Source organism: Pan paniscus, chromosome 19, assembly GCF_029289425.2.
Source record: "Pan paniscus chromosome 19, NHGRI_mPanPan1-v2.0_pri, whole genome shotgun sequence".
NCBI lineage: Eukaryota > Metazoa > Chordata > Mammalia > Primates > Hominidae > Pan > Pan paniscus.
The window spans coordinates 81,101,434-81,162,381 of NC_073268.2; the positions used below are offsets into that span (position 1 = coordinate 81,101,434).

General features: G+C 44.9%; 2 long non-coding RNA genes across 4 annotated transcripts; one reads left to right on the forward strand and one right to left on the reverse strand.

The window, feature by feature from the left end:
* Positions 1 to 15,095: 15,095 nt before the first annotated feature.
* Positions 15,096 to 40,412, reverse strand: LOC129394363 (uncharacterized). Its single transcript, XR_008621591.2, has 2 exons — positions 40,372 to 40,412; positions 15,096 to 18,258 (listed from the first exon to the last, which is right to left on the reverse strand). It is a non-coding gene; the product is annotated as an uncharacterized LOC129394363 (long non-coding RNA).
* Positions 40,413 to 40,489: 77 nt separating this feature from the next.
* LOC100989431 (uncharacterized) lies at positions 40,490 to 60,380 on the forward strand. 3 transcript variants are annotated; one of them, XR_008621590.2, is made up of 6 exons: positions 40,490 to 40,733; positions 40,898 to 40,987; positions 50,418 to 50,693; positions 56,985 to 57,136; positions 59,082 to 59,223; positions 60,272 to 60,380. It is a non-coding gene; the product is annotated as an uncharacterized LOC100989431 (long non-coding RNA). The 3 variants fall into 3 exon arrangements; XR_004667309.3 differs by lacking the exon at positions 60,272 to 60,380 and having other exon boundaries at positions 59,082 to 59,344; XR_004667310.3 differs by lacking the exon at positions 60,272 to 60,380 and having other exon boundaries at positions 50,418 to 50,668; positions 59,082 to 59,344.
* The last annotated feature ends 568 nt before the right edge of the window (positions 60,381 to 60,948 follow it).

Genomic DNA, 60,948 nt, shown 5'->3' on the forward strand with positions numbered 1-60,948 from the left:
CGGGCATGGTGGCACGCGCCTGTAATCCCAGCTCCTCAGGAGGCTGAGACAGGAGAATTGTTTGAACCTGGGAGGCGGAGGTTGCAGTGAGCCGAGATCACGCCATTGCACTCTAGCCTGGGCAGCAAGAGCGAAACTCCGTCTCAAAAAACAAAACAAAACGAAACAAAACAAAAAACATATCGCATACTATACTTATTACCTGAGTGACTAAATAATCTGTACACCAAACTCGAGATGAGCAGTTTACCTGTATAACAAACCTGCATATGTACTCCTAAACCTAAAATAAAAGTTAAAAAAACCCACAACAACAAAAAAGGAATAACCAAAAGGTGTCCAAATGTCCATCGATGAATGAATGGATAAACCAAATGTCACATATCTATACATTGCAATTATTCAGCCATAAAAAGGAATGAGAATGAGGTGCTGACCCATGCTGCAACATGAATGAACTTTGAAAATACTAGGCTAAGTGAAACAAAAGGCCCCATATTATAAGGTTCCACTTATGTGAAATGTCCAGAATAGGCAAATCCATAAAACAGAAAGCAGATGGGGTGAGGGAAGTTGTGGGGAGACTGCTTAACGGTACAGAGTTTCGTTTTGGGATGACGAAAATGTTTTTGGAAATAGATAGTGATGATGGTTGGAGAACATTGTGAATATACTAAATGCCACTGAATTCTACACTGTAAAATGGTCACATGATTAATTTTATGTTATGTGAATTTTGCCACAATAAAAAAATGAATTGGGGGAAAAAATCTATATTATATATTTATAATATATATAATATAAATATATATTTTTTATTTCATTTTATTTTTTAATTATTATTTTTTTCCAAGACAGAGTCTTGCTCTGTCATCTAGAGCTAGCATGCAGTGGCGTGATCTCGGCTCACTGCAACCTCTGCCTCCCGGGTTTAAGCAATTCTCCTGCCTCAGCCTCTGGAGTAGCTGGGAATACAGGCGCTGCCACCATGCCCTGCTAGTTTTTGTATTTTTAGTCCGCCTCCCAGGTTCAAGCAATTCTGCCTCAGCCTCCCGAGTAGCTGGGATTACAGGAGCCGCCACCATGGCAGGCTAATTTTTGTTTTTTAGTAGAAACAGGGTTTGACCATGTTGGCCAGGCTGGTCTCAAACTCCTGACCTGGTGATCCGCCCACCTTGGCTTCCCAAAGTGCTGGGATTACAGGCGTGAACCACCGTCCCCAGCCAGAAAAATATTTTCTTTAAAAAGTCATTGGCATCATTTAAGGTTGAAGTGCTCACAGTGTGCAACATTCAAAGAATGCAAATGCCATTGTGTTTATTTCAAAATAATACTAACAATTGAAATTCTTTGCAACAGAAGGAAATCTAGCCATTGCTTCAGGTTACATTGTAATCATATTAATGATATTTTCATTTTCAGATACATTGTTTTGTAACTTTAAAAAAATCCAAACTTTTTAAGGGAGTATAAAGTCTACTAGTTAGAATTGAATCTGCTGGATGCTATATTTCCAACAGACCCAGATGTTAACTCATTGGAAGCGTCTGTATTGTTGCCAGCCAGTTAATCCATACGCAAATAGATTCAGATGCCCTGTGGAGCTGTGATAAAATAATTGCAGCAGTTGATTAGTTGCAATGTTCGTTTCTTTCTGGAAACTCAGTTCAGTGTCCGTCTTGCAAGATAAATAATTAAAGGTGTGACTAAAAACGAAATACATTTCCAAATAGCTTTTCTCCTCTTGTCACCTTAGAAAGAAACAAGCTCTTTCCAACAATACTGCCAGTCTTGAAATCTATTTCTAACTCTTCTGGAAAGATAGGCTTCTTATAGTTACAGTTTATTTTCAATTAAAAAAAAAGGTCTTACTTAGCTTATTTGCCAATCTTTGTGCCAAATAACTTTAGGCTGTTTACAAAAATCAGAATCATCCACAAAGGACAAAAAATGTGTCACCCTCAGACATGTTCAGAAGAATGTGCCAAGGGCTCTAGGAACAGTTCCAAAAGAGGTGTTAAAAAATTTTTTTTGATGGGAAATATAATTTAAATAAGTGTTTCCCCTGCCAAGGTGACTACTCACTACTCAGGATGAGACAACGCCCATTTAGATATGTTTATTTAAAAATCTGTCACATTACTTGATGGTTAAACCTTGTGTTAATCCAGCCTTCTTATTACGAAACTCTCTTTTGTCTCACCATCAGTACAAAATAGGTGGATTCTAACCCTTCCTTACAGATAAAACAGGCGTAGACTTTTCTTACCTTCCATAGGGAAAGGAAGGGAATTCCCAAGCCCTCCCAAAATACAAATCCCTTGCATTTGTGTCATGTTTTAAATGCCTCAAAGCACTTTGACCTACTTTATCTCATTCTCTGCTCACAGTAGCCTGACTAGGAACACCCAACATTAACCTCGCTCCCATTTAGCAAATGACTCTCTGAAAGCCTCATTCACTGTGGCCAGTTGCAGAGCTGGAACTGGAAGCTGCTTAGTCCAGTGCTTTTTTTTTTTTTTTTTTTTGGTAGGAGATAAGATCTCGCTCTGTTGCCCAGGCTGCAGTGCAGTGGCACTATCATAGCTCACTGCAGCCTCGATTCTCCCACCTCAGCCTCCTGAGTAGCTAGGACTACAGGTGTGCCCTACCAGGCCTGGCAAATTTTTAAATTTTTAGTATGTTGCCCTGGTTGATTTTGAACTCCTGGGCTCAACTGATCCTCCTGCCTTGGCCTCCCACAGTGCTGGGATTATAGACATGAATGACTGCACCCTGCCCCAGTGTTCTTGACTTTTTCTGTTTTTGTTGTTTAAGAGACAGGCTCTCACTATGTTGTTCAGGCTGGTCTTGAACTCCTGGCCACAAGCTATCCTCCCACCACAGCCTCCCAAAGTGCTGAGATTACAGGCATGAGCCACTATGCCTGGCCCCCCATGCTCTTTTTGATGTACAAAAATTGCCGTAGTGCCCAGAATGCCCAAGTGTACGAATTTCAAACCTGAGACAATTAGCTAACTGGACTTAACCTCCAGGCACCATAGAGTTCAGTACTTTCTTTATTATTTTTCCAGCCCCTTTCAGGCTGACTGCCATCTTGAAGTTCCCCAGCTCAGACAGATCCTGGTAAGATGTTCTGTACTTTGAACTCAGGCTCTGGTTTGTAAAATATTCCAGGTGGCTGATGGAGAAATAAGAAAAGAGGAGCCAAGCTTGTTTGTTTGTTTATTTGTATGATGCACAAGCCCCACACATTTTTCACTTACCGTAGGAAGATTTAAAAAGAAACCCTTTTGTGTGTGTTTGTGTGTGTGTGTAATGAAATTTGATGTTGCCTTTACCAGAATAAGCCTCTATGTGGAAAATTTTGTATGAAACTAGACATGTGGAATCAAATTGGTGGTGGTTTTGTTTGTTGCTGTTAATAACCAAAAACATGACTTTAATTATTGGTTGTATTTTTTCTCAGCCTCCAGAAAAGACCTATGGGCTGCTGTTGACCAGCTGAGACCTCAGCTCCTCCAAAGTCAGAAGCTGTTACTGTCTTAAAGGTACACTGGCACTCCTAAAATCCTTCCACCTTGCTTACTGCGTCAGATAGGTTTAAGGGCAATCTGTATGTAACACTCATCATAAGGCTTTGCCTGTAAATCTGAGATTCAGAAAAACTCAAAACATCGTGCTCACCCCCTCTCCTTTATTTTTACTTACAGCTTTTAAAGCAGAAGGATACATTTTTAGTATTTTATTGCCTGTCAATGCGCTGCGCCTTGTCAGAAACGGATAACGATACTTTTAAATTATTTATGTGTTTATTTTTATGAGACAGAGTTTCACTCTGTCACCCAGGCTAGAGTGCAATGGTATGATGACAGCTTACTGCAGCCTCCAACTTCTAGGCTCAAGGGGCCTACCTCAGCCTCCCAAGTAGCTGGGACTACAGACCACCACACCCGACGAATTATTTTTTGTAGAGACAGGTTCTCACTTTGTTGTCCAGGCTGGTCTTGAGCTCCTGGCCTCAAGTGAGCCTACCACCTCGGTCTCAAAAAGTGCTACGACTACAGAGGAGAGTCACTGTGCCTGGCCTAAGGATGCTTGAATGTAAATTCTGTTTCTCCAGTGAAGTTCAAGTTGGCAGTCTCAATTCATTCCTCCACGTAAAGATCTTCTGCTCACAACCCGGCAGCAGACAGCAGTTTTCTTTCCCTCGGAACACTGGATTAGCAAGCTTGGACCTGCCCCTTCCAGCAGCCACACTCCTGGCTAGCTTGCTCTGTCTACAGGTGGCATCACATGTCATGGCCTGTAGACCTGGCCTTTACCTCAGTGCAAAATGCCAGGGCATGTCCTCTGGTTGAGTTTATCATCGAGCAGTAAGGGCTCAGAGGGTGCTGAGAAATGGTCCATGCAGCCTTTGTCAGACCATAACACGTGGGCTCCCAGTGCAAATAATATCATAAGTTTTCTTTAAACTCCTGTGTCAGCTGCTACAGAAAAGAAAGGCCTGCTCACGATAGGATTCAGGGAAAGGCAGCAACTGCTGAGTCAGAATGACAGAATTAAAGGGCTTAGCAGATGAGGCACTGTAGCTGAGGTCCCTCATTTACTTTGTTTATTTAGAAACAGGGTCTTGCTCTGTCGCCAGGCTGGAATGTAGTGGTGAGATCACTGCTCACTGCAGCCTTACCTGCTAGACTCAAACAATCCTCTTTCCTCAGCCTCCCAAGTAGCTGTGACCACAGGCACATGCCACCATGCCCTGCTAATTTTTAAATTTTTTGTAGGGATGGGGGAGCGTCTCACTATGTTACCCAGGCTGGTCTCGAACTCCTGGGCTCAAGCGATCCGCCCACCTCAGTCTCCCAAAGTGCTGGGATTACAGGCATGAGCCAATGCACCTGGCCCTCATTTGCTTTAGTTATTAGCTTTCTCCTGGTTGTGGAAAGGTTATGCCAGGCCCAAAGAGGAGAAGAGGAGAAAATAAAAACAAAGGAAGGTGCTGGGTGTGTGGCAAGCAATTGTGTATTTGTAATTGTTTCCCCTTTCTTTGCTAATTAACAGAACTATAATAGGAAAAGCTCCCTTAAGATAGTGAGATACTGGGTGTGGTGGCTCACACCTGTAATTCCAGCATTTTGGGAGGCCAAGGTGGGAGGATTACTTGAACCCAGGAGTTTGAGACCAGCCTGGGCAACATGGCGAGATCCCATCTCTATATCAAATATATACGTATACGTACATATATACATACATATATATATTTTTAAAGATAGCGAGGGAATCAACTTTTCTGTGGAAACCAGTATGGATCATATCAGATTTTTTTTTTTTTTTTTTTTGAGATAGAGTCTTGCTCTGTCACCCAGGCTGCAGTGCAATGGTGCGATCTCAGTTCACTGCAACCTCTGCCTCCCAAGTTCAAGCGATTCTCCTGCCTCAGCCTCCTGAGTAGCTGAGATTATAGGTGTGCACCACCACGCCTGGCTAATTTTTATATTTTTAGTAGAGACGGAGTTTCACCATGTTGGTCAGGCTGGTCTCAAACTCCTGACCTTGTGATCTGCCCGCCTCGGTCTCCCAAAGTGCTGGGATTACAGGCTTGAGCCACTGCACCCAGCCCATATCAGATTGTTTGCTATTCATTTGGTTTTCCAGAGAAGGATGTAGTACAGAGGGGAGAACCCCAGGGAGAACTCAGTTAATAGAACAGAGCCTTGCCTTTCTTATCTGTAAACTGGCAGTTACACACACAGATTTATTGTAGGATTAAATTATAGAACCCCCAGACTCAGTGTTTGTCCATAAATGGGAGGTTCCGTTTTAGATTTTTTGAGGAAGGAACAACAAAACTTCTTTAAAAGCCCTTTGAAGGTTTAGCAATGTTGTCACTGTCAGAATGCTCTCTCTGTATCTTTCCAAAGCCCTTCCTTTTATGATTTAAACATGGTTGCTCTCTTTCTCATGCTCAGGCTCACTCACAGCCACAGGTGTGTCCCCAAACAGGATCTGTTTCTGGTGGAAAGGGCCTGATGCAGCAATAAGAAAAAAAAAATGCCTGTTTGGGGTTATATCCAGAATCTTAACTCTGAAGAGAGGAAGGATTTACTAATTCCCACAAGCCTAAGGAATCACTTCTTCAGCCAGAGAGCAGAGGTTCGAGCAGGGATGCTGGCACAGTACAGTAAGAGCAAGAGCTTTTATCTGAGGGGGTGGGGGGCTTGCGCAAAGCGGGGAAAAAAAGGAGTGGGTTTTGTATTCTTTTTTGTTTTTGGAGACAGAGTCTCACTCTGTTGCCCAGCCTGGAGTGTAGTGGTACGATCTCGGCTCACTGCAACCTCTGCCTCCTGGGTTCAAGCAATTCTCCTGCCTCAGCCTCCCTAGTTGCTGGGATCACAGATGTGCGCCACCATGGCCGGCTAATTTTTTTGTATTTTTAGTAGAGATGGGGTTTCACCATGTTAGCCAGGCTGGTCTCGAACTTCTGACCTCAAATGATCTGCCCACCTCAGCCTCCTGAAGTGCTGGAATTACAGGCGTGAGCCACTGCACCCGGCCTGGGCTTTGTATTCTAATCTGGAAACTGGACATCATAATTTCAGAGGGTTTTGTAGGGGTTATATAAAAGAGCAGGCTATCCATGTTACCATGTTTTCTTCTATCAAAGTGCTTATTGTCCAGTTGATGGACTGGTATCTATGCCATCAAGGTCATGGGCAATGGGGGATGCCTCATGGGCATGAATGTGGATGAGTCAGCCCGCACGCCCATGCTCTGTGCACTCCTTCACCCCCAGCAGCTGCCACTGGACAGCCCTCAGGCTTAGGATGGGTATATCAGTGGTGCAGTCCTCCCTCAGCACAGCCCTACACCCAGACCTTGGCCCACTTGAATGAATAGCCTTGTAGTCCCCGGTACCTAGGGTTTGGTCTGAGGGGAAGTACAGGCTCTGGTAAGTCCCTTGGCATTGCTCCATGTGTAGGGGTAGCACCAGGCGAGGACCAGAGCAGGATCCTCTAAAGCACAGGCGGGCAGGGGCCTCTGTTGCCTGGAGCTAAGAGTGGTACTGGCTGGGAAGACATAATGCAATAGCATCTAAATTGCCCCTGTTTGTCAAGGGCTGAACTAGACCTCCAAGTTCCAAGACTCTCGAAATGGATCCCAATAGGGACACTGAATGCTCGGCTGAAACACTGCATTGGATTCATGCAGTAGCCAGAGCTTGGCAGGGGACTGTCTGTGCCCTTCCCGTGGGAGCCTGCTGAGGCTCCTGTTGTCACTCTCCTTCCCAAGACTACCCGGGGCAAGAACCCAAAGGGCACTTTATAGAACAGCAGATACAAAATGCATTTTGGACTATCCCTCAGTTATTCTGTTACCCTGGATTTCTGCTAAGGGAAGAAAGTTACCCTCAAGGAATTAAACACACTTCAAGAGGAGGTGAGAGTTCTACCCTGAGGTAGGGTGTGAAGCCCTTAAGGCTTTTCCTCCTCCATGATTTATGAGCTTAGTGTAGGCATTCAGAAGAGTGGAAGGTGCAAGGTGCTCAGATTTATAAAGATTAATACCTACAGGCCGGGCATGGGCGCGGTGGTTCATGCCTGTAATCCCAGCACTTTGGGAGGCCGAGGAGGGTGGATCATCTGAGGTCAGGAGTTCAAGACCAGCTTGGTCAACATGGTGAAACCTGTCTCTACTAAAAATACAAAAATTAGCTGGGTGTGGTGGTGCATGCTTGCAGTCCCAGCTACTCCGGAGGCTGAGGCAGGAGAATCGCTTGAACCTGGGTGAGGAGGTTGCAGAGAGCAGCCTGGGGGACAGAGCAAGGCTCCGTCTCAAAAAGAAAAAGAAAAAGAAAAAATTAACACCTACTGCCTTAGATGGTTTTCTAAGGATCACAGATCCACAGAGACTGTGGGCTAATTTGTTACAACAATTAAGGAATGGGGAAAAGGGATGCTATTTAATTCCTCTTGGGACAAACACTCTTCACCCAATAGACTCACCAAGGAGAGCAAAATGAGTTCTGATGGAAAATCTAAACAAACTACATACTTAACAATTTTATGTCTTGTTTCCTGAAAGATTTGACCCTCAATGGTCCTATTCTTAATTACTTAATCATTGACATAAATGAGGGAACAAATAATAGTAGTGATCACTTTATCAATAGGCAGAAACGATGAAGTATTTCTACAATGCCTTTGCCTCCATCCCTCAACCTAGTCTTCTCTTAAAATAACAGCATTTTCCCTTTCCTTTCCTTTCCTTTCCTTTCCTTTCCTTTCCTTTCCTTTCCTTCCTCCTTCCCTCCCTCCCTTCCTCTCTCTCTCTTCTCTCTCTCTCTCCTTCCTTCCTTCCTTCTTTCTGCAGTGGCACGATCTTGGGCTCACTGCAACCTCCACCTCCCAGGTTCAAGTGATTCTTGTGCCTCAGCCTCAGGGATTACAGGCACCCACCATCACGCCTGGCTAATTTTTGTATTTTTAGTAGAGACGGGGTTTCACCATGTTGGCCAGGCGGGTCAGAATAACAGCATTTTCTTCGGATTTTTTTTTTTTTTTTTTGACAAATTACTGTCTTGGTTAATTTTATGTCCATCCCAACAGTGCCAGCTGTTTTTCGAGTTTTACCAGCAGTGGTAGAAAACACACAAAGTTCTCCTTGTTTTTGGTTTCCAGTTCATCTTGCCCCCTCTCCCATCCATTTCTTCCTCCCCCTCCCTCCCAGCCCTTCCTTCCCTAGTCTCCTTTCCCAGGCTGCTCAAGATACCTTGCCTCTGAGGTTCTATAGCATCCTCGCTTCTTTCCATCACAGCACTTGTCACCCTAGATTGTAATTGTCTCCTTCCTTGCCTACCACACCAGAATATGGGTTCTTTGAAGAAAGGGACACAGCTAACTTATTCTGTATCTTCAGCACCTAGCATGGCATATAATAAAGGCCCAATAGTGTTTTTTAAAATTTTTTACTTTTTTAGAGACTGCATCTCGTTCTGTCACCCAGGCTGGAGTGCAGCAGCACGATCACAGTTCACTGCAGCCTTGAACTCCTGGGCTCAAGTGATCCTGGTGCCTCAGCCTCATCACAGCTCACTGCAGCCTCGAACTCCTGGGCTCAAGTGATCCTCCTGCCTCAGCCTCCCAAGTAGCTGGAATTACAGTTGTGCACCACCATGCCTGGCTAAGTTTTAAATTTTTTGTAGAGATGAGGTCTTGCTGTGTTGCCTAAGCTCGAGTGCAGTGGTATGATCACAGCCAGCTAATTTAATTTTTTTGTTGTTTTTTTTTTTGAGACGGAGTATTGCTCTGTTGCCCAGGCTGGAGCGTAGTGGCATGATCTGCAAGCTCCGCCTCCCGGGTTCATGCCATTCTCCTGCCTCAGCCTCCGGAGTAGCTGGGACTACAGGCACCCGCCACCAGGCCCGGCTAATTTTTTTTTGTATTTTCAGTAGAGACGGGGTTTCACCGTGTTAGCCAGGATGGCCTCGATCTACTGAACTTGTGATCCACCCGCCTCAGCCTTCCAAAGTGCTGGGATTACAGGTGTGAGCCACCGTGCCTGGCTAAAAAAAATTTTTTTAGAGATGGGGTCTTGCTGTGTTGCCCAGGCTCATCTTGAACTCCTGGCCTCAAGCGATTTACCTACCTCAGCCTTCCGAAGCACTGGGATTACAGAAGTGAGCCACCACACCTGGGCAAGATGCAATAATTGAGCATAATTTAAGTGAGTATGCACCATCTCCAGGCAACCACCCTTCTTCCTGCATTTCTGAGGGTTGGGAGCTGGATTTGCTGTCCACCAGAATGATAGGGAACTATGCAATGGCTAGAAAAGAGACTTTTGGCTCATCTCTACTGGTTAGAACCAGAGTCCTGGGTCTTACTGCATACTATGCTACCTAGAAATGGGTAAATAGGCCAGGTGCGGTGGCTCACGCCTGTAATCCCAGCACTTTGGGAGGCCAAGGAGGGCAGATCACGAGATCAAGAGATCAAGACCATCCTGGCCAACATGGTGAAACCCTGTCTCTACTAAAAATACAAAAATTAGCTGGCTGTGGTGGCGCACGCCTGTAGTCCCAGCTACTCGGGAGGCTGAAGCAGGAGAATTGCTTGAACCCAGGAGGGGGAGGTTGCACATAATACCACATTGTGGGCTATTAAGTGGATCTAATTAAGGATGTATCTATGTTGGGGTGGGGATGGAAGATTGGGGCACAACAGCATACAACAGACATCAGTCTAGTAGCCTCCTCACAGATGGGCGAGTAGGACAGTCACGTTTCCCTGTGTAGGCCAGGGTAAATTAGAACTTCAGCCATCAATATCAACAGCAGATACTTCATGGATTCCCACTCCCATTAGATGTGAGCTGGGGTCAGAAAGAAGTCGGCTGGCATTTTCAAATCCCAGCTCTGGCACCTCGTGCATCTATCGGTTCCCGGTCATGACCCACCTAAGTTCTTTGAGCATCATTTACCTTATCTGAAAAATGGAGCTAATTATGCCCACACCTCAGGGTTGCTGAAAGGGTTAAGTATGACAACATAAGCACCTAGCAAAGTGCCTGGCCCATAACAGGAGTCCAGAAATAGTAGCCTTTGCTGCTAGGTATTGGAGATAAAAAATGGTAACAATGAAGTCATTATATACATACAAAGATTTTAAAAACCAACACAAAGTTGCATATACTGAGTTTTAAAGAAGGTGTGCTGATCATTGCTTCAGGAATGCAGAGACCAGAGCACTGTTAACATAAATACAATGCAAGCCACCTAGATAATTTTAAATATTCTGGTAGCCACATTAGAAAGGTTAAAAGTTCATGTAAAGTTTCTTAAAACTTAAAATTGTATAAATAAAAATGTTAAAAGAAAGTGAAATTGATTTTGATAATATTTTATCAAGTCCAATATCTCTAAGGTATTATTTCAACATGTAATCAATATAAAGATCATTTAAGAGATATGAGACTAAGTCTTCAAAATCCAGTGTGTCTGGGCCAGGCGAGGGGGCTCATGCCTGTAATTCCAGCACTTTGGGAGGCTGAGGCAGGCAGATCACCTGAGATCAGGAGTTCGAGAGCAGCCTGGCCAACATGGTGAAACCCCATCTCTACTAAAAATACAGAAATTGTTCGGGTGTCACCACACCCGTTCCTGTGGTCCCAGCTACTCAGGAGGCAGACCCAGAAGAATCATTTGAACCTGGGAAGCGGAGGTTGCAGTGAGCCAAGGTTGCACCACTGCACTCCAGCCTAGGTGATGGAGTGAGACTCCATTTAAAAAAATAAAAATAAAAATAAAAAAAACAACAACCAGTGTGTCTGGAGGAAGAATTGTTTCTGAGAAAACCAAAGAGAAAGAAAAGAAAAGGAAAAGAAAAGAAAAGAAGAAAGAAAGAAAGAAAGAAAGAAAGAAAGAAAAAGAAAATCCAGTGCACGTGTTTTATATTTGCAGCAATCTCAGTTCAGATGTGAAATTTTCGTCAGAGATACTTCATCTGTATTTAAATTTCATAAAATTTGCAGTAGAAAAAGGAGATTCACAAAACCAAGCTGCTCCAAATGTAGTCATACAATTTCTAGTCAGAGTTAAGTATCAGTCTTAAAATTAATTAAAATTAAATAAAAATTCCAATTAGTGACACTAGCCACATTTCAAGTGTTCAGTAGTTACCTGGAGCTAGCAGTTATTTCCTGGGCTAGTCCATGGGAAGTGGGCAGGAGCCTTGAATGATTGGATATGAGGAAAGGAGTAGGGAAAGGCAGATGGAATAGCCTGAGAGCTGGCATGCAGCTGGCGTGAGCCTGGGACAGTGTGGAAGCCAGTTTGATTAGGACCAACAAGCTGAGGCTGATGAGTCAGGGTAGAGTCAAATCGGGAAGGGTTTGGACCTCAGGTTATGAGGTTAGCATTTTGTTCTGTTGTTAAACAGTAACCCCTGGAATATTTCTTTTCTTTTCTTTTTCTTTTTTTTTTTTTTTTTTGAGACAGAGATCTATCACCCAGGCTGGAGGGCAGTGGTGCCATCTTGGCTTGCTGCAACCTCTGCCTCCTGGGTTCAAGCGATTCTCCTGCCTTAGCTTCCCGAGTCGCTGGGATACAGGCATGCACCACCACGCCTGGATAATTTTTATATTTTTAGTAGAGACAGGGTTTCCCCATGTTGGCCAGGCTGGTCTCAAACTCCTGACCTCAAGTGATCTGCCTGCCTTGGCTTCCCAAAGTGCTGGGATTACAGGCATAAGCCGCTGTGCCCAGCCAACAGGAATATTTCTGAGCAAGGGGCAGGCAATGTGAGCACTGTTTTAGGTTAACTGTCTGGCACCAGTGCCCGTGAGGGGATGGAGAAAACAGACACCATCCAGTGAGAGCAGGTTGGAGATGGCTGCAGTGATTCAGGTATGGGGTTAAAGCACCTAGCTAGCATGTGAGCCAATAGAACCATTCAGAGGCTTTACAGAGCCATACTCCAAAGGACTTAGAAACCAGCCAGGCTATTTAGAGATAGCTCTTTAGAGGAAAGAGGCAGAGAGGGCAGGAAGCTTGGGGCCTACGTGCCTGGGAGACTGGGTGGACACTGAAAAGTTCAAGGAACCAGGGTGATTCTGTTGGTTAGGACATGACTCCCTAAGACAGATAACTGAACCCAGACCCTGGAATCTGTATTTTTTAATGGATTTTTAAAACGTAAATGTAAAATGTGTAACACCCACCCCACCCTCTGAATCACAGTGACCCTGGACTTTGCCCTGAGTCTCTGAGATTGTTCAGAGACACTCCTTTGTTCTAGGGAACTCTTTGAGGTGCTGGGTCCAAACGGGATTTGAATTAAGGCGCTTCAAACTCAGAAGTGAGAGAAAAAGGAAGGCTAGGCAGCAACCCCTGGGCTCTCTGGCTTGCTATTTCTTACCCCGACATCTTCCCTGGGAAATGCATTACTTCTAATGTGAATTTAGGTTTTGCTGCACCTTATGGAGGAGGCTCCGCTGGGGAAATTGCTCCTCCTCTTCCCCTCAGCTTCCCTAATCTTCCACTCCCCTGAGTCTCTGCAAAGTCCAGTCACCACACGCAGACAGACCAGGTCAAAAGCAAGCCTCTTGGGACTCAGACAGGCTGCGGGCACTCAGCGACTGACCCATGGACTGCGCTTTCTGTTATGTAAAACAAGCCCAACGCTGCATTGTTCAGACATGTGAGGAGTGCCCACCCTGGGTTGGGTACTGGGCTAGATGCTGGGAGTAAGAGTTTATGGGGTGATCACAGTCAACCTGGGCGAGGCAAATGTGTCACCCAGCTCCTACAGTGCTAAGTCCTCTGTGCCATGATGGGGGCAGGGACAGCTGCCCAGGACTCTGAGAGTAAGAACTAGCCTGGAGCTTGGCATGAGTTTCAAAAGAAGAGGAAGAAGCTGGGCACGGTGGCTCATGCCTGTAATCCCAGCACTTTGGGAGGCCAAGGAGGGTGGATCACCTGAGGTCAGGAGTTGGAGACCAGCCAACTCCTGGCCAACATGGCAAAACCCCATCTCTACTAAAAATACAAAAATTAGCTGGGCATGGTGGCATGCGCCTGTAGTCCAGCTACTTGGGAGGCCGAGGATCCCTGGAACCTGGGAGGCAGCCAAGATCGGGCCATTGCATTCCAGCCTAGGCCACAGAGGGGAAGGAGGGCGTTCTGGGCTGGGGAACCATATGGGGTAAAGACACAGAGCTGTGGAATAATAATGCAACCATAATAGGATGATGATGGTGCTTGTTGTCTGCTGAGCTCTTGCTGCATGCTGGGCACTGTTCAAGGGGTTCTCATCTATTAGCCTTCTCATTGCTCAGAGGGAAAAACTGAAGCTCTGAGCAGTAAAACGCACTTGTCCAAGGTCATATTCAAGGAATGGTGCACATTCAAACCCATAAAAGCCTGACTCATGTCCACTTCTTTTTTTTTTTTTTTTTTTGAGACAGAGTTTCGCTCTGTCACCCAGGCTGGAGTGCAGTGGTGTGATCTCAGCTCACTGCAAGCTCTGCCTCCAGGGTTAACACCATTCTCCTGCCTCAGCCTCCCGAGTAGCTGGGACTACAGGCGCCTACCACCACGCCCGGCTAATTTTTTGTATTTTTGGTAGACACGGGGTTTCACTGTGTTAGCCAGGATGGTCTTGATCTCCTGACCTCGTGATCTGCCCGCCTTGGCCTCCCAAAGTGCTGGGATTACAGGCGTGAGCCACCGTGCCTGGCCTCGTGTCCACTTCTTTAAGCAGTGCAGATCTGCAAACCACTGAGCAGCCTATTGGGAGTACTGGGGAACCCCACGTTGGTCTACAAAAACTAGGTTTTATTATGGTTTTGATGAGTGGACCAAAGTCATGAAGTAGGGGTGTCATGAGGTACTTCCTATTTCTCACTGGAATAAACTGGAAGAATTGAACAGGTAATTCTGTGCAGGACGTGAAAGGGATACTTAAGCTATTGTCATGGCTCTGCTCAGCCTGCAATATGGAGCCAGCAGTGTGCAGGCAGCCCCCGCCCCTCTCCCCCAGCCCCCAGCATGTCCCAGCAGCTTAGAGCCCCCTGGCTGGGTGGGTCTGGGCAGGCGCTTCCTCCCGGAGCTGGCTGGGCACCGCTCCCAGACCCAGGCTTTTCTAGGTCAGGCAGTTCTATCTTCAGGCTGGCCCGAGGATACAGTTTGTGTAAACTGCAGACATGGCTGGCGTGCTGTGTAAACACAGACTATCTCCCACTGCAGCTTTTCCTTTGGGGAGGCTCCCCCTCCAGTTGGGATACTGGATTCCAACTTCTTATCAACTTGTGTTTCCTATTCTGATATAAGGAAGCTATTAAAGTCCCTTTCCTGGTATTGCCTTGACCCCATCGGGACTTAACTTGTGTGGAAGCAGATGTCCTTTAGAGGAGAAGTTTTTCACCCCGCCCCCCCCCCGCCCCCCCAATCCATTACCCAGCCTCAAATCCTCCACTTTAAACAAACCTGCAGGAATTTGTTTTCAAAGCCTTAGGCCCCGAACATTTACTTTCTACTCCAGCTAGTTAAAATGTGTTTTCTTGGCTTTTTGGGCCCTCCTTGATGGGTCTGCTGCTTCTTTCATCTTATGTCTTTTTTTTTTTTTTTTTTTTGTGAGACAAGAGTCTTGCTCTGTCCCCTAGGCTGGAGTTCAGTGGCGCGATCTCAGCTCACTGCAACCTCTGCCTCCCGGGTTCAAATGATTCTTCTGCCTTAGCCTCCCGAGTAGCTGGAATTATGGGAGTGTGCCGCCATGCCAGGCTAATTTTTGTATTTGTATTTTATTTTATTTTATTTTATTTTAGTAGAGACAGGGTTTTATCATGGTAGCCAGGCTGGTCTCAATTTCCTGACCTCAAGTGATCTGCCCGCCTCAGCCTCCCAAATTGCTGGGATTATGGGTGTGAGCCAACGCGCCTGGCCTCATCTTCATTATTTCTAAACTTTTTATGCTTTTCAATGTCAGTCTACTCTTCACTGCCCCTAAATAAGGCCTTGCTCGACTCTTTTTAAACATTTCCTCATTTTCCCCTGCTTCCTTCTTGCCCTTCTGACTGTGACAGTCCTGTCCTCCATCCTCCTTTCTTTCCAAGTTTTGCTGACGGGAGGAATATGAAGAAAAAGAAATGAGGATAGACATTCCTTCAAGATCTAGCTTATAGACCAGATAATAATCTGAACACGCCCTGAGCCCTCTAATTTTCATTTTTCTCCCTTTCATCTGAACTCCTGTGGAGCTCATGGTCTCTATACACAATTTAGTACTAGCAGTAGCCGGCCTCCAGGGTAGCCCCAATGTGACTCTATGCCTGGTATTCATGCATACAGGTCTGGTGGCATGCACCTGTAGTCCCAGCTGCTTGGGAGGCTGAGGCAGGAGGATTGCTTGAGTCCTGGAGTTCTGGGCTGTAGTGCACTATGCCAACTGGACGTCTGCACCAAGTTCAGTATCAATAAGATGGCCTCCCAGGAGCAAGGGACCACCAGGTTTCCTAAGGGCTTAATAATAAGTGCCCTGGCCAGGCGCAGTGGCTTACGCCTGTAATCCCAACACTTTGGGAGACAGAGGCGTGCACATCACTTGAGGTCAGGAGTTCGAGACCAGTTTGGCCAACATAGTGAAATCCTGTCTCTACTAAAAATACAAAAATTAGCCAAGTGTGATGGTGCACGCCTGTGATCCCAGCTACTCGGGAGGCTGAGGCATGAGATTTGCTTGAACCCAGGAGGCAGAGGTTGCGGTGATCTGAGGTCATGCCATTGCACTCCAGCCTGGGCAATGAGAGTGACACTCTGTCTCAAAATAATAATAATAATAATAATAATAATAATAATAATAATAATGTTCCCAATAAGGTCTCAATAGATGCCTCATGGTCAGGTGCATCCCCTAGCTCAGTACTGTCATTTAACAGGTTGAATGATAGTGCCATTGTGGCACTTTTCACATGGAAAGATCTTAGAAGCTTTTTCCTGGCACAAGCAGAACTGCTGCCACACAGAGGCCCAGACAACGACACTGCATGAATAAATGTATTTTTTTAGCTAGAGCCATGAGGAATCGTATCCTGATGGGTTTACCCAAACAGGCTGCTACCAAATGTGAGGCTGGGGTTGGGCCACAGGATTTGACTTGTGGTCACTCATGTTCCTTGATCCTCTACGCTCCTATCCTGCCCATTCTGGGGTGCTCAGCTCTCACCATGGACCTGGGGACATTAAAAGTCCCTTCCCTTTATTAGTCAGACACCTGCAAAAACCTCTGGCATCTATTTCACTTAACAGCACAATCAGTCATGTTCCATGTAAACATCAGCTCATTTCAGCTCCTGTCTCCTACTCTGGGAGTTGGAGCTTTGAGAACCTGGGAAAAAAGAGGATGAGGAGACTGTAAAATTGTGGAGTCCTTGTTTAAGATGATCACTAGCTGGGTGGTGCTAGTGGGACCCTGATAGGATGGGTGGCCAGCAGACCCCCAGCTGAGTAGGCTTCTTTGTGTCATTTTGCTCCAGCATTGACCTGAAAACTCAACAATTGTTTTTTTCTTTCTTTCTTTCTTTTTTTCTTAGACTCTTGCTATGTTGCCCAGGCTGGCCTTAAACTCCTGGGCTCTTGCTCTACATATTCTCAGTCCAATAAAAAAGGAAAAAAATATGACAGGGCATGGTGGCTCACACCTATAATCCCAGCACTTTGGGAGGCCAAGGCAGTAGGATCACTTGAGGGCAGGAGTTCAAGACCAGCCTAAGCAACATGATGAAACCCTGTCTCTACAAAAAAATACGAAAATTAGCTGGGCATGGTGGTGCATGCCTGTAGTCCCAGCTATTTGGGAGGCTGAGGGGGGAGGATCACTTGAGCCCAGGGAGATCAAGGCTGGGCTCGAGTAAGCTATGATTGTGCCACTGCACTCCAGCTTGGGTGACAGAGCGAGACTCTGTTTCAATTAAAAAAACAAACAAATAAATAATAATAAAAGAAAAGAGAAAAAAAAGTTCCAGGGCTCAAGCTATCCTCCCATCTCAGCCTCCCAAGTAGCTGGGACCACAGGAATGCATCACTATGCCTGACTCTCTCCAGTTTTTTTTTTTTTTTTTTTTTTTTAGACAGAGTTTCACTCTGTCATCCAGACTAGAGTGCAATGGCACAATCTCAGTTCACTGCAACCTCTGCCTCCCAAGTTCAAGCAATTCTCCTGCCTTAGCCTCCCAAGTAGCTGGGACTACAGGCGCTGCCACCACGCCAGGCTAATTTTTGTATTTTTAGTAAAGACAGGGTTTCACCATGTTGCCCAGGCTGGTCTCGAACTCCTGACCTCAGGTGATCCACCCGCCTTGGCCTCCCAAAGTGCTGGGATCATAGGCGTGAGCCACCGCACCCGGCCACCAGTTGTTTTTAAAATTAATTTTACCCAACATTTTTTGAGTCTTTACTACAGCAGAACCCAAGGCCCTAAGGATTAATATGGCAAGGTCCCTGCCTTCCAACGTGTTGACATCTAGCGAGGAAGAAAAGTGTAACATATTTCTCAGATCATCCTGAGGACCTGGACAGGGGAGGGAGAGGGCTGAGAGCAAGGGATGAGTATGGAAGTTGGTGGAGTCCAGGTTTCAAATTGGAACATCATGGCCACAGCCATTTAAATGTGATCCTGGTGGCCTGCTCAGCCTTCTGCATCTGGAAGCAGGATGTCAGGCTGGATGGAAAGTGCTGCTTTTACATCCTGTTCCAAGGGCTTCCTGGAAAGACAGAAGAAAGAAAAAGAAAGCACAGGCACTTGAGTCCCAGCCCGCTTCTCTCCCTGCAGCAGTGAGTCACCCTGGGAAAGAGTCAGTAGAACCCACTAGAGCATCCTGAAACTTGACTTGTTTGTTTTGACCATGGCATGAGACTGGAATATGTCCTGGGGGCTGGCCTGTGGGAATGGGCACAATAGCTCTACCAGTCTCCTTGACACCCTTCGAGATCCCAAGCACTCCACGGACTCCTGGTGCCTTAGTTGAGCAGGATTTAGTGACTCAATGCCCAGCACTGGAAGTCTGTGGGGTGTTAGGCCCTGCGCTGGGAGCTGGGGATTTGAGCATGCTGAGGATTACCTTCTTGGGGCGGGGGGGCTCAGGTTTACAAATTACTGCATGTCACAGACTTGTGGGGTCACCAGAGGCAGTTGGAAGCGTAATTTAAAATCAGTGACTACAGCCAGGCACGGTGGCTCAGGCCTGTAATCCCAGCATTTTGGGAGGCCGAGCCAGGCAGATCACCTGAGGTCAGGAGTTTAAGACTGGCTTGGCCAACATGGTGAAACCCTCTCTCTAATAAACATACAAAAATTAGACGAGCGTGGTGGTGCAAGCCTGTAATCCCAGCTACTCAGGAGGCTGAGGCAGGAGAATTGCTTGAACCCAGGAGGCAGAGGTTGCAGTGAGCTGAGATCGCACCACTGCACTCCAGCCTGGGTGACCGAGCGAGACTCCATTTCAAACAAACAAACAAAACAAAATTAAAAAAAACACCAAAAAATAAAATTGGTGACTGCCACTTTTTTTTCCTTTTTTTATTGCACTGAGAATATGCAGAGCAAGAGCCCAGGAATTTAAGACCAGCCTGGGCAACATAGCAAGAGTCTGTCTCTAAGAAAAAAAGAAAAAGAAAAATAATTGTTGAGTTGTCAGGTCAATGCTGAAGCAAAATGACACAAAGAAGCCTACTCAGTGACTGCCAGGATCCACTTGGCACTCCCAGTAGAGCCCCAGGGGGACTCCACATCCAGTTAGTATTCCAACACCCCCCCACTTCCCAGCGAGGAGGGGCTTGAGCCTCCCCAGATGTACGCATTTCCTGGGGCTGCCATAACAAAGAACCAAAAGCTGAGAGGCTTAAAACAACAGACATTTACTATCTTCCAGTTCTGGAGCCTGGAAGTCTAAATGCAAGGCGTCAGCAGGGCCGTACTCTCTCCGATGGCTCTGGGTTAAGAACGCTTCCTCGTCTCTTCCAGCTTCAGTTGCTGGCCAGCATCCTTGACATCTCTATTCACATGGCTGTCTCCTCCCCGCATCTTCACACCGCCCTCCCCTCTCTATTCACATGGCTGTCTCCTCCCCGCATCTTCACACCACCTTCCTTCTGTATTTCTGTGTCCAAATTTCCCTTGTTTACAAGGACACTAATCATATTAGATTAGGGCCCCTGACCTCATTTTTTTCTTATATATATGTATATATAATGAAAAATAAATATTATAAATCTAATATAATATTTTTATTTTTCTTATATATGTATATATAATGAAAAATAAATATTATAAATCTAATAAACTATAGTTGTATTAATATATTTAATATATTATAAATATATAGCTTATATAAATATGTTTATATTATATTATATAAAAATGTTAAATTTATATATAATACATGATATATAACATTTACATTTATATTTTATTATATATTATAAAAATATCATATATTAAAATATATTTAAACTATAAATATATATTAAATAAATATGTAACAATATGTACATATATGTGTGTATATATATTTGTAAATATAATTGAGATAGTGTCTCACAGTGTTGCCCTGGCTGATCTCAAACTCCTAGGCTGAAGCGATCCTCCTGCCGCAGCCTCCCAAAGTGCTGGGATTACAGGCCTGAGCTGCTGCACCCAGCCCTGAACCTCATTTTAACCTGATTACTTCTGTAAAGACCTTCCTTCCAAATAAGGCCCATTCTGAAGCAGTGGGCGTCAGGACTTCAGCATATCCTTTTGTGAGTGTGGGAGGGGGTCACAATTCAACCCGTAACACCAGTCTTAATAAAACTTTTTATTTTTTTTTTTTGAAACGGGGTCACGCTCTGTCCCCCAGGCGCGATCTCGGCTCACTGCAAGCTCCGCCTTCCGGGCTCACACCGTTCTCCTGCCTCAGCCTCCCGAGTAGCGGAGACTACAGGCGCCCACCATCACGCCCGGCTAATTTTTTTGTATTTTTAGTAGAGACTGGTTCACCGTGTTAGCCAGGATGGCCTCGATCTCCTGACCTCGTGATCCGCCCGCCTCGGCCTCCCAAAGTGCTGGGATTACAGGCATGAGCCACCGCACCCGGCCAATAAAACTATTCTTGGCAAGACCCGCAGCAACGTAAAACTGTGGCCAAAAGTATGAACTGTGCAGCTAGAAGGACTTGGTTTGACACCAAATCCAAACCTCTTGCCAGTTTTCTGAACCTGGCACATCACTGCAACCTCGGCCTTCTGGGTGTCCTCTAAGATAGGGACAATAGTGCTTCCCTCATAGTGCTTGTAGAAAGGGGTCACTACTGATATATCTAGCTATCTAGCACCTAGAATGCCAGGATCAATAAATATTTTATTAAATAAATATATATATTTATATCCTTACTTTTTTTTTTTTTTTAAGAGATAAGATCTCACTCTCTTACCTGGGCTAGAGTGCAGTGGTGTGATTATGGCTTACTGTAGCCCTGTAGCCTCAACCTCTTGGGCTCAAGTGATCCTCCCGTCTCAGCTTCTCGAGTAGCTGGGACTGCAGGTGTGTGACACCCTGCCCAGCTAATTTTTAATTTTTATTGTAGAGGTGGAATCTCACTATGTTGCTGAGCTTAGTCTTGAACTCCTGGCCTCAAGTGAACCTTCTGCCTCAGCCTCCCAAGGCACTAGAATTACAGGTGTGAGCCACCACATCTGGCCTAGTCCTTTCCTTAAGAGGCACTCTATGGGCAGAAAAGACAATACAGACCTAAACAAGAAATTATAATATATCATGATGTCATAAATAATGGAAATACCAACAAAATACAGTAGAAGCAGAAAGGAAGGCCTGGGGGACTTCCCAGAGGAGGCAACATCTGGAGAAGGGTTTTAAAGGTTAAGCAAGAGTTTGGCAGGCATAGGCATGGAGGTGGAAAACAATAGGGCCCCTTCCGGGCATCATAAGCAATCTGGCATTATAGGACTATAAAGCGCAAGAGAAGGAGAGGTGGGAGATGAAGTGGAAAGAGCAAGCAGGAAACAGATCATAAGTGGCTTCAGGTGCTCTTCAAAGAAGCACAGGCTTTATTTGTCTCCTGTGGGTGACGAGGAGGCATTTCAAGGCTTGGAAATACCAATCAAGTCCCAGAAGAAATGGATAACACACTCAGTCTGGGCAACCAAGGAGAGTTTAATAAACGGACCATGAATAAAGACTTGAGAAGGGCTGGGCAAGGTGGTTCATGCCTGTAATTCTAACTTTGGAAGGCCAAGGTGGGAGGACTGCTTGAGCCCTGGAGTTCAAGACCAGCCTGGGAAACATAGTGAGACCCTCATCGCTAAAAATTAAAAAGAAACAAAAACAAAAACAAAAAAACTCAGCTGGGTGTTGTGGTACACACCTGTTGTCCCAGCTACTTGGGAGGCTGAGTTGGAAGGATCGCTTGAACCCAGGGGTCGAGGCTACGGTGAGCCGTGATTGTGCAACTGTACTCTAGCCTGGGCAAGAGTGAGATCCTGTCTCAAAAAAAAAAGTTGGGGGGGTGGTGCGTGGGGGGATTGAGACGTGATTAGGGAAACAACAAAGGGCGGCGCAGTGCCCCAGCAGAACCACAGCAGGGAACTCTTACTGCATCTAGGCTGGAAGCAGCAAGTGAAAAGAGTGAGAACCAGAATCCCGTAGCTGCAGGAGTGGCCACCTCGTGGACATGGGCTTTGGTAGAGGAAGGCAGCTACCAATAACCCTAGGAGCTCAGTGGTTAGATGCGCCAACCTCTTCCCACCCTCCAGTCTTCCTGACCCAGTTGGAAGTCCAAGAGCAAAGAAGTCCAGGTGACAGGGTCTATAGAAGCCAGCTACTAGGACATCAGGATGGAAAGGGTGGAGATGGAGAGGACATCCGGAGAAGCAAAGGAAAGCTGTCCAGCTCAGAGGTCTGCTGGTGGCTTGGCGGAGGCTGGGTGTAGGGAATTGGTAATAGCCTGACAAGAGAAGCTTTGATTCTGAACTCAAGCCTCTGAGAAGGTTTGGAAAGGCAAGGATGGAGCTACAAGAAATTTAGGAGGGAGAATTGACCACATAATTATAGAAGATGAGTGAAAAGGAAGAGCCTGGAAGTCTAGAAGTTTAGGCTTTGGGTAAAGGCATGAGTGTTGATGCTGTCAACTCAGGAAGAGAAATCAAGGGAAAGAGAAGGTTTTCATTTTGCTCAAGGGCATGGAGGCGAAGGTAGGGGAGAGTGTGATGCTAATAAGCTCAGTTTGGGACTTGTTGAGGAGCCAGAGAGACATCCTAATCAAGATGTCCCCAGGCAGTTGGCAATGTAGGTCTACAACTGTACTGTCCAATACAGTAGCCACTAGCCACTTGTAGCTATTGATTTTTTTAATTTTTAATTTTTTTGTTTTCTTTGAGATGGAGTCTTGTTCTGTCTCCCAGGCTGGAATGCAGTGGTGCAATCTCGGCTCACTGCAACCTCTGCCTCCCGGGTTCAAGCAATTCTCCTGCCTCAGTCTCCTGAGTAGCTGGGATCACAGGCACCCACCACCGCGCCCAGCTAATTTTTGTATTTTTAGTACAGATGAGGTTTCACCAAGTTGGCCAGGGTGGTCTTGAACTCCTGACTTTGTGATCCACTTGCCTCAGCCTCCCAAAGTGTTGGGATTACAGGCTTGAGCCGGCCCTGTAGCTATTAAAATTAAAATTAAATAACATCTAAAACTCAGTTCCTTAAACACACTAGCCACATTCCATTTTTTTTTTTTTTTTTTTTTTTAATATATAGAGATGAGGTCTCACTATGTTGCCCAGGCTGGTCTCTACTCCTGGGCTCTCACTTCAACCTCCCAAAGTGCTGGAATTATAGGTGTGGGTCACCATGCCTGGCCATTAACCACATTTCAAGTGCTCAGTAGCCACATGTGGCTAGTGGCTACCATATTGGACAGCTCAATTTATAGAACATTTTCATTATTACAGCAAGGTCTATTGCACAGCACTCGTCTAGAAGATTGCAGAGTAGGTAGGGCTGGAAAGGAGAGACTTGGAGGTCATCAACACGTAAGCGTGGTTAACCATGATGGGATGAGTGAGGTCAGCTTGAAGAGCACGAAGAATGAGAAGACGGACTAAGAGTGAACTCTTTCATGTCCTTTGCAGGGACATGGATGAAGCTGGAAACCATCATTCTCAGCAAACTGTCACAAGGACAGAAAACCAAACACCGCTTGTACTCACTCATAGGTGGGAATCGAACAATGAAAACACGTGGACACAGGGTGGGGAACATCACACACTGGGGCCTGTCATGGGGTGGGGGGCTGGAGGAGGGATAGCATTAGGAGAAATACCTAATGTAAATGACGAGTTGATGGGTGCAGCAAACCAACTTGGCACATGTATACCTATGTATCAAACCTGCATGTTGTGCACATGTACCCTAGAACTTAAAGTATTAAAAAAAAAAAAAAAGAGTGAACTCTTGCAGAACACACACATTTACTGGGCAGCTTGAGGAGCCAGCAAAGAAGACCAAGAAACAGCTATCAGATGAAGACTAAGAACTAGAATAGAGTCATGTCCCGGAAACCCAGGAAGAGCCATCAAGAAGGGAGAGGTGAGCAGTGTGAAATGTTGCAGATAGAACAAAAAAGGGGGAGCAGGCACAGTGGCCCTCTTTTGTAGAGCTGCAAATCCCAACATTTTGGGAGGCTGAGGTGACGAGATCACTTGAGCCCAGGAGTTCCAGACAAGCCTGAGCAACAGGGTAAAACCTGATCTCTACAAAAAAATAAACAACAACAACAACAACAAAACTAGCTGGGAGTGGACGGCACACACCTGTAGTCTCAGCTACCGAGGAGGCAGAGGGAGGATCACCTGAGCCTGGGAGGTTGAGGCTGCAGTGAGCCGTGATCATGCCACTCCAGCCTGGGTGACAGAGTAAGACCCTGACTGGGAAAAAAAAAGGAATGCAGGGTGTCTCTTGCAGTTGACATTTGGCAGGACATTTGTGAAGAGAGCAGTTTAAATGAAACAGGGATGGGACCAATTCCAGATTGCCCCAGATTAGGGAGTAGATGGGAGGAGAGCAAGAGATGACCACCCACCAGAAGGGACAGAGAAGGGCTGAAAACAGATAGAGTGGTAGCAAACAGATAAAAGTGATAGCTGAGGGCAGGGAAGGGAGGACCACATTTTTTTTAAAAGATAGAAAAGGTGGCAGGGAGCGGTGGCTCACACCTGTAATCCCAGCACTTTGGGAGGTTGAGGCAGGCGGATCACCTGAGGTCAGGAGTTCGAGAGCAGCCTGGTCAACTTGGTGAAACCCTGTCTCTACTAAAAACACAAAAATTAGCCAGGTGTGGTGGCAGGCGCCTGTAGTCCCAGCTACTCGGGAGGCTGAGGCAGGAGAATTACTTGAATCCGGCAGGCAGAGGTTGCAGTGAGCCAAGATTGTGCCACTGCACTCCAGTCTGGGTGACAGAGCAAGACTCTGTCTCAAAAATAAATAAATAAATAAATAAATAAAAAGGATAGAAATGGCTTTAGCATATTTATAGATCAAAAGAATAGGGATGGGCAAGGTCAAAAAGGAGATAGGAGGAGAGCACACAGAGCTGGAGGGGGTGGCCTTGAAGAGGAAAGAGATACATCGCACTCTAACACAGGCAGATGAAGATGCATTTGTGGTGGGGGAGGTAGCAGTCAAGGCTGCCAGCTGCTTAGCTTAGCAAATGCATTGTCAGCTGCCAAGAATGAGAGGAGTGGAGGCTTGGTCAGGAGCTTCAGAAGATGGGCTAATGTGTAAGAGCCGCAGAGGGAGCTGCCAAGTTCAAGAGGGGGATGAACAGTTTGGGGGCCCCAATTGGATGGTGAGCCTTGGGAGTGTCCTGATGTGATGTCACAGTTATGTTTTGTGAAACGCAACACAGATGGTCCCGCACCTGGGGGACTGGAGGGTGAATCTTCACACCAGGGTGGGAGGACCCGAAGAGTGAAGGAGATGGAATTTGAAACTCCCTGTCTAAAGAAAGAAAGTGGAACTTGTGGAATAGTAAACAAAATCCTTGCAGGTGCTCCTGTTTTCATTTCCTTTGCATATCCTGGCTCAGTCATCTTCCTGCACCCTTGCAGATGTTGCCATTCCCAGGAAAATCAGGGGCAGAGAGCAGCATGGGTGGGAACTGGAAAGTCCCTGCCGTAGAGGGTCTTGGGGGGATGCACCGGCTCCTGCTCCCCCATCTGCTGCTCACGGAAGGAGACGCCTGCCGGAAGCACAAGGAGAGGCTGGGGGTCTGGAAGGCTGAGCTTGAGTCACAGGAACACTAGGGATGCCAAGACCCCTCGGGAGGTCTTGGTGGCTGGTGTCTCTGAGGGCCATCAGCTGGTGTCTCTTTGGCCGAAGCAGCCCAGGCAGGGATTGGGAAAGGTTAGGAGTGTGGACTCCAGAACCAGCCTGCCGAGGGCGAAACTCCAGTGCTGCCACTTACCATTCAAAGCTACAGGACCCAGGCGAGTGATTTAAAACCTCTGTGACTCAGTTTCCCCAAGTGACTTAAAGCCTCTGTGACTCAGTTTCCCCATCTCTAAAATGTGGATCATAATTGCTGCTTCCTCATAGGGATGTTTTTGTGAGAATTAAATGAATTGAAAGGTGGGGATCCCAAACACCCAGTAAAGGTGGGGTATGATCCTTTAGCTCATGGCTGAGTGCCTGCCACTGGGAATTCAGCTTGGGGTGTCTGAGTCAGAGGGGCCTGGCACTGAACCCCAGCCCTCCACCCAGAACACTCAGGACTCCCTTAAGATCCTAATGGGTGTGGAGTGTGCCTGCCTTTCCTTCCTTCCCTTCCCTTCCTTCTCTTTCTTTCTTTCCTTCCTTCCCCTTCCCCTTCCTGTTCTCCCTTCTCTCCCCCCCTCCCCTCCCCTTCCCCTTCCCATTTCCCCTCCCCTCCCCTTCCCTCCCCTTCCCTCCCCTTCCCTCCCCTTGCCTTCCCTTTCCTTTGCTTCCCTTCCCTTCCCTCTTTCTTTCTTTTCCTTCCTTCCTGAGACAGGGGTCTCAGTATGTTGCCCTGGCTGGTCTCAAACTCCTGAGCTCAAGCAATCCTCATGCCTTGGCCTCCCAAAGTGCTAGGATTACAAACATGAGCCACTATGCCTGTCCTACACTTTTATTTCTGATAAAGGCTAAGTGAAGACCTTAGCTTAGTCTGAGAGCCAAATGGGCCTGCCTAAAGTTAGAGTGGGGTGGACTCTCCCACCTGGTCACAGCCACGCTGGCCCCAGGCAGGGGCTGGCCTAGGGTGGAGTAATGCAGAATAGATGCTGCCTGCAGGAAGCTCAGTGCCTAAGAGGAAAGGCATTAATATTAATATGTTATATATTCATGTATTATATATAAATTTAACGGCCAGGCGCAGTGGCTCACGCCTGTAATCCCAGCACTTTGGGAGGCCAAGGTAGGCGGATCACGAGGTCAAGAGAACAAGACCATCCTGGCCAACACCGCGAAACCCCATTTCTACTAAAAATACAAAAATTAGCTGGGCATAGTGGCGGGTACCTGTAATCACAGCTACTCGGGAGGCTGAGGCAGGAGAATCGCTTGAACCCAGGAGGCGGAGGTTGCAGTGAGCTGAGATCACGCCACTGCATTCCAGCCTGGCAACAGAGTGAGACTCTGTCTCAAAAATAAAATAAAATAAAAAATAAAATAAATAAATTTAACAGTCATATATAATATAATATAAAAATAATATTTATATAAACTATATATTTATAATATATTAAATATTTTATTAATATGGATATAGTTTATATTAGATTTATAATATTTATTTTTCATTACATAGTTCTTCCCAAATGTATTAATCCAGTGAGTCATTCCATCTCTTCTAGGGCCCAGCCAGCAAAGGGGCAAAGCCTCAGCAGTTGTTGGGGGGAGGGCAGACTCAAAGAAGAAAAAGGGAATGGGGAGCAAGCCTTCTCCTAACACTCAGCTACTCCGTGTCTCTTATGTCTATTCTACAAACACTTTTATGCTACACTTGGGGCAGGGCGTTGCAATCAGTATAATGGTTCGGCAATGGACTTTGGAGCTGGACTACCCAGGTTTTGAATCTGACCTTCGCTACTTCCCAGTTCTGTGCCAAGTCCACACCTACCTCCAGATTCTCACCTGAACAATGAGGAGGCTACCACCGTATCCCCCTCAGGGGCTGGTCATGAAGATTAAATGAGTGGTCTTTAAATGAATGTTTTACAGATAGACTCTATGAGTGTTTGTTATTACCCTTGCTATTAAATGAAAGGCCTTGAGGGCTTTTTTGTTCCTTTGTTTTGCTTTTTGTTTTTTGAGATAGGGTCTCACTCTGTTGCTCAGGCTGGAATGTAGTGGCGTGATCTTGACTCACTGCAACCTTGACTTCCTGAGCTCAAGTGATCCTCCCACCTCAGCCTCCCAAAAAGCAGGGACCACAGGTGTGTACCACCACACCTGGCTAATTGTGTTTATTTATTTTTTGTAGAGATGGGGGTGTCTCACTATGTTGCCCAGGCTGGTCTCGAACTCCTGGGCTCAAGTGATCCTCCTGCTTTAGCCCCACAAAGTGCTGGGATTACAGGCATAAACCACCACACCCAGCCCATGAGGCTCGCTGCAGCCTTTCTTTTGAAGAGGGAAAAAGCAAATTTCCAGCTCTCCAGAAAGAAAAAGGACCTCATGCCACCTTAAGTAAAGGAATTTAAATGACGTGTCTGTGCCTCCACGGACAGTGGACAGCTGAGCTTCTTCAGGGCTGGAACCCAGCAGGCAGAAACGGAGGCTCCTGGGGCTGTGTGGTTCCCCATCTCTGGCCTCTGCATTTCTCTCTGAATCTTATTCTTTTGTATATTGATGGAGGAACTGCTGTATCCTAGGTATGGAGCCAAGTGCTGGGAAGAGAGAGTGATTAATAAAATCTCTGCCCTGAAGGCACTGACAAGCCAATGAGCAAGACAGACAATATGGAGAATCACATAAAAATCATCCGTGTTGCAGCATGGGTCAGAATTTTCTTCCTTTTGAAGGGTGAACGATGTTCCACTGCATGTATATAACATGTTGTTTGTCTAGTCATCCATTGATGGGTACTTGGGTTGCTTCTGCCTTTGGGCTATTGTGAATCATGGTGCTATGAACATGGGTGTACATTTAACCTTTTCCTTTTACAAGTGAAAAAAAAAAGTACAGTTAAGGAAAATGGACTAAAAAGAGGCATAATAGAAGGATCTAACCTAATAGGGGGAGAGAGGGAAGGTTTTCCCTTGAGGAAGTTCTATTTTGGCTGGAGCCCAAAGGATGAGAAGTTAGCTGGGTAAAAGGTAAGTGAAGAATAGTTTTGGCCACACGTAAGAGCCTCGAGGCAAAAGGAAGCTTAGATTGTTCCAGAAATGGAAAGGGAGCAGTGTGACTGGGGCACAGAAATCCTTAGAGAGAGGGGCATGGGGGGGATCCTTGGGGTGGGCAGCATCCAGATTGAAGGATCATTCAGGACTCATTACAAATGGGCTGTTTTCTAAGAGCTGTGGTAGACAACTGAAGCCCTCTAAGCAGAAAACTGGAATGTCTAAACATAGAGTTAAAAAAAAAAGTTGCTCCGGCCACAGTGGAGGAATGAATTGGAAGCTAGAAGGAGGTGTGGGGCAGGAGCAAATGCGGGAAGACCAATAAGGCACCATGGGAGTTGCCCAGGCAAGAGATACTGGTAGGGTGGGTGGCAGTGAAGATGACTGAAATTGATGTATTAAAGAAACATTAAGGAGACAGAGTTGGTTAATTTAATGATTGATTGGCTCTCAGGAGTAAGGGAGAAAGGGGTATCTGGTTGACTCCCAGGTCTTTGCGCTGAGCAAGTGAGTAGGTGTTGGTGTTATCTGCTGTGACAGGAAACAGTTAAGGAGACATGGGCTGTAGGTGCATAGAAATTATTCACTCGGTTTTGGATATCACAAAGTTGAGATCCCAAATGACATGAGAGGTTATGGTGTTGCTGGGTAGACAGCATTGGACACCCATGGCTTTCAGAAAAGAGGTCTTGTGTGACATGAGATACAGCTGGAAAGGTAGACTGGGCCATGTTTAAGATAATAATAGCACGCCTGTAATTCCAGCACTTTAGGAAGCCAAAGTGGGCAGTTGCTTGAGCTCAAGAGTTCAAGACCAGTCTGGGGCAACATGGAAAATCCCCATGTCTACAAAAAATACAAAAATTAGCCAGGCATGGTGGCACACTCCTGTAGTCCCAGCTACTTGAGAGGCTGAGGCAAGAGGATCACTTGAGCCTGGGAGTGGAGGTTGCAGTGAGCTGAGATAGCACCACTGCACTTTAGCCTGGGCAACAGAGCAAGACCCTATTGCAAAAAGAAAGAAAGAAAGAAAAAGATAACAGTAGCCAACATTCACCAAATCATCAGTATATGACAGATATTATCATTTTTCATTTATAGATGAGGATGTTGAAACATGGAGAGGCTGTGAAATTTACCCAAAGTCAAACAACTCATAAGTGGCAGTGCTGGGAATATAAACCCTGACAGTCTGGTTATTATGTCTCCTGTTGAACCATTCTGTGATCCTGGAATGCTAGAAGAGCAGGTCTGCCCAGCCTAACCTTTTCCTTTTATAAGTGAAAAAAAAATCATCAAGGATAAGTTACTTGCCCAAGATCACCCCAGCTATTAATAGTTATGGCAGACACGAGGCTATAATCCAAGTCTTCTGACTCTCAGCACATCCCTTTCTACCATACATTCAATTTCACATCTTTTAGACTTCTTTTCCCAGATTCACTGTTTTTAGAGATGGAGTCTTGCTCTGTTGTCCAGGTTGGAGTACAGTGGCAAGGTCATAGCTCACTGCAGATTTGAAATCCTGAGCTTGAGTGATCCTCCTGTCTGCCTTCTGAGTACCTGGGACTGCAGATGTGAGCCACCATGCCTTGTGTAGATATTATTACATTTGTGTTTCTCTGTTTTCTAAATTTTCAGTAGGGGACATGTATAATATTCGTAGTGGGGAAAAAGAGACTTGCAAAAGCAGAGACATCAATATTATTAAACAGAATTCATCTGACTTTGGTCTAAAGGAGGCATGTGGGGTATCAGAAGACAGGATGGTGTTGCCATATTTGTCTTTGATAATTTCTAGCAAGTGTTTCTGGGAAATTTCCATCATTGCAGGAACTCCATTCCTTAGGATGGAAAGGAGGAAACATCTCTTATTGTAGGGTAGCATATGGAGGAGGTGACCAGGAGGTCTGTCTTAGGGCAAATCGTTCTCCATGAAATCCCTAAAACCCACTCTCCTCCCCACTCCTCCCTTCCTCGCCTGCTCACTGGCCCACCTTGCCTGGAAATGATGGAGGTGCAGGGAGAAGAACAGAGTTCCAGGCTTGCGGGAACAAGACACCCTTTTACTGTCAAGCAAAGCCAATTGATTTAGATGGAGAGAGGTGCTCTAAGCAAAGTGTTTACATTTTCAAACAAAGATGCAAAAGAATGTAAGGATAAGAAGGAGCAAGGTTATCAAAGCTGACTATACTTCCTCAGACTGTTCTCCCTCTAGCAGATGTCTTGGACCAATGTAAAACAATGTAGATTCAAAAAATCAGTTTGGTATAGTTACTTATCTTGAAAACTGTTGAGATTGCTCCTTTTCGCCCTTTTTTTACCTACCTTGTCCAATTCATCAAGCTGTCTTCCACTTATTATTCAAACAGGATATATTTAGTTTATTTATATCCCAAGTCATTCTAAAAAAAAAAAAAGTTGTTGTGGCTTACCAATAGATAAAAGCCCAGATAATAAAAGCCAATTGTATAGGAATCAAAATAGGAAAAGAGTGGAGAAAATTCTAGAAATCAAATGTTTATTCCAAGGGAGCCTGATGGCAGATCTGAAGTGATCTGATGATCAAGATGAAAAAAGAAACATGATATACATCTCTCTTGAGCAGAGAAACATTTTGAGTTTTTTTAAGGAAAATTAAGTTTTTCTTGGTACAAAACTTTCAAAGAAATTTCTCCTATTATACATGGTAGAGAGATAGAATGGGTAATTCTTTGACAACAGTGTTTGAATCTGATTTGGTATCAAATCACAATTTTTTTTTCAAAGAGAAATTCACACAACTAATTCCTTTTTTTTTTTTTTGAGATGGAGTCTCACTCTGTGTGTTGCCCAGGCTGGAGTGCAGTGGTGCGATCTCGGCTCACTGCAACCTCTGCCTCCCAGGTTCAAGCGATTCTCCCACCTCAGCCTCCCCAGTAGCTGGGATTACAGCCACTGCGCCCAGCTAATTTTTTTGTATTTTTAGTACAGTTGGCCAGGCTGGTCTCAAACTCCTCACCTCAAGTGATCTGCCTGCCTCAGCCTCCCAAAGGGCTGGGATTACAGGTGTGAGCCACTGCACCAGGCACAACTAATTCTTATAATGATTTTAGATAACAGTGGGAAACTGTAACACTGAACTTTAGCCCAGAGATGCTGATTCACAGTGGAGATTTGATCAGTTCTTGAAAGCACAATAGCTTACGCTTAGGTTGGCAAGAACTTTTGGAAGCAAATCCTATTTTCTAACGTGTTAGTCATTCTTTCCATTTGCATCTTTGTTTGCAAATGTAAACAGTGTGTCATCAATGTTGTTATCTAAATCATTTTAATTTTTAACAGGAGGCAGTTTTGGGTGAATCCTGTGACATGCTTCTAGAGACCTATCTCTACCCCTGTGATGATGATTAACAGGAGGAATTGGGGTTATGGTCATTCAGATACAAATCACTTAACTTAGCTCTCATCTGGTACATTTATTTATTTATGTTGTGTCTCTGTGTCCTTTTCTTTTTTTTTCTTTTTGAGACGGAGTCTTGCTCTGTCACCCAGGCTGGAGGGCAGTGGCATGATCTTGGCTCACTCTAAGCTCCGCTCCCCCAGGTTCACGCCATTCTCCTGCCTCAGCCTCCCAAGTAGCTGAGACTACAGGCGCCCGCCACCACTCCCGGCTAATTTTATTTTTGTACTTTTAGTAGAGACGGGGTTTCACCGTGTTAGTCAGGATGGTCTCAATCTCCTGACCTCGTGATCCACCCACCTTGGCCTCTTAAAGTGCTGGGATTACAGGCGTGAGCCACCACGCCCAGCCGTTGTGTCTCCTTTCACAAGTGAGTCAACAAGGCATTTAGGAGATTCATGAAATAAAATGATAAAGTATAAATTAAAAATCGGTACAAGAAAAACAAATTAAATATGGAGTCAAGACCAGGGTGGATATAGGGTGAGGTTGGAGAGAATGAAGATATAAAGGCAATAAACTTCTACTATTGCTTCAAGTTGGCTGCAAATTGGCTTTGGGCTTCCTAGAGGGAAGGGGGCAAAGTTCACTTTTTCCCCTCTGGTCTGAAAATGGTGAAGCCCCATCTCTACTAAAAATACAAAAATTAGCCGGGTGTGGTGGCACACGTCTGTAATCCCAGCTACTTGGAGGCTGAGGGAGGAGAATCGCTTGAACCCGGGAGGCAGAGGTTGCAGTGAGCCAAGATCGCGCCACTGCACTCCGGTCTGGGCGACAGAGCAAGACTCCATCTCAAAAAAAAAAAAAAAAAAAAAAAAAAGTCCCATTGAAACATAACTGTACTATTCTTCTAGTCTGTAGCCTGTTACCATCATGAAAAACTAAGTTACTCTTTTTCACCCAGCCCCCAGTGGCTTTCCCTTCTGTGTTGGCTCTTTTTTTTTTTTGAGACGGAGTCTCGCTGTCGCCCAGGCTGGAGTGCAGTGGCGCGATCTTGGCTCACTGCAGGCCCCGCCCCCCGGGCTTCAAGCCATTCTCCTGCCTCAGCCTCCAGCGTAGCTGGGACTACAGGCGCCCGCCACCTCGCCCTGCTAATTTTTTGTATTTTTAGTAGAGACGGGGTTTCACCGTGTTAGCCAGGATGGTCTCGATCTCCTGATCTCGTGATCCACCCGCCTCGGCCTCCCAAAGTGCTGGGATTACAGGGGTGAGCCACCGCGCCCGGCCTCCTTCTGTGTTGATTCCTAAAGAAAAGGGGTTTAATTGGCTCATAATTCTGCAGGCTGTACAGGAAGCATGGTGCCAGAATCCCCTTCAATTCTGGGGAGGCCTCAGGGAGCTTTCACTCATGGCTGAAGGCGAAGCAGGAGCAGATATGTCACATGGTGAGAGAGGGAGCGAGAGAGAAGGGAGAGGTTCTAGACACTTTTAAACAACCAGATCTCATGTGAAGTAACTGAAGGAGAACTCACTTACCACCAAGGGGATGGTGCTAAGTCATCCTTGAGAAATCTGCCCCCATGATCCAATATTTGCCACCATGTCTACCTCCAACGTTGGGGATCACGTTTCAGCATGAGATTTGGAGGGGACACGCATCCACACCACATCAACTTCCATTTCTAAGAGCTCTCGGAGCATCTCTGCAGTGCTCTGTGCTTCTGTTCCATTCTGGAACAGAACATTCTGCTTCTGTTTCTACTCTGGGCTTTCACGGCCCGCTCAGCGTTCACTTCCCTCATAATTTTGCTCTCATGTGGCTTTGCCTCACCATGGGCCTGATTCCACCCTTTTCAAATTTGTCCACCTCTACCAACTGGCTCAACTGGCTACTTCCAAGAGTGATCATATAGTTGATTGGTCCAGGTCATCCTTTTTTTTTTTTTTCTTTTCTTTTGCAGGGTCTCTCTCCGTCATCCAGGCTGGAATGCAGCGGTGCAATGACAGCTCATTGCAGCCTCGACCTCCGGAATTCAAGTGATCCTCCCACCTCATCCTCCTGAGTAGCTGAGATTACAGGCATGCACCACCACGCCTGGCTAATTTAAAAAAATTTTTTTTGCAGAGACAGAGTCTCACTGCGTTGCCCAAGCCCAGGTCATCCTTTTATACCTGGCTGTGTTACAGGTTGATAGCCAGTCTATGAGTCAAGTCCCATGGTCCAAAATGGAAGCTAAGGGATTGGGTGGGAATGTGAAGGGAGCTGTGGATGAAACCAGTTTCTTTGCAATGAAGTTTAAGGATGGCAAGACATCATCTGTTCATCTGGGAGAGGGATTGAGCAGGAGCATGGGAAAACCCGTTGCCCTCTTGCCTCTATTGCAAATAAATGCTTTTGTCTTTCTGAAAAACTTTTCTTCTGAGTTGCTTAAGTCATTCTATTCAGAAGTATGTTAGAGGCTTTGGGGAGCTCTGCACTAAAAAATACCCCCCACTTTTTTTTTGAGACAGAATTTTGCTCTTGTTGCCCAGGCTGGAGTGCAATGGCACGATCTTGCCTCACTCTGCCTCCCAGGTTCAAGCTATTCTCCTGCCTCAGTCTCCCGAGTAGCTGGGATTACAGGCGCCTGCCATGTCCAGCTAATTTTTGTATTTTTAGTAGAGACAGGGTTTCACCATGTTGCCCAGGCTGGTCTCGAACTCCCAACCTCAGGTGATCCACCTGCCTCGGCCTCCCAAAGTGTTGGGATTACAGGCGTGAGCCACCGTGTCCGGCAATAATCCTTTTTAAATGTATTAAACACATAGACTTCTGAATGTGTGTGGCTATAATACACCCCCCTGTACCCCATTTCTTATATTTCTTTATTTACATCAGCTGTTAGTAGCTAACATGCTATTGCTTTTACATCTTGCTACTCAGATTGAAGTTGGCTTGGGCATCACCTAGCAGCCTGTTAGAAGTGCAGAATCTCAGCCTCACCCCAGAACTACTGCATCAGAAACTGTACTTCATATATTTATTTACTAAAATTTAAAAAGTTTTAATTATTTTAAAATAGCTAAATTAATTAATTTAATTTAATACATTTATAAATTTAAACTAATAAAGTTAATTAAATTAGAAATTTACAACTTATACAAAAATTAACTCAAGATGGATTAAATACTTAAATGTAAAACCCAAAATCATAAAAACCCTAGAAGAAAACCTAGGCAATACCACTCAAGACATAGGCAAGGGCAAAGACTTCATCACAAAAATGCCAAAAGTAATTGCAACAAAAGCCAAAATTGACAAATGAGGTCTAATTAAACTAAAGAGCTCTGCATGGCAAAATAAATTATCAGAGTGAACAGGCTACCTATAGAATGGGAGAAAATTTTTGCAATTTACCTGTCTGACAAAGGTCTAAATCCAGAATTTACAAGGAACTTCAACAAATTCACAAGAAGAAAACAACCCCATCAAAAAGTGGGCAAAGAATATGAATAGACACTTCTCAAAAGAAGACATTTATGTGGCCAACAAACATGAAAAAAAGCTCATTATCACTGATCATCAGAGAAATGCAAATCAAAACCACAATGAGATACCATCTCATGCCAGTCAGAATGGCAATTATTAAAAAGTCAGGAAACAATAGATGCTGATGAGGCTGTGGAGAAATAGGAACTCTTTTACGCTGTTGGTGGGACTGTAAATTAGTTCAACCATTGTGGAAGACAGTATGGCAATTCCTCAAGGATCTAGAACCAGAAATACCATTTAACCCAGCAATACCATTACTGGGTACATACCCAAAGGAATATAAATCATTCTACTATAAAGACGTATGCACACATATGTTCACTGCAGCACTATTTATAATAGCAAAGACATGGAACCAACCCAAATGCCCATCAGTGACAGACTGGATAAAGAAAATATGGCACATATACACCATGGAATACTATGCAGCCATAAAAAGGAAAGAGATCATGTCGTTTGCAGGCACATGGATGAAACTGGAAGCCACTATCCTCAGCAAACTAACACAGGAATAGAAAACCAAATACCACATGTTCTCACTCATAAGTGGGAGTTGAACAATGAGAGCACATGGACACAGAGAGGTAAACATCACACACCGGGGCCTGTTGGGGAGTGGGGGGTGAGGGGAGGGAACTCAGAGGATGGATCAATCAGTGAAACAAACCACCATGGCACACATATACCTATGTAACAAGCCTGCATGTTCTGCACATGTATCCTGTTTTTTTTTTTTTTTTAGAAGAAGAAAAAAAAAAATAGAGATGAGGTGTTCACCTGGCTTGAGACCAGCCATGTTGCCCAGGCTGGTCTCAAACTCTTGGGCTCAAGCAATCCTCCCAGCTCAGCCTACCAAAGTGCTGGGATTACAGGCGCGAGTCACCATGTGCAGCCTATTTATTTTTGAGAGAGGTTCTTGCTCTGTCACCGAGGCTGGAGTGCAGTGGCTTGATAATTGCTCACTGCAAACTCAAGCTCCTGGGTACAAGCTATCTTCTCACCTCAACCTCCTGAGTAGCTAGGACTACAGGCACACACCACAGCATCTAGCTCCTGTTTTTATTTTTTGTAGAAATGGAGGTCTCACTTTGTTGCCCAGGCTGATCTCGCACTCCTGGCCTCAAGCAATCCTCCCGTCTCAGCCTCCCAAAATGCTGGGAATACATGCATGAGTCACTGCACCTAGCCTATTTATTTATTTTTGAGACAGAGTCTTGCTCTGTTGCCCAGGCTACAGTGCAGTGGTATGATTATAGCTCATTACAACCTCAAACTCCTGGTCACAAGAGATCTTCTCACCTCAGCCTACTGAATAGCTAGGACTACAGACGCACACCACAGCATGCAACTCATATTTTTATTTTTTTTCATAGAAAGGGAGGTCTCACTTTGTTGCCCAGGCTGATCTTGAATTTCCAGCCTCAAGTGATCCTCCTGCCTCAGCATCCCAAAATGCTAGGATTACAGGCGTGAGCCACTGTGCCCGGCCAGAATCTGCACTTTAACAAGATCCTCAGGAGACTAACATTTGCATTAAATGTTGAGAAGCATTGATCTTAGAGCAAACTTGGGAAACACTGAACAAGTCTGATCAGTGAATGTGGCTCTGAGAAGTAATGTGCCTTGTCTAAGCTCCCTAATTAGCCAGTAGTAGATCTGGGATTAGAATCCAAGTGTCACGAGTCCTGGTCATATTAACTTTCCAGCACAACATGGGTGTCTCCCTCATCTAGAAAACAAGGAGGCCTGATTTGGTCATTGTTAGAGAAGGAAGTTAGCATGTGATTGGGGTGACCACATAAGTTATCATCAAAACATAGTCGCTTTTTTGTTTTATTTTATTTTATTTTAACTATAAAATAATTTTCTTTACTAGAGACAGGGTCTTACTATGTTGCCCGGCTAGTCTTGAACACCTTGGCTCAAGCGATCCACCTGTCTTGACCTCCTGAAGTGCTGGGATGACAGGCATGAGCCACTGCACCCGGCCTAAACATAGTCACTTCTGAGAGTGCAAGAGGGCACCATTAGCTATTTCAGGACAATAAATGCAAACTGACATAAGTGGTCACTCTATATACCTAAAGATATTTCTAGTTTACAGGGCCCCTTCATATTTGTTAACTAAACTGCATAAATATCTGATGACAAAATAATTTTAAAGTTCTAACTTTTATTTATGTATTTATATTTATTTTTGAGCAGGATCTCACTCTGCCACCCAGACTGGAGTGCACTGGCACTATTTTGGCTCACCATGGTCTCTGCCTCCCAGGCTCAAGTGATTCTCCTGCCTCAGCCTCCCAAGTAGCTGGAATTACAGGCATGCACCACTACTGCCCAGCTAATTTTTGTATTTTTAGTAGAGATGGGGTTTCACCATGTTGGCTAGGCTGATCTTGAACTCTTGACCTCAAATGATCCAACTGCTTCGGCCTCCCAAGGCACTGAGATTACAGGCATGAGCCATCATGTCCAACCTAAAGTTCTAACTTTCAAGTAAAACCTGGTTCTCAAGGAAAAATAATACATATATCTCATTATAATAATTAAAAAAAAACTAACCTCATTAAGAATAAAAGAAGCTGAGCGCAGTGGCTCACGCCTGTAATCCCAGCACTTTGGGAGGCCGAGGCGGGCAGATCACGAGGTCAGGAGATCAAGACCATCCTGGTTAACAGGCTGAAACCCCGTCTCTACTAAAAATACAAACAATTAGCTAGGTGTGGTGGCGGGCGCCTGTAGTCCCAGCTACTTGGGAGGCTGAGGCAGGGGAATGGCATGAACCCGTGAGGCAGAGCTTGCAGTGAGCCGAGATCACGCCGCTGCAATCCAGCCTGGGCTGCAGAGCGAGACTCCGTCTCAAAAAAAAAAAAAAAAAAAAAAAAAAAAAGAATAAAAGAAAAAAGAGAGAGAAAGCCCAAATTAGCAAAATAAGAGAATATGGGAACCAATCACAGATACATACAAAGTTGAAATGATTTTGAAATTGCTTTGCTGAACCCATTCAACTAAATTTGAAAACCTGGTTTCCACGTTGTCATTCACCATGGCTGTGGCCAAGCTAGGGCTGGAAGCTACATCTCATGGCTTTCTGCCTAGTAATTTCCCTGTGAGTCAACCAGACTTCAGAGTCTCATTTCTGAAACTTTTATTCCAGTACTCTAACCTAGAGCTAAGATGTCTTTGTAGCTTGGTGGGAACGCGGCTCTTCCATGGGAATGAGACACAGATGATCTGAAGACATATCTCCTGAGCATAACTCTTATGATAAATGCCCACATGCCTCCATCTGACATCAGCTTTGTCTGCCATGCTCAGGCCACCTGGCTCTAGAAATAAAAGATGGGAACGTCCCTGATCCTGAATGTTAAACCTGGAAAATCTCCTCCTGCCAGAGATGTAGCTAGCATTCCATATTTAAACTATCTTTAAAGATTTTAATGTTGACAATAGTAACAACAACTGGTATTTATTGATTCTTTACTCCTTTGTCCCCTATCATTGTACCATCCCCATTTTACAGAAATCAAAGCACAGAGGGGTTAAGTAACTTGCCCAAAGCCACACAGAGAGTAAGTAATGGAGTTGATATTTGACCCCAAGTAATCTGATTCCAGAGATTATATTTTACCTCCAATTATGACTCCAACAGTTTTCATATTATTTTGAGAATTCTGAGAATTATTCTCAGAATAATATATATGTGTATATATATATATGTATGTATATATATATATATGCCAGACTATGTATATAATGTATATATGTATATAATGGAACCACTACGCCTAGTAAATTGTTTTTTTTAAGGTCCCAAGAGACATAGGAGAGAAACTATTGGTTACTGGACATTCACCAAGTGTCAGTCATAGTTCTAAGCGCTTGTACATGAATCAGCTCAGTAATCTTAAAACCAAAACCAGAACCAAACAAACCGCCGCCCACCCCCTGGGGAGAGTGCAGTGATTCTCACTCATCAGATGAGACAAAGGAAGCCCAGAGAGGTTCAATAACTTGCTTGAGATCCTACAGCTAGGTGACAAATCCAGGGCTCAGAGCCAGCCCATTTGGCCCGTGAGCAGCATTCTTCACCACCAAGCACACCCCACTGCCAGTCCTTAACCCAGTTATTCATTCAGTCCTCACAGCACATGATCGACAGGAGTCATTTCCTACCCACTTGCTTTTCTCGGGTTAGATGGGGAAACTGACGCTGATAAAGTTTAAATATTAGGTTGGAGCAAAAGTAATTGTGGCTTTGCCATTTTAATGGCAAAACCCGAATAATTTGCTTAGTGCCATTCAATGACTTGGGGCTGGCTAGCCAGGGAGCCAAAGCGTGTTGCATCTGTTTTCACTTCCCCAGGCCTTAGTGGTGCGGTCTAAGGCTCGCCCTCTGCCACACATCCTCCTGTCCCTCCTCCCGGCAGCTCCTCCTCCTCCTCGTCCTCCTCAACCTCCTCCTCCACCCCCTCTCCCTCCACCTCCTCCTCTCCCTCCTCCTTCTCCCCCCGTACCCCTCCGCCCCCCGGGGCCCTGCCCTGCGGGTCTCACCAGCCGCTCTGCGGGGTCCCGGCGGGGGCCGGACAGCGCCACCTGGCGGCAGGTGGACGCCCGCGCAGCGCATGCTAATGAGCCCGCGTCGTCGCTCGCGGATTGGCTGGCGCGGATTCCAGCCGCTTTCCAAGTTGGAGGCGCCTAGTGAGGGTCAGGGAGGCCCGGCCCGCGCCCTCCCCGCCCAGCCGCCTCCCCGTCGACCACCCAGGGCTGGGGCGAGCCAGGCTGCCTTTCGAACTTGGGGGCTTCTCCTCTTGTCTCCCACTGGTGCTCTGGCTGTGAATCCATCCAGGCGCCAGGAGATGACAATCCGACACCAAGGCCGGCAGTACAGGCTGAGGATGGCATTTCTCCAAAAGGTAACCCTGGCCCCTTACCTGGGCCCTGGAGTGCCGGGGACCACATCTGGGAAGCGTCCGAGGACACGTGGGGCAGGAGTGGAGGGCACCCCTTTGGGTCGATTTGTGCAGCTCGATTTCATTAAGTGACTGGTGTGAGTTGTGATAAAGACAATTCCGTTTAGGTTTCCAAGCTGCGTCCTGGGCCTGGAGACTGAGACAGAGATCCACGGACTGCAGTGCAGGCAGCCCACCCCAGCTCCGAGTCATATAAGGTAACCCAGACAACCACCTACGAATTTAAAGCTCCTATAAGTTGCCCTTTCTGCATCCAAAGTGTGATATTTGAAAGTTAAAAACGTTATCTTACATACATAGATCTTAAAACGTATCTTACACCACAACCTACTCACAGATGCAAAGGCAGTGGTCATGGTCTTCCATTGCTTGGGGTCCTGGGGCCGGGTTTGAGGCTGAATGTCAGGGTTTCCTTTGCCATAACCTCATTCTGCACCATATGCTGTCAGCCAGGCAGCCAATGTGGACTTGGAGGCTGGCATCTGCTGGGCACTGCTCGAGGTACCAGGGACACAGTGATGAGCAAAACGAGCATGGCCCCTGCCCTCAAAGTCCCTTGAGGCTAAATGGCCCACCCAAGGGCAGCTTAACAGTGCCCAGCCTTGGGGGATGTGGGCTGATGGAGGACTGGGCCCACCACAAGGTATCTTAGGGTGCCCCCAGTCAAATATATCTACTTTTTTTTTTTTTTTTTTTTTTTGAGACAGTCTCACTCTCTTGCCCAGGCTGGAGTGCAGTGGTGCGATCTTGGCTCTCTGCAACCTCCACCTCCCAGGTTCAAGCGATTCTTCTGTCTCAGCCTCCCGAGTAGCTGGGATTACAGGTGCGCACCATCACACCTGGCTAATTTTTATATTTTTAGTAGAGGCGGGGTTTCACTATGTTGGCCAGGCTGATCTCGAACTCCTGACCTCAAGTGATCAGCCCCCTTCGGCCTCCCAAAGTGCTGGGATTACAGGCATGAGTCACTGCGCCCGGCCAAATACATCTTTCTAGAGGAGCCAAGCTCCCTCAGCCAGCCAATGGCAGAGCTGCAGGTGAATGGCATCAGATGGTGTTGACATCCTACCCAACATCAGGGACTTCTACTGCAAGTGCCTGAGCCTCTCTGCTCAGGGGGTTTTCTCTGGCCATAGGAACATGACTGCCACACATGTGGCCAGAGTGCCAGGGAGTGGATGCCCCCTGGATCAGCCTGCAACTGATAGTGAAAGACAGTTGCTTGATGAAAAGTACCAAGCTTCCTCCCCACCGGGTATGGCTCTTCTGAGGGTGTTCTATGTTGTTCCTCCCAGAGGCTCCCAGTAGGACAGAACTCAGGTGGCCCACAGGGGTTGCTGCTCATGAATGAGCCCTGTATTGTCCACCTTACTTACCCTGTCCCACCTCCCCAGGCACCAGCTGCTTTCAGGAATCAATCTTCCCACCCATGCGACAGGCTAGTTCAATTATTATCTCCGTTTTACAGGTAAGGAAACTGAGGCTGGTAAGGGCTAACACTAGAAGAATTGTTGACATGATACAGAAAAGCTGGTCTCACTACAATTGTAGAAACATAATTATTTATTTTATTATTATTATTATTTGAGACAAAGTCTGGCTCTGTTGGCCAGGCTGGAGTGCAGTGGCATGATTTCGGCTCACTGCAGCCTTGACCTCCTGGGCTCCAGTGATCCTCCCTTCTCAGCCTCCCAAGTAGCTGGGACTACAGGCAGGCACTACCATGCCTGGCTAATTTTTTTTGTTTTTTTTTTTAATAGAGATTTTTTTGTATTTTTAATAGAGATGGGATTTTGCCATGTTGCCCAGGCTGGCCTCAAACTCCTGAACTCATGTGATCTGCCTGCCTCGGCCTCCCAAAGTGCTGCGATTACAGGCATGAGTCACTGTGCCCAGCCAGGAGAAATATAAAATTAAGACTGTGGTGAGAGGGAGCTTCCGATTCTACTTGAAGAGTCGGGGTAGTCATCACTGAAGAGAGAGCCTTGAAGCTTGGAGGATCCTGAGGCTTCTGCTGGGCAGAGGAAGGAAGACCCCACCTGCAGAAGCAGCCCCTGCCGAAGTACAGGGATGTATGAGAGTCTGATGTGTCTGAGGGCATGCTGATTGCTGTTCGCTGAGCATATAGTACAAGGGGAGTGTGAGGTGGGACAGGCAGGCAGGGATGGATAGGAAAGGTCTATGCCTTACAAAGGTGGTGCTATTTTTCCCCAAAGAGCAGGTGAGTGAAGTGGTCAGATTTAGGTTCAAATGAGGGCTCTAATGTAAGCCAGAAGAATGGATGGAATATATTTCCTTCCCTGAGCCAAGAGAATTCACTCAGGGTCTTTCTGTGCTGTCTGCAACTCCAGTTACCTAGGAAATGACAGCTTTTCATGGGGTCAGAGGGAGTGGTGCTGATCAGAAGGGCCCTTCTCCTGTGACTGTCGAGGCTTTCACACCTGTCATCACTCCTGTGATGTCCCAGGCTCGATGCAGCCCTGTGTAGGTATGTCTACCAGTCAAGCTGATGCCAACCAGCCAAGCTGATGCCCACCTCTGATGCCTGGACTTGTTGAAAATGTGGTGGAGGCTGGGCATGGTGGCTCATGCCTGTAATTCCAGCACTTTGGAAGGCCTAGGAGGGAGGATGGCTGGAGCCCAGGAGTTTGAGGACAGCCTGGGCAACAGAGTGAGACACTGTCTCTCCAAAAAAAAAAAAAGAAAAAAATTAGCCAGGTGTGGTGGTGCACACCCGTAGTCCCAGGTACTCGAGAAGCTAAGGTTGGAGGATCGCTTGAGTCTAGAAGGTCCTGGCTGCAGTGAGCTGTGATTGCACCATTGCACTCCAGTCTGGGCGACAGAATGAAACAGTGTCTCACATACGTAGATTTTTTTTTTTTAATGTGTAGAAGGAGATGAAGAATTCCCCTGTCCAGCGGCTCTGCCTGGGGGGTGTTAGCTGGTGACACATAGTGAACTGAACAGCAGGGCTGGGCAACCTGCTGTGGCCTCCAGCACACGCAGGGCTCTTGTTTCAGCCTAGCTTCTCATTTCCTGTGTTCCGGCAGCCCTGACCACCTGGGGTGAGGTGGAAAAAATTTCCATCTGGACTTCTAAAATGCTTTCCTATTTGACTTAAGGAAAAGTTGAGGATGTGAGGGTGTTCTTGCAGCAGATGGGGTGCCAGGAAGAGAGTTGAGCTTAGACGAGGGCTACAAGAAGAAAGGATCTTAATGAGGCTTGGGCAGAATTTAGAATTGCTTGTATCATTTGTTCACTCCTCCATGTGACAGACATTTATTGAGCACCTACTATGTGTCAGGTATTGTTAGACACTGTAATAACACAGACTTCAGGACACAGTCCCTGTTCTCAAGTGACTTGTAGTCTAGTGGTAGGAGATGGCCACATGTATCAACACAGTGGCATGGCACAGGTGCCATGCAGACAGCTGGAGGGTAAAGGAGGTGCTTAAGTGTGGGCCTTTACTTTATCCTGGGTGGAATGTCAAGAAAGCATTCTGAAAGATATGGTGGTGGTTTCTCTGGGTCTTGAGGATGTGAGGCTGTTCTTAGGGCAGATGGGGTGCCAGGAGGAGAGTTGGGACAAAGGTGGAAGAGGAACATGAACTTGGCTTGGATCTATTGTGTGTCAGCTGTTGGTCAGAGCCAGATGGTGATGTCCAGTAGGCAATTCTGTGTCTGGAGGCAGGGCCTGAAAAACCTGGGAGACACATTAAACTGGTCATTGAGAATGTAATAGAAATGAGGGATGTTTCTGAGGCTGGGTACAGTTAACAGGGCATATTAGACTTGGGCATTTGGACTGTGGCTGGCAGTGCTATAGTTGGGATGTGAGTTGCCTACTAAAAAAAAGAGCACAGTGGTTTGGGGTCACTATTTACATCTCTGCACAGCAAACTCATAATTATGATTGTCTTCCAGGAAGCTTGCTCTGGATTATAGGAAAATTCCAGTCCCTGAAATCTTGTAGAGAGTGACAGCCACTTACTATGAGAAGAAATCGTGACCATGGGGTGGATGGAATATTGAGACTATCACTTTCTGATACTTTCAGTGACTGTCTGGGTACTTTAAAATGTTCCATGTCATACCTCACTTAGCTGGAATCTGAGAGGGGCAATGCTAGGCCTGTGATGGGGTCAGAGAGAGTCCAGTGATGATGCTTTTTTTTTTTTTTTTTCCCGATGGAGTGAAGTGGTGCGATCTTGGCTCACTGCAACCTCCACCCCCGGGTTCAAGCGATTCTCCTGCCTTAGCCTCTGGAGTAGCTGGAATTACAGGTGCCTGCCACCATGCCTGGCTAATTTTTATATTATTAGTAGAGATGGGGTTTTGCCATGTTGGCCAGGCTGACCTCGAACGCCTGACCTCAGGTGATCCACCCACTTTGGCCTCCCAAAGTGCTACGATTATAGATGTGAGCCACCGTGCCCAGCCCAGTGATGACCCTTTTATGTAGCATTTGTTTGAGGCCTCAGGAAATAGTTGTGGAGAAGTCAGGATTCTGGGAGAACTGGGCAGCTGTGCTCTGGTAAACAGTGGTGGGGTGGGGTGGGGAGGTGATGGTATGGGGAAGGACCGGGGGTCTTCAGTGTGTCTCACGAAAGGAGATAGCTCAGAAGGGATGCACGCTGGACAGAAGAAGGGGTAGCCTGGGGAAAGGCCACAGCTGCACCCTTCCTGGGGAGCTTGAAAATCAAGGTGGGTTTTCTCCCGTCGTGAGTGGAGTACAGGCACCTGCCACCTGCCACCTTGCCCACCAAGACCACCTCTCCAAGACCATTCCGGACCCAAGGAGTCAGTCATATTTTTCGTAATTGAGATTTATTACAATTTAAAAAGGAATCCCTTAAGTGAGTTTACAGGGGAAAAGGTCGGAGGAAAATTATTCTGTCCCCTAATGGGAAGACCCCTAAAAATGTTCAAGACACAGACTCCCCTCTTCCCAGAAAATCCCTCCTTTGTGCAGAGACGTCATCGCTGGAAAGCCCCTCTTGATTGTGCTTTTAGAAATAACTCCTGTTAATCTCCTTTGAGGGGTAGTTGCAAATTCTTCAGAGATTGATTTTTTTTTTAAACACAAAGGGAAAGAAATGGAGTGACTGTCATTTTTATCAGAGAAGTTTAAATGTCTAACTGGCAAAGTAGGTACAACTCCGCCATCCACCGTTAGCTCCCTCTGCCTCACTACTAAGGAGATGGTTATTTTACCCGATAAAGTACCGTATTTATAATCTGAAAAGTTAAGACTGAAAGGACGAGGATGCTTTAAGCCCTGTCATCAGAAACTGCATAACAGTGTGTGTGTGTGTGTGTGTGTGTGTGTGTGTGTGTGTGTGTGTGTGTGTGCTGGGGAGGACGGGGCCGTTGGCTGCTGCTGAAAAGAATCACTCCAGCAGCCATGGCTCCTCAGTCCCCTGGCCATCCCAGGAAGAGCAGGACCACCTCTCAGCATCCCCCAGTACAGTGTGGGGTTGTGTCTTTGCTCCCCTCTCTGCTGTTGGCCTCATGGCTGACCCAGTGGCCAGAAACACTGCCAAGTCCTGACACTGCAGAAAGCCAAGGACTGTGGCTCCAAATCAAGCTGAAATGAATAGCTTTTGTTCCAAAACAATTCTGTGAGCCAAGAAAGTGTCCATGCAGATAAAGCTTGCAGTCAGTCTTGTACAAGGAGCCCCAGCCGTGTTTTGCACGCTGAGGGGCTGGCGCTGTGCCCAGAATGCTGAGTGGTGAGGCTATCCTCAGAGCCTTCCCTGTGCACCTGATCTTGGCCCATTTCTTGAGATTGTGGTTCAGCTGCAAATGCTTGTTTAGCAACAGAGACTGAAATAGGAAATCCCTTTCCTTAGTGTTGGCATAAGACATTGTTCCATACTCTCTCCCTCCTTGGGAAGATTGGAGCCTCCTAGCTTCAGGAGCAGGCTGCCTGAGAGGGAGGGGGCAATTAGGATTTTTCTGATTCAGCTCTCTTCTGATATATCCAGGTTAGTCTACACCTCCTTCCTGTCTACCTAGCCATATCATGGGTTCCTTCCCAAGTTCACTTCCTCTAGGAAGCATTCATTGACCATCTGTCTTAGTCCATTTTCTGTTGCTATAACAGAATGCTTGACATGGGCTAATTTATAAAGAAAAGAAGCTTATTTGGCTCACGGTTATGGAGGCTGGGAAGACCAAGGGCATGGTGACAGCTTCTGGTAAGGGATTTTTTTTTTTTTTTTTTTTTTTTTTGAGACAGAGTCTCGCTCTGTCACCCAGGCTGGAGTGCAGTGGCCTGATTTCAGCTCACTGCAAGCTCCGCCTCCTGGGTTCACGCCATTCTCCTGCCTCAGCCTCCCTAGTAGCTGGGACTACAGGCACCTGCCACCATGCCCGGCTAATTTTTTGTATTTTTAGTAGAGACGGGGATTCACTGTGTTAGCCAGGATGGTCTCAATCTCCTGACCTCGTGATCTGCCCGCCTCAGCCTTCCAAAGTGCTGGGATTACAGGCGTGAACCACCATGCCTGGCCCCTGGTAAGGGATTTCATACTGCATTATAACACAGCAGAAATGCGGAAGGGCAAGTGAGTGCACGCAAAAGACACCTCAGGGCACTAACTCAGTCCCTTGGAAATGATCTCACTCACAAACAGCATTAATCCACTTATGGGGCTCTACCCTTATTACCTAATTCCCTTTTAAAAGGCCCCACCTCTCAGTACTGTTACATTAGCAACTAAGTTTCCAACACATGGACTTCTGAGGGACACACTCAAACCCATAGAAGCATCCTGTGATCACAGTCCCTTTTCAGCTCCTGTGCAATTAGGATCTGTATGCTTCACATGAGACACATTTTTATTCTGTGCTGTGTATTGGTCATCTCTCTCTATATACTTTACCACCTCAGCTCCCAGAGGACAAAGATTATGTTGTTTATTTGTAGCAGTCATACCACTTGATTCATAAAAAGTATTCAATTAAATCTCACTCTTTGCATTAGGTTGTCTAACTGAGTTTTTCTTATGTGTCTTTACTGTCTTGTCCCTAGAAGGCATATTGTGACAATGATAACATCTATCACTACCACTCCCACCCTATTGTCACTGTTCCTATATTGCCTTAGGGATTATATAACTGTTTCATATTCATTATTTTCATTTGATCACAACCACCCTTTTAAATAGATAGGGCAGATATTAGATGTTTTTTTCCTTAGTGGATGAAAATACTAAGGTTCAGAGAGGTCAATTAACTGGTCCAGTGTCACACAGCTGACATCATCTATTTTTCAGCTTCACTGAGGCTAGAAAAACCAGTGGTCTCATTCTGAGGACGGCTACGTGCATATATGTTAAAAGGACTTTGTGAACTGAGGGCTCATACAATGGTGCATAGAATTATGATTAATGGCAGCCGGACACGGTGGCTCACGCCTGTAATCCCAGCACGTTGGGAGGCCGAGGCAGGCAGATCACGAGGTCAGGAGATCGAGACCATCCTGGCTGACATGGTGAAACCCTGTCTCTACTGAAAATACAATACAAAAAAATTAGCCGGGCGTGTTGGTGGGTGCCTGTAGTCCCAGTTACTTGGGAGGCTGAGGCAGGAGAATGGCGTGAACCTGGGAAGCGGAGCTTGCAATGAGCAAGATCGCGCCACTGAACTCCAGCCTGGGCGACGGAGCAAGATTCCGTTTAAAAAAAAAAAAAAAATTATGATTAATGGCAGAAAAATAGATACTGCAAGATTGAAACAGTTCAATGAAGACAGAGCAGTATGGATGGATGGCTCTGGATTTGGTTGATAGGAGCCAAAGAGTTGATTGCGTTTGAGGGGCCCTCCAGGTGCAGATGTGTAGCAGGCAGCGGGAAATAACTCTAAGGAGGGCGGCAAGGGCAGAGTAAATGGGTGAGGAATGACCTTCATTCTTACTGTAGGTCTCCTGTATACCCTGATATTTCCTGTCTCCATTCCTTTGCTTCTGTTGTACCTTCATCCTGGGATGCCTCTCCTCACCCCAGAGCTTGAGGCTGTTATTTCCAGTTGTCTGCTACACATTTCTGTGTATATGTTCCAGAGCACGGCACAAACAAGTTTTTCTCTTTCAAAACAGGCTGCTTTCTTTTGTGTTTCCTGTTTTAAATACTGACTACCACCATTGGCTTGGCAGAGAGGTAGGAAATCTTGGAATCATATTCTCTTGCCTTCACCAAACTGTATACATTATCAACTAAGTTTCAAACACACAAACTTTTGGGAGTCACATTCAAACCACAGGACCATCCTATGATTGCTGTCCCTTTTGAGCTCCTGTGTAATTAGGATTGCAGTGTCTAAGTACAAGAGACTCATCTATAGTGCTTCTAGTGACCATATTCTCTTACTTTTCCTCATTGCCTCTGCCTGAACTGTGCTCTCTCCTGCATGATTATTTCCTCTGATACACAAAGGTTTACTCCTCCTTTTTCTCTACTTGGCCATACCATGGGTTCCCTTCCAAGTTCACTTCCTCTAGGAAGTATTTCTTGATTATTTGTCTTAGTCCGTTTTCTGTTGCTCTAACAGAATACCCGAGACTGGGTAATTTACAAAGAAAAGAAGCTTATTTGGCTCACGATTATGGAGGCTGGGAAGTCCAAGGGCATGGCTACAACTGCATACCCTCCTTTTTGCATCTATAATTTTGCACATCTAAAACCATCTATAATTTTGCAAAACAAGGCAAACTCTGCTGCTTCTCCATGAGAGCTTCCATTTGTCTATGAATGACATTGAAGACCTATTGTGTCCTGGATTTATTTGCTCTCCCTTGGCATGCCATGCAGTTTTACCCATTCATGCCTTTGCACGTGCTTTTTCCTCAGCCTGGAATGCTCCTTTTCTCTGGGGCAGAAGCAACAACTTCTTGCCAAATAGCCCATGTTCTCTGAGTTAGAATTACTGGGCCGTGAGCAGAAGTGTTGTGCGGGTTTTCAGGCTGAAGTCTTGAAGGGTGAGTACCAATTCTCCATGTTTTTCTCACTTCCCCTGCACAGTGATGGAGCACATGTAATGGAATGAGAAACCATAAATGGTAGCAGCCTAGAGAGTTGAGTCAAGACATCAAGTGAGGGCCCTGGACACTGCCCAACTTGACTTAGCATTTTCTTAAGAGAGATAAACCCTTGTTGGGTTAAATCTGTGTTACCACAGCATAATCTAAATTATCCTGAGTAATACATTCTCATTTTCTGCCAGTTAAAAATCTTTAAGTATCAGCTTAAATCCTCTTTCTTTAAAAGCCTTCCAGAACCAACCCACCCCTAGCCAGAATTGATGTCTTTTCTTTGTGCTTTCACAGCCTGTGTAACTTATGTCTATTTGACACTTAATGCCTAGTATTATGGTTGGTCATGTAGAGTTAGTGACAGAATGAGTAAGAGTATGAATTCCAAAGCCAGACTGACTGGTTCACATATCAGCTCTGTCATTTACCAGCAGTGGGAATTTCGATGAGTTACTTAGACTTCCAGAACTTGGGTTCATATTTGTCCCTCCAGAACCTACCAGAGTGTCCGACATAGTAATTATATTACATATGTCAATAATTATGTTAAATAATACCTGTTTACCGGCCTCCTTCTTTTTTGTCTTGCAGGTTGAAATATCAGTAAAAAACATGCAGAACCAAAGATGGGGACCAAAATCCAAAGCCAGAGGGTCCTGGAAATCAGAGGGTCTTACAACATAACAGGCAGTACAGGCCATGGCTCAGGCTAGGCGTGGAACAGACTGCAGTTCTCTTCTACAAATCAATCTAGACTGGACAGATAGAACTCCAAGGGAGGAAAGAAAAATGAATCTGATGTTACTTCTTGAAACCACATTTTCTGAAGTCACCATTTTTATGTATCTATCAACTCATCATTTTTATGTATATATCAATATGATTTTATGATCTTATTTTTTCCTACTAATGTGATGAATTACCTTGATTGATTTTAGAATATTAAATCACTTTTGTATTCCTGGAATAAACCCTAGATGGATGCTTGATTTTTTCTAATTCCTTAGCAAAAATGCTAATATTTTATTTAGGATTTTGCATCTATATTCACAAGTGAGGATTTTTTTCCTCTCCTGACACCAACCAATTCTCCAACACAAACTGAGTGTCCTACAATTCAATTCAATTCTGACACTACCCAGAGTTAGCATTAGCCTCCACAGATTTAAGGCCTCAGCCCTACAAGACTGTCCCAATCAGACTCCAGTTGCAAGTCCTGGGCCACCCATACTTCTGGGCAACTGGTTACAAATTGGGGGTTCTTATGACCACCTCCCGCAGGCTTGACAATTTGCTAGAATGATTAGTGGAAAGCAAGAAAGTGCTTAACTTAATATTACTGGTTTATTACAAAGGATACAATTCAGGAAGAGCCAAATGGAAGTGATGCATGGAGCAAGGCAAGGGAGAATGAGCACAGAGCTTTCCTACCCTCTCCAGGCACACCACTCTCCGAGCACCTTGATGTGTTCACCAACCTGGAAGCTCTCTGAACCCCATCATTTACAGGTTTTAATGGAAGTTTCATTACATAGGCATGACTTTTTTTTTTTTTTTGAGACGGAGTCTTACTCTGTCGCCCAGGCTGGAGTGCAGTGGCACCATCTCGGCTCACTGCAACCTCCACCCCCCGGGTTCAAGCAATTCTCCTGCCTCAGCCTCCCAAGTAGTTGGGACTACAGGTGGACACCACCATGCCCAGCTAATTTTTGTATCTTTAGTAGAGATGGGGTTTCACCATGTTGGCCAGGCTGGTCTTGAACTCCTGACCTCAGGTGATCCGCCTGCCTTGGCTTCCCAAAGTGCTGGGATTATAGGCATGAGCCCTACATAGCAATGACTGATTGAATCTTTGAACACTGGTGATTACTTCAATCTCCAGCCCCTTGTCCCTCTCCCCTCCCCAGAAGTCAGTGGGTGGGGCTAAAAGTTCCAACCCTCTAATCATGCCTAGTTCTCCTTTTTTTTTTTTTTAATTGTTTATTTTTCTTGGCATGCAGAATAAGAGCTATTGTCTAGGTCTTTCTGGTGACCTCTTCATCCTGAACTACCTAGAAGCCTCCAGCCACTAGTCATTTCATTAGTATACAAGAGACACTCTTGCCATTGTGGAGATTTCAGGAGTTTCGGGAGCCATGTGCCAGGAACCAGGGACAAAACCCAAATATTTATTTTTTCTCATACCACAATGATTGACATTGGTCTGTAATTTTTTCTGCTTGTAATATCCTAGTCCAGTTTTTCTATTAAGGTTATGGCCACATAAAAAGAGTTGGGAACTATACTCTGTTTTGCTATTCTTTGGTAGAGTTTGTCCAAGTTTATGCAAGATTGGTATTATTCTTTTTTTTTTAGAGACAGGTTCTCACTCTGTCACCCAGACTGGAGTGGCAGTGATGCCATCACAGCTCATTCACTATAACCTTGAACTCCTGGGCTCAAGCAATCCTCCCACCTAAGCCTCCTAAGTACCTGGGACTACAGGTGCAAGCTGCCATGCCCTGCTAATTTTTAAATTTTTGGTAGAGGCGGTGCCTTACTGTATTGTCCAGGCTGGTCTTGAACTCCTACACTCAAGTGATTCTCCTACCTCAGCCTCCCAAAGTGCTGGGTGTATAGGTGTGAGCCACCACACACAGCCCATGGTATTATTCTTTAAATATTTGGAAGAATTAACTGATGAGGCAAGCCATCTGGGGCTTGGAATTCTTTGTGAGAAGTTCTTGAATAGATTCCATTTATTTATTAGATATTGGCTATTCAGATTTTACTTTTTTATGTGGGCTTTGGAAAGTTGTATTTTTCAGGGAGTTTGTCTATTTTATCCAAGTTGTCAATATTTTGGTGTAAAGACAATAATATTCTCTTATCTTTGTTATATTTGTGGGATCTGTACTGATATTCCTTTCTAATATTGAAAATTTGTCTTTTTTGTTTCTGTTGATCAGTATTGTTTGGAGTCTATCAATATAAATAACATTTTCAAATAACCAAATTTTGATTTTGTTGATTTTTCTCCATTGTATATGTGTTTTCTATTTCTTTTCTTTCTTTCTTTCTTTTTTTTTTTTTTTGAGACGGAGCCTCGCTCTGCCGCCCAGGCTGGAGTGCAGTGACACGACCTTGGCTTACCGCAAGCTCCACCTCTCGGGTTCACGCCATTCTCCAGCCTCAGCCTCCTGAGTAGCTGGGACTATAGGTGCCCGCCACTACGCCCGGCTAATTTTTTTTTTTTTAATGTATTTTTATTTTTATTTTTATTTTTTTTAAATTTATTTTTTATTGATAATTCTTGGGTGTTTCTCACAGGGGGGGATTTGGCAGGGTCATAGGACAATAGTGGAGGGAAGGTCAGCAGATAAACAAGTGAACAAACGTCTCTGGTTTTCCTAGGCAGAGGACCCTGCGGCCTTCCGCAGTGTTTGTGTCCCTGGGTACTTGAGATTAGGGAGTGGTGATGACTCTTAACGAGCATGTAGTAGAGACGGGGTTTCACCACATTAGCCAGGATGGTCTCGATCTCCTGACCTCGTGATCCGCCCACCTCGGCGTCCCAAAGTGCTGGGATTATAGGCGTGAGCCACCGCGCCAGGCAGATTTGTTTTCTATTTCACTGATTTATAATCTTTATTATTTACTTCTATTTTCCTTAGATATAACTTACTGTTCTTTTTGTTCTTAAACTAAAAAAATAAATCATTGACTTTCAGCCTGTCCATTTTTCGAATATATACATTTTTAAGGTTATAAATAACTCTCTAGTCCCTACATTAGCTGCATCCTATGAGTTTTTAGAAGTTACGTCTTTTATGGGGTCACATTCAGTTCAAAATATTTGCTAATATCTGTCTAGATTTCTTCTTTAATCTATGAGTTATTTAGAAATATATTTTTTATTTCCAGGCCGTGGAGATTATCTTTTTATTATTGAGTTCTGACTTAATTTTATTCTGGTCAAACAACATTCTCTGAATGATTTCAATGTTTTGAAATTTGTTGAGGCTTTCTTTATTGCCCATCATATGATCAATTTTGATACGTTTCATGTACACTTAAAAAGTAAATTCATGCATGCCAGTAATCCCAGCTACTTGGGAGGCTGAGGCAGGAGAATTGCTTGAACCTGGGAGGCAGAGGTTGCAGTGAGCCGAGATTGCACCATTGCACTCCAGCCTGGGCAACAACAGCAAAACTCCATCTTAAAAAATAAATAAATAAATAAAATAAATTCTATCATTATGGGTACAGAATTTGATACATATACAACAACTAAGTCAAGTCTGTTAGTTGCGTTATTTAAATCTTCTAGATCCTTACTATATTTTCTTGCTCTATAAGTTACCGAGAAATGTATCTTACAGTCTTCCATAATGATTGTGGATTTGTCACTTTCTTCTTTGAGTTGCTTAATTTTTGCTTTCTGTATTCTGAAGTTATAAGTATGTATAGATTTGTGATTTGATATCTACTTGTTGGATTGACCCATTATAATATGTACCTTTTAATATCTAGTAATGCTTTTTGCTTCAAAATCTTACTTCATACTGCTATAGAATGCCTGGTTTCTTTTGTTAGACTTTTACAGTCTATCTTTCCTCATCCTTTTTCTTTAATCATCGATCTCCATGTATTTAAAGTGTCTCTTTTAGAAGTCACATAGTTAGGTTTTGTATTTTTCATCCAGTATGATAATCTTAGTCTTTTTCTTTTTTTTTTTTTTTTTTTTATGGAGTCTCGCTCTGTCACCCCAGGCTGGAGTGCAGTGGCGCGATCTTGGCTCACTGCAACATCTGACTCCCTGGTTCAAGTGATTCTCTTGCCTCAGCCTCCAGAGTAGCTGGGATTACAGGCACATGCCACCACGCCCAGCTAATTTTTGTATTTTTAGTAGAGATGAGGTTTCACCATGTTGGCCAGGATGGTCTTGATGTCCTGACTTTGTGATCTGCCCACCTTGGCTTCCCAAAGTGCTGGGATTGTAGGCATGAACCACTGCACCTGGCCAATCTTAGTTTTTTATTTGGATTATTTAGTCTATTTAAATAATAGTAAAGTAATTATTGATATAAAGTTGGGTTTATTCTATTTGTTTTCTGCTTGACCCATTTGTTTTCTGTTGTTTTTCTTCTTTCTTGCATTCTTTTGGATTAAGAAAATATTTTCTATCATTCTATTCTTTACCTCAAGCTTGTTAGTTATACATTGTTTTGTTACATATTCTTTTTCTTTAGCTGTTATCCTAGAGATTAAACAACATGCAATCTTGACTTATTTCTGTGTAATACAAATTATTACTTTTACCAGTTCCCAAAACATTTAAAACTTTAGGAAACTTTAGTTTTATTTATCTCCTTCCTCATTTTGTGTTGTTGTTATACATGTTTAGTTCTACACATATATTTAAATTCCATAAGACATTATACCTATTGGGTTGGCAATAAATATTCATTAATAATTACCTATGTATTCATCCATTCTGGTATTTTTCTTCTTTTTTGAGAGACAGGGTCTTGCTCTGTCACCAAGGCTGGACTGGTGTGCTAGCACAATCATGGCTCATTGCAGCCTCAGCCTCCTGGGCTCAAGCAGTCTTCCCGCCTCAGCCACCTGAGTAGCTGGAACTACAGGCATGCGCCATTACGCCTGGCTAATTTTTAAATTTTTGTAGAGGTGAGATCTCACTATGTTGCCCAGGCTGGTCTCAAACTCCTGGGTGCAAGCAATCCTCCCACTTTGGCATCCCAAAATGCTGGGATTATAGGCACTCCTGGCATATATATATATTAAAATATATATACTAAAATATATATATATACATTTTAATTGAAATATGGTATTCACTCAGAAAACACGTACAGATCAATACATTTTCACAAGCAGAATGTGGTACATATATTTTAAAACATTAAATTCTGTTTAAAGAAGCAAAATTTTGTATTTTAGGAACACATTACTTACTGTTCAAACAGATGGTTTCCTGAGGAAATGTGTGTGACTTCACACTATGGGGCTGTCTTTGTCAGCCCTCCCAGACTGCCCCATCTGTGACTTGATTTTTTTTTCTCCTTGTCAAGGTGTCCTCCTCAATTCAATTCACCTCTGCTTCAGGCCAACCGAGACAGGGTCCTTTTGTCAACCTTCTGGCTTCCTTTGCCCTGAGGGATGGAAGCCTTTTCCCACAACCCCCATCAGCTTCTCTTTCTGCATGTTGCTGATCTGGAGACCTGCTGTCATTTGTGGCTGCTCTGAGACATGGCCTGGTCATGGGGGCAGAGCCTCCCTTTGACTGCACCATTTGTTAGCTGTGCTTTAGCCTTCTGTGGAGATTACGACTGGAAAGGCTTGAGACATTGATGACTGGTTCAGCAACAAGAGCTTGAACTGTATGGGAGGAAAGACTGAATACTACAATTTTAGCAGTCATTACTGGGGAAGCTGGCAGGAGGATCATTTGAGCCCAGGAGTTCGTGACAGCCTGGGTAACAGCAAGACCCTGTCTTATTAAATTATAATAATAATAAACTGAATTATGGACAAAACGAAGTTAACAAATTTTTTTAGCAGTCACCATTCCTTAAGCACCTACTGTCAGGTGCTCTGCCAGAAACTTCCATAGAGCATCTCATGAATCCTCAAAATAATTCTGTGAAGAAAATATCATTACTATCTGATATGGTTTGGCTGTGTCCCCAACCAAATCTCATCTTGAATTGTAGTTCCCATAATCCCCATGTGTCATGGGAGGGAGCCAGTATGAGGTAATTTAGTCATGGGGGTGGTTACCCTCATGCTGTTCTCATGATAATGGGTGAGTTCTCACGAGATCTGATGGTTTTATAAGGGACTTTACTCCTTTTGCTCAACACTTCTCCTTCCTGCTGCCACGTGAAGAAGGATGTGTTTGCTTCAATTTCTACCATGATTGTAAGTCTCCTGAGACCTCACGAGCCATGTTGAACTGTGAGACAATTAAACCTCTTTCCTTTATAAATTACCCAGTCTTAGGTATGTCTTTATTCGCAGTGTGAGAATGGATTAATACACTATACAACTTCAAATAAGGAAGAGGAAGCTCAGGGAAGCAATTTGCCTAAGGTCACACATCTAGTAAGTGCAGAGAGTGTTTGGATCAGATTTAATTCATGCTCTTTGCTCTAGGTCCAGTCACATCTTCTATGCCTATCTCAGCTGCTGACACGTGACTCAGCTGCTCCCATTTTCCTTGGAAAAGTAGGAGCTGGAAAGGACCTCAGAGGTCATCCACATCAACCATCTCATTTCACTGATGAGGAAACTGAGACTTGGACCAGGTCAGTGGTTGTCATTCACACCCACGTGCCATCCATACCCACGTGCCAGTCACTCCAAACTACACACATTTCTCCAAAGGCATCTGGGTGTTCCCACCTCTCCGCTTTTGCTAACAAGTTTCCCTCTGCTGGAAGTCCCCTTTCTCCTCATTTCACACTGTTAATGATCTTTTCAGCTTTCAAGATTCACTCCAAGCATCATTTCTCTCATCATCTCCTGAGTATCTGCAGGCTACACTTAGCAATTTCTACTGTGCAGGGGAGTTACCACAGCACGCCTGAGACTGCTAACCTTAGAAAGCCCTGCTTTCAAGGTTGGCCTTTCCAAGGCTGGCATGTAGGAGCTTGGGTTTCAGGAGAGTTCCCATGATTCCCTGATAAGAGTGGCTCATTGTGCCTGGACTGTTTGTGCAAACAGTATGGCTTATGTGAAACACCTGCTTTCCTTCTGGGAGTCTGGAATCTTGGTGCATGCTAGGCAGAGGTTGGCTACATGACCAGCCCTCAGTAAAAACTTTGGGTACTGAGTCTCTAATGAGCTTCCCTGATAATGGACAACATTTCACACTTGTCACAGCGCATTGCTAGAGGAATTAAACGTGTCCTGTGTGATTCCACTGAGAGAGGCTCTTGGAAGCTTGCCCCTGGTGGCTTCCAGACTTTGCCCCATGTGCCTTTTCCCTTTGCTAATTTTGCTTTATATCCTTTCATGGTAATAAATTACAGCCATGCTGATGGCTATACTTTGAGTTCTGTGAGTCCTCCAAGCAAATCACTGGACCTGGGAGTCTTAAGTGGTCTTAGGGATCCCCAGCGCACCTGCTATATGTTCTGCCATATGCTTGAATATAGATTTCCTGCATTAACACTCAAATGCTGCAACGTTTTGGTTTATGAATCTCTCACTCACACTGTCAAAAAGCAAGTTTGTGTTATTCTTCTTTTCATTTCAATAGGTTTTGGGGGAACAGGTGGTGTTTGGTTACATGGATAAGGTCTTTAGTGGTGATTTCTGAATTTTGGTGCACCCATCACCCAAACCGTGTACACTGTACTCCATGTGGGGTCTTTTACCCCTCACCCCCCTCCCACCCTTCCCCCAGAGTCCCCAGAGTCCATTGCATCAATTTTATGCCTTTGCATCCTCATAGCTTAGCCACTTATTTTTGTTTATTTATTTATTATTTATTTTTTGAGACAGAGTCTCACTCTGTCGCCCAGGCTGGAGTGTAGTGGCACGATCTCAGCTCACTGCAATCTCTGCTGCCTGAGTTCATGCGATTCTCCTGTCTCAGCCTCCCAAGTAGCTGGGATTACAGGCGTGTGCCACTACCCCAGGCTAATTTTTGTATTTTTAGTAGAGACGGGGTTTCACCATGTTGGCCAGGCTGGTCTTGAACTCCTGACCTCGTGATCCACCTGCCTCGGCCTCCCAAAGTGCTGGGATTACAGGTGTGAGCCAACGTGCCCGCCCTGCTTAGCCACTTATAAGTGAGAACATATGATGTTTGGTTTTCCATTCCTGAGTTACTTCACTTAGAATAATGGTCTCCAATTCCATCCAGGTTGCTGTGAATGCCATGATTTCGTTCCTTTTTGTGGTTCAGTAGTATTCCATGGTGTATATATATATATATACCACATTTTCTTTATCCACTCGATGATTGATGGGCATTTGGGCTGGTTGCATGTTTTTGCAATTGCAAATTGTGCTGCTATAAACATGTGTGTGTTTATAGCAAGGGAACAGCAAGAGAGTTTTGGTAGCCAGCTTCCAAGATGGCTCCCAATCATCCCTGCACCTGTTTTCATGCCTTCTCACATTGAGTAGGGTCAACTTATGTAATCGCTAGGTTATTGGGGAAATAATGGTGTGTGACTTCTGAGGTTAGGCCATAAAAGATATTATGGTTTCTGTCTTACTCTTTTGAGTCACTTATTCCAGGGGAAGTCAGCTGCCATGTTGTGAGGACACTCAAGCAATCCTATGGAGAGGCCCATGTGATGAGGAACTGAAGCCTCCTGCCAACAGCCACGTGAGGGCACCATCTTGGAAGCAGATCTGCCAACTTCACCCAAGCCTTCAGGTGAATACAGCCCTGACCGACATCTTCACTACAATCTCATGAGAGAACCTGCGCCAGCACTACCTAGCTATGATGCTGCAAAATTCCTGACCCATAGAAACTGTGAGATAATAAATGCTTGTTGTGTTAAGCCACAAGTTTTGTGGAAATTTGTTACTCAGCAATAACTAACATGAGAGTTAGCTGAAGGTCACATTCTTGTTGAGTAGTGGAAAGGGTTTTGTTAACCCTTTACCCACTGTGGTTCACTTGATAAATGATAGATGAATAAAGAGTGAAAATGAGCACAAAAGTGCCTAAGAAAATTTTCTTCTTTATTGGATGAGGAAAGGGTCTGGAACTAAACTAATGTAAAACTGAGAAAGGATGAGGGGTATAATCAGAATGACATACAAGCAATGAAAATGAATGAGCTAGAGCTAAACACTACTACATATATTAATATTAGCTGCATAATGTTGAGTAAAAAAAGCTAGTCCAGAAGACAAAATAGTGTAAGACATCCTTTTGATAAAGTTTTAAAAAAGTGAAACCAATGTATTGTTTAGATATAAATGGCTGTGATAAAACAAAAAACTCCAAAGGCAAGAGCATAAACTTTACAAAGTTTATCATAGTGGTCACCCCTATAGATAGGGAAGCAGGAGGATTGGTCAGAGAGGAGCATGTTGTAACTGTAAGTTATTGGTCATGTTGGTTCATGAAATATTCCTAATACTATTAAATAAATCTAAATAGAATAAAATAAATAGAAAGGGCCACGCATAGAACAAAGATGTTTTTGTACCAAGGACTGAGAATTATCACTAACCCAATCCAATAAGCCTGAGGTCCAATAAAAAGGGTGGTGGTGATGGGGGTTAGTCTAAGGCCTGAAGAAAGGGAGGGATGTTAACACTTTAAACACCGATAGTCGAATGTGAAGCGGAGGCAGGTGGTCAGTGGGATGGAGGCCACTCTAAACAAAATGTATGGTTTTTGCTATTTGGGAGTAAAAGGCAGCACAATTTCAGGACACTTTATTTTTTGTTTGTTTGTTTTGAGACAGAGTCTCGCTCTGTCGCCCAGGCTGGAGTACAGTGGTGTGATCTCGGCTCACTGCAACCTCCGCCTCCAAGATTCAAACAATTCTCTTGCCTCAGCCTCCTGAGTAGCTGGAATTACAGGTACGTGCCACCATGCCCAGCTAATTTTTGTATTTTTAGTAGAAACAGGGTTTCACCATGTTGGCCAGGCTAGTCTTGAACTCCTGACCATCTCCTTGTTGTGATTGCAAGCTCACTATATGTCTCAGTACAATATAAGAATCTAGTCTCCCATGTAGATCTTCCTACAGGAAAGAAACACACTGTTGGCAAATACAATGATCCAGTCTGACTGATAATTATGTTTTTCACTAGAAAGGAATTAACTCACACTCCAGGTTTATACATCAACTTCTTTTAGTTTGGTTAGCATGTGTCCTCTGGATCCTGCTTACCTCTGTGTGAACTAATGGAACCAGCGTTTTGGCCCTACAGAGTGAAGGACAGGATACTGGAAGAAGACAGTCCAAGGCATTGTTACCCAGTCATCCCCAGTCAGGTCTTGTTTGAAACTCCAACAGTTTAGTAATATACTAGTAAGTCAATTTGTAGCTCTACTTGAAGAAGGTTTGTGCCAAACAAGATAGTTTCAGTAACTAAGCTATGTTGAGTGATGTTCAAAACAATTGTTCTAAATTTT